At 47.1% G+C, this 55,276-nt stretch overlaps 1 protein-coding gene across 1 annotated transcript; it reads right to left on the reverse strand.

Annotated features, from left to right (window-relative positions):
* Nucleotides 1–4,223: 4,223 nt before the first annotated feature.
* Nucleotides 4,224–49,972, reverse strand: CCDC3 (coiled-coil domain containing 3). Its single transcript, XM_030016059.1, has 3 exons — nucleotides 49,560–49,972; nucleotides 48,364–48,538; nucleotides 4,224–6,610 (listed from the first exon to the last, which is right to left on the reverse strand). The coding sequence occupies exons 1-3, from the start codon at nucleotides 49,970–49,972 to the stop codon at nucleotides 6,335–6,337; spliced, it is 864 nt and encodes a 287-aa protein (XP_029871919.1). The 3' UTR covers nucleotides 4,224–6,334.
* Between the last annotated feature and the right edge of the window lie 5,304 nt (nucleotides 49,973–55,276).

The raw sequence follows: 55,276 nt of genomic DNA on the forward strand, positions 1-55,276 counted from the left end.
GGATGAAGACCCAAGACAGGCTGAGGAAGGTTCATTAAGGGCACTCACTGTGGTTTTAGCCATGAAGCACTGCAAAGGCTTTGCTGAGCGTGTGTGCATTGCAAAACCAAAACATTTCAAAGGCTTCCTGCTGATTTTTGTTGGAGCAGGGGGGTATAAGGATGTGAAGGAACTCCTGCCAAATTTTATCATGATTCCAAAGTGGGAGTCTGCCAAAGAAAATGTCACTTCACTGATTATATATTAATATTGCAAAACAATTATTCACCACCACCTTGTTCTGAGAAATGGCTCCTTATTTGTGGAAAACTTCAGTAAAAAGAAAAAAAACTATTCATAGGCAGATAACCAGAGGGGGAGATGCCACTGCGCACAATTAAAATTAAACAAAGCAGCAAGCAATTGCTAAGACACTCTTATCAGAAGAAACCACCAGGCACCTCAGGAGTGGTGTGATGTCATCAAGCCCATCTAATGGAAAACCAACCAAGTCATAGAATCATAGAATCATTTAGGTTGAAAAAGACCTTTAAGATCATCGATCCCAACTGCAAACCTAACACTGCCACGTCCACCACTAAACCATGTCCCTAAGTGCCACATCTATGCATCTTTTAAATACCTCCAGGGATGGTGACTCCACCACTTCCCTGGGCAGCCTGTTCCAATGCTTGATAATCTTTCAGTGAAGAAATTTTTCCTAATATCCAATCTAAACCTCCTCTGGCACAACCTGGGGCCATTTCCTCTCGTCCTATCACTAGTTACTTGGGAGAAGAGACCAGCACCCACCTGGCTACAACCTCCTTTCAGTTCTAGAGAGCGATAAGGTCTCCCTTGAGCCTCCTCTTCTCCAGGCTAAGATACCCCCGTTCCCTCAGCCGCTCCTCACAGCACTTGCTCTCTAGACCCTTCCCCAGCTTCGTTGCCCTTCTCTGGACACGCTCCAGCACCTCCATGTCTTTATTGTGGTGAGGGGCCCAAAACTGAACACAGCATTCGAGGTGCGGCCTCACCAGTGCCGAGTACAAGGGGACGATCACTGCCCTGGTCCCGCTGGCCACACTATTGCTGATACAGGCCAGGATGCCGTTGGCCTTCTTGGCCACCTGGGCACACTGCCAGCTCGTATTCAGCCGGCTGTTGACCAACACCCCCAGGTCCTTTTCCACTGGGCAGCTTTCCAGCCGCTCTTCCCCGAGCCTGTAGCACTGCATGGAGTTGTTGTGACCCGAGTGCAGGACCCGGCACTTGGCCTTGTTGAACCTCATACAACCTGGGACTCAGCGCATCAATCCAGCCTGTCCAGTTCCCTCCGTAGAGCCTTTCTACTGTCAAGCAGATCAAGACTACACCCAACTTGCTGTCATCTGCACCAAATTTTGACCCACCAAAACATGATTCCTCGGAGAGACAGCATCGCTCCTGCCCCACTACATCTGTGTTGTGCCTGCCTCCCCAGACATTAGCTCCAATGCCACCTGGGAAATCCCTGTTGGGATGACTTGGCCTGGTTTCCCACACAGCCGATGCAACCAGAGCTAACGAGCCCTCCTGGCAGTGCCACGTATGCTGGGACGTGCTGTCCTGCTCTCTGTGTTTGTTTTAGGGGATTAGGAACATGCCTAAACCCAAGCACATGTTGGAAACGATGTTTCACACGCAAAGCAGCCTGGTTTGGAGGGAAATAGCGATGTTTCTGTGATTAAATGAAAATAATTGGGGTTAAATGGGGACAAAAATGAAATTTCCTTGCAATTACTTGGATTTATTATAAGAAAGAATGACATACCTTGTCAGTTTTATCTGCTCTCCGCTGTTTGCCCTTTATGCTTTTTCTCCTACTTTTAGAAATGAATTTGGGCTCCTTTGCCTCATTAATGAGAGATTACCTAGCTTGGCGAGAAGTTTTGTGTATTAGAAATGGGCTTTACTGATACAGCTCTGAAACACTGATGTGCTCTTCAGTTCCAAAACCCCCTTCTGCTAAAACCCAAACAGAATAACAAGGCTATTTCCCTAAATTATAGTTCAAACATATGGAAGTCGTTCTCTTCTCTAATGGTTTTGGTGTTAAGGAGCAAAGAAAGCTGCTAACACTGTCTGCTCAGTGTAAACCCTCCTTTACTATATGGTTCTTCCCAAGCTACCCAGGTAGGGTTGTTAAATTAGGATGGTGCTTGGGATTTAAGAGAAAATAATACAGCTTATTTGATACACTTTGCCCTATAAGCACCCACTTTCAAAAAACACAGAAAATGCTACTGTAAAGTCTAAGGACAGAAGGTGGTTTTGGGTGCAGATCAGCATCTGAAGTATCCACTTCAGCTCTCGTGAGACACATAAACCTTGCAAAAGTTTAACCAGTGACTGAAATAGCACAACAGAGATGTGGTGGTGGTGGTGGTGAAAAGGGGACAATCCCAAGATTTCCCCTCTCCTGTTTCCCTCTGCCATTCTCCTCTTTCTTCTCTTCTCCAGCCCAAAGTCCTGGAAAATATGGTTGCTTGTCATATGAAGCCACTCTAGTTTTTAGATTTTCCTTGTTGCTTCTCACTATACTTTTCCTATTAGACACTTTTTTTGAGACGGGGAATAACTGCACACTGCATCCCAGAAGCGGGCATACCTCATACTTAACAGTGTAATGATGGCCCTTTCCTAACAATTTCTACCACTTCACCTACCTTTTTGATTGCAGCGAAGCGTTCAGCCAATGTTTTCATAGAATGATATGGTGTAACCTCTCTATCATTGTGATACTAGATTGATCCAATTGATTGACTAATTGACCACTAATTGTATACAATGATATTAGCTGACTGATGCCAGCTCAGAGCATCTCATTTCATGTGAAAAGATAGGACTGTTTTTCTTTTCCCCCATTAATATATTTTTACATTACCTATATTGTATTTCATTTATTTTTGTTGTCAGTCACTCACTCAGCATCACTCAGCCAAATCTACTCTTTACTGTTCATACCCAATTGCTCTCTGTCCTTGCAATTTGTTACTACTCATTTGCTCCTTCACTTCTTCTTGTCATTCTCTGGATCCATCAGGAAAAATTGATTCGGCCACGAGAGCATCCCTAAACTCCTCCACAGTGAACACAGATGCCGAAAAGCCCCTCTTTGCCTCCAGTTCTGGCTTCATCTGCTCTGGGAACCCCTAGCACTGGCCCTGCAGACGTTCTGGCAGCCTTCAAGCTCTGATGTGTTTGCAAAAGCAGATGTTATTAATTTGTAAAGCATCTTCGAACTACTCATGGGGGGCTGCTGCATTTGGTGTTTTTTCTAACCAATTGCTTTCTGCATTTGAACATTTCTGCTTTCTTTTTTTTTTTTCTTTTTTTTTTTTTTTTTTTTTTTTTTTCCCAGGATGTTTTTCGGGTTTCTATACCATCCCTTGCCAACCCATCTAGCTATGCTAAGCTCCTCTGCACTTCTGCACCCCAGTCTCCCCCGCGTAGCTCTTCAAAAGGAACCTACTTAATCATGCCTTTCACATTAATTTGGAAAATGGCATGAAATTTTGCTCTTTTTGTAGGTTTCCAGATTAGCTGGTCCCTGAAATAGCTACAGAGTGGGTCTAAAAATCAGTGTCTGTGTCAGTCCCTGTGTGATGTACACCAGCCTGCGTGGACGTAACCCAAATTCCTCTTCACACTCGTGTTTTCTGCCCATACAGTCTCCCTGGTCACTCTTTGGATACTGTCACCAGCAGGGACAGGCAATCAATGGCGACACTTTAATAGCATTTTTATTTGGGCTTGGCATCCCCCGTAATCTGTTGAGAAGGTTAACTTTTCATCTGATCTGACTGCTAGTCCTTATCTCTGGAAATGATCCAAAACCAAGAAGGAATGAAAGGAAAATCTCACAAGGAACCAACCTTTTTTGGTTTTATACCCAGAGGGGACATTTTGGGTTGCATTTGGATTTTGCATTTGGGGGTTTTATTTCTGTTTTCTTTGCAAAGTAAAACAAAATTCTCACAAAACTGACAAGGAGAACAAAATTATTTACTTTTTTTTTTTTAAGCTAGAGAAAGGGGGAAATAGGAAGACAATTCCAATTTTTCATCAGGAGAGAAAAATATCAGCCAAAAGAAAAAAGATTTTCAAGACTGTGTTTGGAAAATTTGTAAGAATAGCAAAGGTGTAGCTATATTAACTATACTTTCTCAGCTTTATACAAACACTTATAAAACATGAATGAATACCAGAGGGAATATTTTTATTAACGAAAAATTAGAACACAAGCTTTTAATACCTATACCAGGAAAAACAGTTCATTTATTTAAACAGCAGTTTAGAAACAAAGAAACAAACCAAAAGAATTAGTTACTTTCCTACGGATTTAAATTTTGGAGTTAAAATCTCTTGATGGCTTCTAGGGAAGCCTTACGTCTGTAGTAATTCTCAGGAAACAGCATTGCTGACTACAGCACAAAACAACTCAAATTGTGCTGATTCGGTAGGCAAAGCCTTTGAAACTGGTGGAGCTTGTGGAGGAGTCAGAACCTGAAGAAATGCCAATATTATTTCAAGGGCGGGGTGGGGGGGAGCTCTATTTCCAAAAGGAGCAAAACTGGAGGGTAATTAAACTCAGCAGCATCCTAGAAGCCAACACAAGGCTTAACTTCTGAGTTCAGCTTGGACTAAAGCTCAGGGTGAAAGCTGATACAGGCCTTTTCTAGCACAAGGATAGTTAAAGCATGGTCCAACAGGGCTGTAGCCTCGATATACTCGAATTTTGAGTGCTGAGACACAGTATGGAGACCATGCAGTGATCTGGTAAAGTGTGGAAAGTTAAAAGCAGAGCGGTGGTTTGCATACCGTTATTTCTGAGGGCCTCACCTCTATGTTAGAGATCATCTGGATCAGTCCACCTTGTACAAATTGGGTTTAGCCCTGGCAGATTGTCAGTGTTGCCCAGGGCTGGGCAAGGGCTGGCTGCCCCTGTCAAAAAGCATGAAGCATATCTGCACTTGTGTCTCATGCTTGGAGTAAGAAAAACTATTCTGAGAAGGGAAGAAAGCCACAAAAACTCTTCTACCTTTCTGTCCTTATGGTGCCCTGTTATGAAGGACGATTGGTTGAGTACCAAGACCCAAGACATGCTCTGATATATATAACACAGCTGAAAACATTATCAGCCACAGATACTGATGCCTTAACCTATGCTGTTTGAGCAGAAGTCAGTTTGTAAATGTTTAATAGATGATGGACTTTATTCTTAGCAAGATAACCAAGAAACAGGATTTACTTCATATTTTAAGAAATTAGACTATATCAAATGTGTAATAAAAATATTTTCTATAGGATTTTAAAATATATACATATATAAACTACCTTAATTTTTAATGCCCTGTTGATATTGATGTGGTCTCTACAGTATCTAAGTGTAACTAAGTGAGGCTGCCCAGCAACCTCCATTATACCTCAAACAGTGATTACAAGCTTGAAGCCTTGTCCACGCTGCAAATTAAACCTGCTTGGAAACAGGATCTGAAATTGTCTGCTGGGCCTGATCCAGCACCCACTAACAGTCAGGCAAAGTCCATTCCTGACTGCAGGAGCTGGATTAGGTCCTAGACACAGTCCTGAAATGACGTGGTTTCCAACCCTGTTGGCTGGGCAATGATAAAGGCACCTGAGGGAGTTACTGAGACCCTTAAGGCACTTCCTGGTAAAATAAAAAATATTAGATATTTTATGTAGAATATTTAGGGATATTTAGAAACAGTCTAAAGACAATTTGGGCACATCTATACTTCATTTTGAAGAGGGGCCCAAACTGACTGTGTCCTGGACGTAGCCTTTGCTCAGACACTGGATGTAGACTTTAGTGAAGCTTAAGGGAGGTTGAGAGCTTGGGGGTGATGATGGTGCAAAGAGCATTCATGCCTGCATCTTTCCCACAGCATCCATCTCCATATACCCCCGGCCTCGCTTGCCCAGTCCATGTGGAGGAGGTAAGTTGGCAAGCAGAGCTCCTGCAGTGGCCCATGGGGCTGAACTGGCACTTTCATCAAAGAGAACCTAAAACTGGTGATGGAGGTGGAGGGGGGTGAGGGCGGAGAAGGACAGATTACTGTCTGGCCCTGTGTCCACTGAGGACAGCGAGGACATGGCTTTGGGCTGTGCCTCCAACACACAGCCCAATCCGGTTTGCATTCTTGTTTAATCTAGCACTGTGTCTAAAGCAAGTTCAGATTCATTTTCCACGCAAGGTTTGAAGCACAGTGTAGACAAGGTGTGAGGGCCAGATCCTGATCTAATGCAGGCAAAATTCGCCATTACCATTGGCCTGAGCACTTACCCTTGATTATACTTTAAGGTAGGTAGCATGGGAGTTCTCCTGCTTCAAAGAGTTAATATAGGGGATTTGACCACCTGCAGAGGAAAGTTTCTCGCTGAGCTTTCGGTTCATCTGCTCCATGTGCCTGGTGTTTTTCCTGGCTTGCCGGAGAGACCTCTTGACTTTCTTCACCCGATCTCGCAGCTGCTTGTTGCGCTTCTCCAGCGTCGCCACTTTCTGCTGGAGCTTCTTCACTCTGTCCTCCTCCTCAAACAGGGCTTTCTGGACCGAGGAGCACATGAGCTGAGGGGACAGCAGAAATGAAATAGCAACAGGTGAGCTTTACACAAAAACCTATTAAAGCAAGGGTTAATTCGGGCGTTCCTTGAAACACCTCACAGCTCTTCAAAAGTAGAATGCTTTTTTGGGGAAGTTCTATTCTTTTTTTATACCTTTTTTAGTAAAATCCTCTCTTTCACTTCTGTATTCAGATAAGACCTGAAATTGTAGGTCTTAATGATACTAGTGATTCACAATTACTTTTATGAACTGTTTTGACAGACCTGTCCAGCCCACTGAGGCTACATTGAATTTATGGAGGAAGGCTGCCCTATTTCTGGTATGAAACTGGAGTTCAGGCCAAGGGGTGTCACTTTTGGAAAACTCTAGATTTGAGTCAGCTTAGCAGCCCTTCAGAAACCCCAGATTTTGACAGGAGCCTGCCTTTTGCTCTTTATGTCAACATGTGAAATAAGGGCTGCACCGGCAAAAGGCAGAACTGGTTGGTTTTGCCTTTTGAAGAACTGCGTTGTCTTAAATGTCTCATTTTATGGGCTTCTTTCAGATGAAATCCTAAAGGGTAAAATCTCAGCAGTCTCTAGGAGCATTCAAGACCCCATAACTTTAACAGAAGTGCTTGTTTTGGCAGGGTCTTTGGCTGAAAACTGCCCCTCCCATTCTATCCACTACCAACTTACTGCAATATTGCCCCCAGTAGGGATATCAAGCTCTTGATGTCCACTCACGCCTGTGGCCCTTAGGCAAAAAAAAGAAAAGGGACCCAGCTTCAAAGGTGCTGCACCCAAGGCAACACTAGAAAAGCAGCTCATAGAGCTTTTTCAAATCCGCTGGGTTGGATGATGGTCCAAATGCAAAACATCTGTTGGAGAATTGTTCTTCCTCTGCTACCTCATCCTAGGATGACCCAGAGGTCTATCTCATCTCAGCTATACATGATTGCCATGTTTACGGTCTCCTGTTTCTGACTTGCTTCCTGTTTGTCGGTGCAGCCGTAGGAATGGGATGAGAAACACCAGCTACAAAGGCTGCTGACTAGTTTCAATGCAAAGAAGTTGTGTTCCTGACGGACGGTGTCACGTGGGATGGGATTCAGCTGCCTTCTCTTAAGCACCTAAAAGTGAGACTCAGGTCTAGGCTCCTCTCTTCCAGTTTCCCCTGTAATATCTGCAGGGAGAGACACCCTTCAAGAGGGTGACCTCCACCTCCTAGGGCAGTGGGAAGAATCACCCTCTGAACACAAGTCCCCCATTTCACTGACTAAAAAGGCACCAAGTTCCATGTTTTCTACCTGGGCAACATTTTCCAAGCAGAAAAAGAGGAGGTGCCTGGGGCTCAAGGACAGCCTCACCATAAAGTTTCTAATCTAGAGGAGCCCCCATCAAAATCTATTTCTGCCCAGGGTGATGTGCCTCCTTCCTTCCTTTCCTACAAAAAGCATCCTGAGAGATTTTATTGTGCAAGTGGGACTTTCAGCTGATTGCTGCACTGGTGCACTGTGAGGAAAGGCAGCGTCTTCTGCTGGATTTATCTCCTATATACATCTAGATTTTTTTTTATGTGTGTCAAGCACTCCTGGAGCCTGGATGGGCTTTCTCTGGCAGAACATTTGGAACAGACAGGGAATCTAAATAAACAAGTAAATCCTCACTGTGATGATGAAGGATTACATGTTTCTTTCCATCTTACTTTGTAGTATTTTCAACAACTGGAAGTAGGGGAGGGAGCCCGCTTTGACGAATAACACTTCATTTGCTTTGGAAACCCCCAGCAGCCGAAAACCATGGCCAGTCAACACAAACACAGCAACTGCTTCCAGTCCCCATAAGCTCTTGTTTCTTGTGCGAAAGCACTGCAGGGCTTTGCTAAAAGGCAAATTCTTGCCCCAACCATCCTCTCACTAGGGCTCTTTTATAAACACATACTGGGGAGACTGGGAGCTCACAGACAGAGGGCCAGAAATTGCACTGAAGAGGAGGGAATTTGGTTTTGATCACAGCTCATTCCAAGGGTTATTTGAAAACAGCCAGCACATCTTGGCTTTTGTGTTTGCCAAACCCTTGCAAAACTTCAAGCAGAACACTTCTTGAATTTAAATCCCTGCAAAGGAGAGCACTGAGTTAGGAAAAGAGGTTTGTTGGGAAGACAGGAGGTGGAAACTCTACTTCATGAGGGATTTCTTGCATTTTCCATTGATGCAGTGAGAGGTATGGCACATGACAGAGTCCAATGCAGAGAAACAAACAATTTGTGCAGCTGAAGTGTGAGGTTGTGCGAACCCAACCGTGTCTCATCTGTCTGGGCTGGCTCGTGGGGGAATGTCTGATAGCAGACATCAGGGATGGCATTAGCCTCATCCCAGAGGCGCTCCCAAACCTTTTGAGGTTGGTCCTCTGTCAGCAGAGGTAGTCCAGCTCTACAGAGCCACTCAGAAACTTCTCAAACACCATCAAAAAGCTAGCTAGCTCATTTGCTCATGCTGTTCCTCTTCCAGATCCTCACTTTCCAGCCAAACCCATGGTTTAGTGCTAAAATTATCTGGAGTATCCAGAGAGATCACTGGAACAACACAGTTATAAAAAACTGAGGTACTGTTGGACACACACCGCTTTATTTACCAGCAGGGTAGGTGATAGGAAGAGCCCAGCTTGATAATTGGATGCCTGCCTGCAACTGCAAGACTACCAGCCGAAAAATAAACTATTTGCTCCTTCTACATGGGGAAAAATAACAAGGTGGAGTCCTCACATTCTCACCAGCTGGTTACAAACAGCATTTTTCACAGGGATCTGCAGTGGGGATGATATTTAAATCTGAGTGCTGTCCCACCCTTGCTGTTACTGCTAGGGCTGCAGTTCACATGAGTGCAACCAAGTTATTTTTAAAGTGGTGCTGAGAGCTGTGTAACTGCGACAGCCAGGGGCTCCGCACAGCCTGTATAACTAACCCAGCTGCTGAACAAATAAGTGAGAAGTTAACCAACCCTCGGTCTGTGTTGCTACTTGAATACTTCTTGTTTACAGCCAGATGAGATATCCCTGCATTGCACAGTCATTCCTATGGAGCATATCTACAGACAAGAATTTCACACCCCATTTTCTCTGGTCTCATGCACCCATAAATGTGCATGGTTTGCACTGATGACCATCAAGATCAGACCTTAGTCCAAAGGAACTGCTGAAAGCTACAGAGAACTGGATTTTGTTTCTGGCAGTGGCCTGTGTTCCCACTCCCCATCACAGCTTGCCATGTCAGGTGCGCTAGAGAAGGTGGGGGGGGTGTTTATGCAATGTTTAAGGGACAATGAAATCTCCATCCATACCTTACAAGGTAAGTAACTGAGGAGCGAGTTCCACTTGGTGCCGCTGAAAGAAAGGATAGGAAAGGATGGATAGCTGACAACTCCTATTCCCACAAGTTATCAGCTGCAGACAATTAAGCAAGAGCTCTGAAATGCCACACTTAGCATGGCATACATCCCCACAGACCTGGGAAATGGAGAGAAGGACCAGAAAATGGCTCCTCAGAAAAACTTATGAATTATTTTTCTAGGTTTCCTTCAAAAGTTACATTTTCTAGTGACCCACAGTTCAGAAGAATTGTTTGTTCTGGAGATCTCTGTCTGCATGTCTAGTTGTTCCACAGTTTTGTTAGCAAGGCATCCTCAGCAGCGGTTAAACTTGAGTCCAGAGCCGTACCAGGAGATGTAACAAGAAAGGTAGCACAACAAGAACCATACAGCTCCTTAGGATTTATCCCACACAGCCTACAGCTGTGAAACCACAAATTAAATATATTTGAGTATTTGTCTGAAACATCCTGTCACAAATATACTCAGTTTTAAGTTTCACCACATCTAGATGATTTACAAAAATCTGTCCATCTGCCAAACAAATCAGCACTGTAGCAAATCAAGCTGATTTTCAGAGTGTCACATTACAGGCATGTGAGCCCTTTACCAAACACCCTGAATTGACATATATATACATTTGTCTGATTGACAGACACACACATCTGCCTTCTGTAAGCTTCATTGGAATGGGACAGTGGCTAGGAAATGCCCCATGGATAAAGGCACGATGGTAGTGTTCATCCACCACAAATTGTCCATAAATGGCTGAAGTTAGCGTTACAGAGCTCAAGTCACTCAAAACCCAGCAGTGGCACCCAAGTCTTGCGCTTCACCTGCCAAAGGCAGAGAAGTTGAGTTCTAGCTAGCTCCTCATGCATGCTCCCTATGGGCGCCACTGCTAAAAAGCTCTGGAGGCCCACTACCTAAAAGTCTTTCATTTCAGGTCTCCAAAAATATCTTCCACATCAGAGAGTATTTTTGGACATTTAGATACAGGGTGTCATCAGGCAAGATGACGGTAGGAACATCTTTAAATGTGTGACAGTGAGACCTGGTCTCTGCGTAGATGTGACGTGGTTTTAAAAGAACTGGGCATGGGTCACTTTGGTTTCTTGCCCTCAAATCTTCCTCCTGACCCATACTGCTAACTGGAGCATCCCAGACCCAGCATCGCCCCAGCACAACCTATTGGGAGTGTCTGGTGGAAGAAATGAGACTGGAAACATAGCCCAGGCACTGCAGGCTGGGAAGCACAGCGCCTGCACTGCATCCCAGTGAGCTCACCCCATCCCCGCACTGCTCTTCCCTTCCCTGCTGTAAAGCTGCTTTGCAGAAAAGGTAAAAACTGTCCGCACTTGCTGCACATTGACTTGCTGCTCTGTGCTTTACCGCTGTTCAAGTTATATAAAACATCTTAAACCGAAACCTTATGCAGCACAAAGTGGGTACCTCCAGCTCTATTTGTCTCAGCAGAGCAATAATTCATGAATTGTCTCTCAAGGGGCTCAGGAGCCAAACATAGCTCTTTATTTTCTTTAACTCCACCAGGATTTATTTCCCCAACCCCTTCTGTGCTCTTAGCAAGAGGAAGGTCTCTGTGCCCTGGGGAAGCTGGTAAGGACACGATACAGCTCACGCAGATGATCTTCACCTTTCCTGGCCAGGGAGGTGCCCTTTGAGCCCTGCCTTGCCATGGCCACATTTCAGACTCTGAGCATCGCTTTCTCCTTTTCTTCAGCCCCTTTGGGCAGGCTACATGGGAGCGAGCATGCTGGATGGACAGACGGATGGTGCAGCAAAGGATAGCAGGAGGGGTCTGGCAGTGGAGGGTATTGGGTTTGGGATGGACTTAACCTCCAGTTACTGGGACTTTTCAGCCAACACTAACACTCCTGCTGAAGTGTGGAAAAGTCCCTGTCAGCACTGTTAAACCATCGTGTTGGGTGAAGTGGTGGGGGCATGGCAGTGCTGGGTTAAATCGCTTCTGTTCACTGCAAGACCGCACAGTTCAGAGATACCAAATTGGGGTCCCAAGGGCAGATCCAGCATCACTGGCATTAGTGGAGATGAGCTGGGACTTCACCCTAGGACTTCATATGAATCACCAAGATACATAAGACCTAGATGGAGAAAGAGATGATTGTGGCTGTTCTTATCTTACTGTATGCTGGGTCAGCGTTTGCCATGGGAGGTGTAAGGCTTGTGGCACAAGTCTCCAGCTCATTCAAAATATTAGAGATGGGGACTTCACTGGGGTATGAAGCACTGCCTGCAGGGAGCATCTGCCAGGCTACACCCACCCCGAGGTGTCTCAGTGCTGTGAACGGTGTTTTTCTTTGCCATTTCACTGCTCACTAAAAGCAGATTTTCACTTTAAACTCCTAAGATGCAGCCAGTCAAGGCAAGTCATCTCACCTTTCCCAACCGTCATCGGAGATGAATGGGCACGTCCAAGGGGTGACTTCTTGCCTACCCTAGACACCTGCCTCGGGTTGACCACTTTCGGGGACCCCTCTCCATTGCCTAGATAACTAGCTCAGACTGAGATGGATCCTGCCCCGAGTCCCACGAAATGGCAGCATCATTGACTACCTGGGGCAGGTTGCAAGGGCAGCATACAGATAGTTTACTTGGACTTTGGAGAACCTTGCCCTGGATACAGACCCAAATCCAGTCCATGGGCAATCGGGAGTCTTTAAAAACAGCCTTGTTTGTTCTGATCTGCATCAAAGCGCTGCTTGGTGGAAAACCATCCCAAGAACTGTTGGAGGGCCTGCCAGGGGCAGCTCTTGGACAGTGTCTTGGCAGGTCTCTTGGGTAATACTTGGCCCTGACGTCCCCCTGAGTGGCCGAGAAGGGCCCACGTACCTGGAAAATGTGAACGGCCTTTGCAAGCTGTGATGTAAGGCCGCAGTGCCAGCAGCTCCACCAATACACTGACTCAGCACAGAGGATGGTTTACTCACAGGGAAAAGTGCTTTTCACAAGGAAAAACCCTCACAACCTCTTCTTTTTCTTCTCTTTTTTTAAATAATAATCTTAAGCTGAACAACACATTTTTTGAAAAAGATACTTCCCTGTCATTAAGTACTTTGAAAAACCAGACCCTCCTCTCTGGCAAGGTGTCTGAATTGCTGGTGGCTCTCATCTGCAGTGGGTGTTGCAGGCATCCTTTTCAAAACCCTACCCTTTGCCTTCGAACTCACAGCACTTGCACCCCTGCTCCTAGGCTGGGGGTGGTTTTAGAGGGCACAGGGGGGTTAGGAAGCACTTGAGGGCTGGTGAAAAGACTCTCAACCCTGGAGGTACTTGGAGAGAGGTCCCTGGCCCCAAAACCACGCCTAGAGCATGTCCTGAGGCATTGCTTTCCCCAGGCGCTTTGAGCACTGAAGCCTGAGATGCTGCGGAGGGGAAGGATGCAAAGATAGCAGGTGACAGTCACCTGGATTGGTCACTACCAGTACCCAGGAAGGGAACAACACCTTATTCCCTGTACTTTCAAAGGGAAAAAGGCGATGGTTTAATGAGAATAGAAACTGCGCTAATCAAGAAGACAGGAAAGGGGAAAAAAAAAAAAATGTGTAGGGTACGAGCCAGGCTGCCTACCACAGGCACCTCACTTGGGCCAAGTAAGCAGATAAGTCAGTCCTGACAGTAAATCCCTAAATTCCCTGCCCAGGCAGCGGGAGACAGAAGGTCTCCAAGAAAAGAAAAATAAATCAAGAGGGTAGGACCTCACTCTGGGGCATCTCCAAGTCCCTTTCCTCCCCTTGCTGCCCAGGCAGGCAGCGAGGGAGGCACACCAAGAGCCAGCCGGCTGCTTTTCCCTGTCCTCTGAGGCGGAGGGGCTCCACTCTTGCCTTGTTTCCTTTGAAAATGTTCCTCCAAGCGATTCGCCCAAGATGCCACAGGAATGCAGTGGTGGCTCTGGGAGGGGAGCGGCAGTGAAGTCTCGTGTCTAAGCGGTTTAGCAGGAGCAGCCATCCTCCCCTTTGCCTGGCTGCAGCCGCCAAACGTTGGGCTTGGTCCTCAGCCCCACCAGCCCCATCCCTTGTGCTTTGTGCTTTTCCAAAAGCTTCCCAGCCTTCAGCACTGCTCCCGGCTCAAGGTTGGGCAACGTGTACCCTCCGAGATGGGTCAGGACTGGGGGGGGAGCGGAGGGTCTTACAGCCATCCCAGGGGTTTAGCCCCCAGGGACGGGCAGTGCCACCCTGCCAGCCTCTTTGCCGAGACCCGTATCATCCCCCTCTGCCCCCCTCCACCAAAAATACTCAGGGTGGCCAGTGAAATAACGAACCGTGGGGGTGGCACAGGCCTCCATAGCGTGCAAAAGCAGAGACACCAGCCAGGGAGCTACTCCTGGCTCTCCACCCCTATTACAGGGGATGTACAGAGCTCATTGCGAGGGCAGATAGCTCGTAGACTTTGCAACACAGGTATTTGCAAGATATAAATTGCGAATACAATCCAAGGCAATGCAGTGTCTGCTCTGGTTCCTTCTAGGTACCATGCATGGGTGGTAGATATTCCTGATACACATCTGTCCCGTTCCTGGAGAGTTCACGGTGCACGCATGGATCAAGCTGCTTACTTATAGGTAAATGACACTGAATGTTTAAGTAAGTGCACTACCCAGCTCAACTATGCTGAGCTTAAAGGAAAATGTTCTGAGCAAGGAAAACCAAAATCTTTTCTTTGTTGCTAGAAGCAATTTAGGTGCTGAGAACAAATGTGGTTTTAAGTCTAGCTTACAAGACAGGCTGCTTCACAGATTTCTGCATTTCACTCTGCCTGAATGCTGAAAATGACTGAGTCACTGAGTTACTGCTTTTTTTTTTTCATTTCTGTCTTAGAGCTACAGTTGCAGTTTCAGATGGGCTTCAAAAGTCTCTGTAAGAGGCTTTTTTTTCTACAACGTGTACAGAAACTTTTCATTTCCACAGCTACCAAACTTTCCAAAACTTGCTATTCACTTTACTTTCCAGCTCAGCTTTTTCCCACCTAGTATTATTATTATTATTACAATACAACTAATTAGGTCTGATATGCCTAAACCAACTTTGCCAATATACCTTACCTCAAGTGTATTGTTCTCCGACTGAAAGTTTCTGTGTGACCGCGTCTCCATCTAAACTTGTTTTACTTGGCTTGTATTTCAATAGGATTAGGTCACCATTTCCCCCACACATACACACAGCGAATTAATTAAATACCAAGGAAGGGATAAAACCAGCAAGACCCAGAAACGGAGTGTATTGTGTCCTTCCCTCTCACCGATGGGAAGGCAGGGAAATGAGAAACTGCTGATCAGAGCAGCACGGCATCTTACACTTTGCTCCTATTTATTGAAATGTTGGTTTTGACTTTTGAATGGGCTGACCTCTACCTCGTGTTACAACAGCTCCTAGAAACTTCATTTAATTTAATGGTCCTGTTAAATAGGCAGGATACACCCTATAGCAGGGTAGCAGTGAGGGAAGTACAATATATTCAAATACACCATCCCCAGATGCAGCTGAAGCTGAGAACCAATATCAGCTGGTGAGGAAACGCGTTTATCTTTACCAATATTAATTTGCATGAGAACAATATTAGTTTAAAGCAGCGTTATACCTGGTTTGGGGTGTTTGCTTTAAGCATGGTTTACTTCAGTCTAATGTATTACAACTCTTAGGAGTTGCCTGGGAGTCCTAACAGAAGAGATTAACGCTCCGATGTGGCAGGTGCTGTATGGATGTCTGTAAGCTGAGGTTTCAATTAAACATAGCTGTTAGGGGTACAAAGTAATAGGTGGGAGATGTGGGCTGTGGAGGATGTGGGGCACATGAAAACAGTGACGCAAGGGTGATTAAGGGCTTAATGAATTCAAAACCTCCTGTGGGTAAGGCAGTGCCAGACCTCCGCGTACCCCTCGGCAGGTTCAGAGCGCAAATGCTCAGTGCCCACATCCTCTGTTGCCAAGAAGAGAAGGGAAGGACTGGGATCAGTAAATACATACTAAAATACATTTTATATATAATATGAAAAAAATGTCACTTCTCTGTCACCTCTAAGTCAAAATAGGAAAAGAGAGAAGCAGAGCAAATCCCACCAGGCTGTGGATGGGTATTGCCAAATGGCCACAGTGTGACTGCATTGCATTAAATGTTGCCTCTCAAGAAAGCACAGAAACAGGGGCATTTACTGTGAGTGGAGTCCATGTCTCCTCCCCAGCAAATATATCATACTTAGGGGAAGTTTTATGCGCAAGAGGAGAACCCGTGCTGAGAAAGGCAAATGTTTAAAGTTAACGCAACTTCTATAAAAGTCATGTTGCCCTATAAATCCCTCCGCTCTGGACATCTTGGCTTCAAACATCACATAAGCTGCTGCAGCTCAGCTGCCTTTACAAACAGATAGGATTTCCTTGGCTGCAGGCTCGGCTGGAAGCCCTGAGAGCACACTGCTGCTGTGCACAGCTTCTGGATTTCAAAAAGCAAACGCAGGTGCCCCGCGGCAACCTGCCCTCCTCCGGTGCCGCCGGGGAGCGGAGGTGTCCGCATCGCTCCTGAGCATCCCTAGGAACTGCTGGAGCCATTTTCCTTCAGTTGTCAAGTCCGCTTGGGTGCAGGAAAGCAGGGGGACTGAAAAGGGCATACTCAGGCCTGTATTTATCTGTGCTTGGTGGGTCCTTTGGGGTGGTCTTTGCACCACCCTTCTTAGCGTATCTAACCTAGATCCTGGGTGGGAAACGTTGGTTTTCTGGGTTCTTTCTACAGTCAATGGAGAGACAGAAACTCCTCTGGAGGATGAGTCAGAGAAACTAATTTAGAGCAGGGAAGCAGGCACTAAAACAGAGCTGAGTAGTATGGAAACAACTCCGACACCGTGCTTACGCACGCAGCCGGAGACACCCCTGCCACGGCAGGAGCAGGACAAGAGGCTCTAATGAAGCTTTTCCCTGCAAGCAATAAGCGATCTGTGAAACCGTGAGGGAAATGACGGCAGCAGCATTGAAACCAGACTGGATGAAGCACAGGGGCTTGACAAAGGGCATCTGCGTCTGCTCCCGAGCTGCTCTGCAAGCCCGGGGCGAAGAGGAGACCTCGGCAAGAAGCTGTTTGCTGTGCCCCACGCAAGCGGCCTCGGGAGAGGTAACGAAGCCAGCGGTGACGAACAGGCACGTCCACAGCAGAGGACCAGGCTCAGCCCTCACCCAAGTGTGGAAGTGCCACGGGTTGCCACAGCGGTGAAGTGGAAAAGCTTCGGCGAGGTTGAAGAAGCAAAGACAAAGGGATGGAAAAACAAACATCTGCCATCTGCAGGCGCTCTCTGGCTAACGTCAGCGTGCCGAGAAAGGAACCGAGGAGGCAAAATGCCTGAGAGACTAATCAGCAGCTCTGAATAACAAGCTCCAAGCACTAACATCTGGCTGACGGGAGCGCGCTGCTACTCGCAGATATTCCCGTCCCGCTGGGCGGCTCAGAGCAGCCTGTCCACAGCTCCGGCCGCTGCGTGGGCTGTAAATCCTGAAAGGGCCCCAGACCACCCTGGATATGATAAATGGGCAACAGGCTACTCTGAGCATGGCAGGGTTTGGCAAATAACCAGTCTTCAAGGTGCAGAGTCATGGTATTTAGGAGACCACCCTCCTGCTTGCCCGTGCTCAAATGGCCCTAAGCATTCGGGGCATTAATGGCTGTTTCCATAGGAGTCTAAAGCTGCTGTTTCACTCTAGTACAATCCCTCAGATAGGCTCCTGTTCATGACCCATTATTTCAATTCTCAGTAGAAATTTTCTGTCAGGGAAATACAGGGTCATATTTGAAATCCAGCATCATATTTAATGGGCAAAGTCTCTCCCTGCTACTTTGCTGCACTTCATATAGACACAGAAACATCAGAAACTCCCATCACATGCTGTGCAACTTACTGCCTTATACAGGGAAAAGCTTTTCACACAGGACTGGTTACAATGCCCATGGAAAATAAGGTCTTAAGGTAAGCGTGAGTCAGGTCTCCCCATACACACAAGCCTGGAGCCCTCTTTCCAGCCTGATTTCAGGAGAAGGAGGATTGCAGCCACAGCTACGCCAGACAAAATGTCCACGGGGCTGACAGATGCCCTGCGGTGAACTCTTCCCTGCAAGCATCTAAATTATAGAGCACGCACTCCACTGCTGGTTAATGTTACGATGGTGGCTCTCAACTGTTTAATCCTAAGTTAATAATTGTGTTGGAGCGAGATAATTACATAGCAGGTGCCACACCACCCCACAGCGAGCACACGGCGATACCTCTGAGCTACAGTTCAATCACGCGGTACTTTGCTTTTGGCTCTTTTGTGAATAACTGCCCTGTGCTCTGCAAAATCTTGTAAAATCCTGCTGTCATGTGCACTTACCTGTAAAATCTGATGTTGTTCCTGGCCAAATACTTAGGAACAGGTAGCAAATGTATGCCCTGTATGCGTGTGTATATGAGGGCTTTAAATTTGATTATGAAATTAATTTTCTCTATCAGTCCAAAATTCTTCTGTGGATATTCATTTTGCTTTTCTCACATTTCTCTGACACAGAAGTTATCTATACTTTCACCAGCTTTGTATTGCATCACTTTATCAATAGCAAGAGCCAGGATCTGAACAGCCCCAAAGAGCAGATGATGTAAATCGCCCCCCACCCCTCCTGCAGTAGCAACCACAGTATCCACACCAGGCACCATCTGCACAACCCCACAAGAATTGCCTAATATCATAGCAATAAAAAAAAAACCAACCAAACAAACAAAAAAACCCCACCGTGAGGAAGCCAGGACCTGGGCTCCAGTCTAGTCCCTTAACTAGGACACTTTCCTTGCCTTTTGGCAATTGTAATTTTGGAAGAGCAAAATCACAATTATTTTGAGCTATGTTATCTGAGCAGCTTGTTCTCATTAAGCAACATGCGCACTTCACACCTAATCAAAGAGGGCAGATAAAATGAATGTCCTAATCAGAGGAAAGGAACTGGATGCCTCCACTACAGACAGGGTAATAATCAGTTAGGGGAAAAGTGGTCGCAGTGAGAAGTAGTTTCTCTGTGCTTCAATTCCCCATCTCCAAAAATGGGGATTACAAGACATCTGTGATTTACAGATTTTCTGAGCCATTCTAGTCCAAACCAGAAAGGTCTATATTCAGAGTCTGGATAGCGTGGGGACAGGAGCAATAGGGGAGCCAGGACCCGTGGTCAGATACTTCACTTGCATGCAGAATTGTCTCGGTGCTTCCCTGTGCAAATTCAGAGTATGAGTCGAGAAACCACATTTCTCTATGAATGGTATTGCTAGGCATTGCCTACCACTGCAGCCTTGTCTCCGGTGATCTGGAAACCCCCTTTCCAGTAAGGATCTTGGCTAAATTGCCTGGCACTGGAGCACGTGACTGGTTGAGCTTTCAATAATTAGGGATTTAGTCAATAAAAGTTTGTAATATAAAAGTTGCATCTCTCTCTGTCACAGATCAAGGCATTTAAATCCACATTATCCAAGAAGGGGAAAATCCTGGCTATGTGAATGCCTGACTTAGATACATGAGCAATGTCCATGGGATTTGGGGGTGTGCTGTGTCGCATTCATGACAGACAGGAGGAATTTTCAAAGCTGGGAGGATCACAGATCCCCTTCAAAATCATTGGACACTTTTGGAAATCTCCCCATGTGTCTAAATGATTTACCAAGAGTTTGTTTTCTTTGAAGAGAAGGGTAACATGCTTAAATGTGCTGCAATCCTGAACCCTTATTTCCTCAGATGCTGAACACAGGAGAATGAGCTGTAGGTAATGTACTCAAGGCTTCAATCTCAGAAGTTTCTAACATTGGGAAAAGAGGGATCTCTGTAGCATTAAATAATGATTATTTTCTCTATATTTTTAATGCTTATTTGTAAATCCTTTTTGCCTGCAGGACAAGGGCAGACCTGCACAACATAATGAAAGTGGTGCGGCATTTCACAAGTGCCTGGTAGGTTGAAAAGGACTAAGAAACAGTGGACTGCCATTTCACCCCCACCAAAAAACATTTGCTTTTGGGAGCTGAAGGGTGTCTCACCAGCTAAAACCTGGGCCATTCCTTAGTTGGTTAAACACAGTCATGTCATTATCTGTCATCAAGGTGAGACAACTGTGCCCTCTGCTAGGTGCATGATCGCTGACCTGGCAACGAGCATCAGGGAGGGCATGGACACATTCATACTTCTGCTCAGCTCCAGATGTACCCAGTGGAGGATGCAGATGGGTAGGTGTTATAGTCCCAAGACCAAAGGTTTTAAGCATGACCAAAGGGACAACTTCCAGCAACTGCCTTCATCAGGACACGGACTACAAAACCAACTGTTCCTTAGGCACCGTTCACCAACAGGGACAAAACAGGTGCAAGCAGTTGGGCAACAACAATCCAATGGTCACATCTCTCATTCTTCTGGACATAGGGGCCAATAAACTAGCAGAAAAGCCAGCAGAATACACAAGGGTTTTTTACAAGACAGGAAGGAAACATTTATGCTCACTCGTCATCTAGGACAGAAATTAACAGGAGTTTGAGCTAGTGTGGAAGAGCACAGCAAGAACATGACACTAAGCCTCTGGAGGGACTGGTAAAGACCCTTTCCTGTGGGTATTTGAGGCCTCTCTCCATCAACCAGATGTGATTTAGGGTTAAGAGATGTAAACTGCAACACAAACTCAGCCGTAAAGACTGGATGACCAATTTGTTTAATCTGATTCCCATCCAGACTGATCTCTCAGTTCTGCCTTGGTCTGTTTACTCCTGTTAATAAGTACATCACTGTACTGGCATACAGCACCTACACTTCTTGTGGCAGTCGGTATTACTGAAAGGCAACCAAACTGGTGATCTACACTGCTCCCTCAGGATATTTGTGAGGCATTTCAAGTGAAGAAGCACAAAAAAAATCATAAAAAATTGCATCATTTCAAGTGTTTTTCCTTCCATATTCTCCCCACCCTAGTGTTTCTTGATTTAATCCCTTCCTAAAATAACCTTTTACCATTGAGAAATTTGCAAGTGTTTGTGGGGGGAGGAGTCGTTTGCTGTTTTGATAGAAGAAGAGAAACTAAATTATTTCCTGGCTGAGATTTATGTGTCAAGTTTTAGCTTGCAGTCAGATTTTTTTAGCCAAGTTATAAAATCTGAAGATAATTCCAACTCTCCTCCTCAGTGACTTTTATGAAGTAATTCCTGATATGTGCCAAAATAAAAGGAGACTACGCACTATGGAGGTTTTCAATGGAAATGAGGACACCCATCCCTGCACAGAAGGAAAGGGCAGGAACATACATCAGTCTAATCAGAGCTGTCAGAAAGCAGAAATTCAGCCCCAGGTTACTAAAAGCTGGTGAACATGTTGATGAACAAGTGTATCTTAAATGCTTTGGATGAAAACTGAGAGCAAGGCAGAGGTTGCACTTGACCGTGGACAAAACGAAGCTGAGTTTTGCTTGAGGCATCAGGCTTTTTGGAAACTTAAGCGCAAATCCCTTGACAAACCTAAGACGGCTGCTATTCCCACAGGTGTTTTCCCTGATCTCTGTGGCTTGGGAAAGCTTCCAGCAGTAGACCTCGCAACCGTTGCCCAGCCTGCAGTGCAACTGGTTTCACACTTGCCTCCCATCCTTCCTGATGGGCTGGCTCCAGCCTCTGGAGGTCTCAGCACTGGGCTGGTGGGGGCCCCTCACAGCTCAGCTGCGGACAGGAGGTGGTGATGAATGTGCGATGCGGCTACGGGATTGTGTAATCCAATTGTAACTCAGAAATAGCAGCTGGTGGCTCCCCAAAGAGCCATCTACCACTGGAGCGCTCTCCCTGATGTTTCACTTGAAAGCTGGAGCAAAGAGGAGGGCTGGCTCGGCTCTAAAATAATCTGCCTATTTCCTTCTACTTGACACACTGCAAATCCTTACTGGTGCTGACATCCACGCTCTCCCAAACTCCCACATTTTTTAAGAACAGTTGAACCAACAAGTGCTGGGAGAATGCAGAGCCCGTGAAGCCACCTTGGCTGTGTTTTAATGCCTTCTGGAAAGATCCTAATGAAAGACAGACGTTCATTATATGTTTGCACTTGTAACTAAGTGCTGGCTACACTTGAGCTTGGCTGTAATGAGCTCTCCCCAAAATACCACACATGAAATGTAGGCAGAGACAGGGAAAGTGGTTTCAGAGTTATGTACGAAGGAAGGCAGATGTCTAGAAGCGAGAAGAAGTGAGTAGATATGAGGATCCCCATATTGCATCCCAGCTCTGCTAATGACCGTCCACACCTTAAAGCCAGCTAAAAATTGTTTTGATACTCCAGTAGTGAAGTGAGTCCCTCAGACAGGACGAGAACATGATTTTCAGGTACAACATGAGGCTAAAGCTGGACTGAATTCAGTAAAAGCCACAGATGTTCAGATCTACTAAAAAATGTCAAAAAATGGGGTTTGGCCTGACCTTTTGCTTTGTGCGAGGGGACAGGGAGTAACATGTCACAGGAGATGCTCTGCTATAGACTCAAGGCAATGAGTCTAACACTTGCTGACATGACCGGGTAGCAATTTGGATGAGGTGACAGAAAAGAGATCAAAAGTAATGCGATAGCAGCTAAAGAAACTGCCATTTGTCCAAAAGCCACGTCAGCTTACGTCTGCCTTTTGAAGTCAGTGGTATCATTGCTGGGTAGGTGTAAACTCATGTCTTAGGTCACTCATTTGAATACTCAAATTTAGTGAAGACTATGGAAAATGTATGCCACATCTTTGTGTATGCCTTTGATTGCTGAAGGAATATTTCCCAGGCATCTCAAAGCTTAGTTATTCAAAGGCCTTTTCAGACAATTAGAATAAAACCGATGCATACGTAACAATAATCAAGAAACAAGAAAATTATAGGGATAATCCAACATAAACAGCACCAGTTGATTCAATTACTGGGCTGAACCCCAAAGTTCAGGCTCCTCCTTGGGCTTGCAGACAGCCTTTTGCCTCTTTGTTTGGCCAACCCCAAACCCAAGTCTACTCCAGACGGTGGTGAAAGAAGAGCTCACACAGCAATGCTCCACCTCTACTGTTTATCAAAGTAGACCAATACCCTAAACTAACAATGCCACTTTCATCCAAAAAATTCTGAAAGTGGCTTCAGATTTCAAACTCATTTATTACTTTATTTTTGTACGTATGACTCATAGTTCGTGAGGTCTACACAAAACCGCATACAAGGGAAGAGGAAAAGGGAGGGATCCTGTAATAAACTCTACATTACCTGAAAAGATAGGTAAGTATCTTCTAGTATCAGCTCCTCTCAACGTTAAATCACAAGAAGGGGTTATATGCAGTTAAACCTAATCAGTTCTGAGCTGAGTTTTGAATCTTGGATGGTGACACAGTGGATGTAGATGTGGGTTGCCTGGGCTTTAAAAATCCTAGTTGAGAAACAGTAATGGCCATGACAAAGCATGTCTGTAGCAACCACAGATGGGCACTCCTTAATCTTCATCTTGCGTGTGTGTTACGCATTAAACCACTACAGGCATTACAGCACACAAATAATTCACACACAGCATCTGCGAGGCTTGCAGAATTTCAGAGGAAGGGGACACAGCTCTGCTCAGCTCTAACAAATTACAATCAATTCACTGTTACAGATTTTCCATGTCTTCAAGGGCAACGTGGTGTTATGGGGTGCTCTTGCTCCTCAGCAGAGTCAAAAGCTTCCTGAAGGCTACCTCAAAAATCCCTCTCCCTATTTCCATCAGGACCCCCAAAATCCCCCGTAGCAGCTGTGAGCAGACGTTATTCCAACTTCCCTTTCAACAGCTGCCGGACACGTCCGAGCACGGGGCTGCGTGATGCATCACCGTGTCCTCAGCCGGTGGTAGGTCAGCAGCGTGCTGCAGACCTCAGCCTCTTTCCTGCTCCTTTTTTAAACTTCACGGTGTCAGCTGAGTTGAACCAGTTTTCTGGAGGCTTTCCCATTTCCTTAATACTTCAGCAAACAGCACTAAGAGTGCGAAAGGGTCAGTGCACATTTTTAAAGGAACACGGACCTGAGAAGCACTACTTGGCTGTCACTGCTGTGATGGAGATGTATCAGCCCTTGCCTTCCCCCTGTTTTTAAAGCTGCTCTACAGCGTGTTTTATTGCATTTGATGGGGAACTTTAAAAGGCTCCTGTTCTGAAGTGATTTTAGAAGACAGCCTCCATACGGCAATGCTTTTTCTCACCCTTTTCTCAACGCTTTTTCTTCAGCTATAGTCGAGCTTGGTAAAATGGTGTCTTGGACAGCTTCTGACCTTGCTTCAGGGATGCTTCTTGTTCACTCCTGTGGTTGAGATTTCCTTGTAATCATGGCTGTACAATGTTTCCTATGGCCCACAGGGACAAAAATCCCTTTGGGGCAAGGACACTGAATTCTCCATTACATGGCATCTAGCCCCAAACCCCACGTTTTCTGTTAGCCAAACTAGAAAATTATATGCTGAAACCTCAGGTCCGGCATGGGGCAACAAGGGCAACAAGAATCAGTTCTGTTTAAACCAGATTAGATCTGACTTCCTGTATAAAATTGTTGAAAGTCATCCCTTACGCTCACCAAATGACCTCAGCAGGTGCATATCTTTCCTAGAAAAAAGATCCAACCCCTTTTTCAGTGACAGGGAGTCTGTCATGACCCCTGGAGAACTAAAGATTAATGATCTACTTCACATTAAAAACCCACCATATTTAAGTTGGGTTATATGGACGTATATTGCTACCAATTTGCAGTTGCAGGTCAAAAAAAAAAAGATTTAAGGCAGAACAGTTCTGGTTTGGTTTCCGAGTCAGGAAATCCTCTCTGTAATTGCAGTCTCCCAGGTAAGTCATGCTTCCCTCCATGCTCCCACCCACGCCACATCCAGGTGTTTAAGTAGGTAATACTTTCCTCTCCAGAGAAACACGGTGGCCTCTAGCAATCCCTAATTAGCACTTTGCTGATCGACGAAGCGCCGAAGAGCATTTGCTTCTGTATCGCCGCTAACTCTATAACCGATAATTACATTTTTGTCAGGCTGCCAAGGTCCTCACACACACCTGCACGCTGCCCACACAGTTGTTATGAAGAGATTTATAATAATTAATTGTAACATTCCTATCACACATCTCCCCACCCGCTTCCAGCAGCGGCATGTAAGTCCAACGACGGGCATGTCTAACTTCCCCTCCTTGTTAACCAGGTTCACAGCATTAGAATAAAGTCAGTTAAGAGCGTCTTCTGTTTGCATCCTTTGAAGCTTTGATTCATTTTTTTCCTGACATCTTAATTTAATTCTAGGTGAGGAATCATGCTTTCTTTTCTTCTTCTTCTATTTTCCCCTGGTTATTTGTTCACGCCTTCCTGACTAGTCTAGACAGCCCTACCACTTATGATTTTCCTGAGATGGACGCTTTCCAAACTGCATGGCTCTCCTCCCACAGAACATGGGCCAAGCTTCACAAAACCAAACCTCTTCCCACGGATCACCATTTCCCTGGCTAGCAATTGAGTTCCAGAGCTGAAGAGGTGGGAACTAAAGGCCGTGCAAGATATTCATCACCTCCAGGACCCTTCCCAGTTTCCACGGGCATCTACTGTCCATGTAGCATCCCACCAAGCTGCATCCCTCATGCTGATATTCCTACCCCCTCCCGACTTCATGCTCACCCTTGGAGCCTCCCAAGCTGCTAACACTGATGAGCCCCTGCTGCAGTGCTCCCCTTGCTGGTCTTCATGCTGCCCTTCTCTGGGAAAGCAAAAAGCCCTGATGAAAGTTTCCTTTTCCCTGATTTGCTTCTAATCTGTTTTGCATTTTATTCTTTCTTTTTTTTTTTTTTCCACACCATGTTCTCTTTTCACGTCCTTCTCAGTTTTCACTTTCTCTTGCAGGTTGCTGGCACTATTGACATCCATCTGCACTTAATCTTTTCGGGGTTAAGTCTTACACACAAATATTTGCTTTCCCTGTTGGCACTTCCAGCAGTCTAGGCAAAACTTTGAAATTTCCCTGTGGCAATAGCAGTGGGAGGTCCCAGACAGTCAGGGAAGGGGCTTTACTCCCTGTTTTCTCATGGACTTGCATCGCAGAGCATTTGTGGTAGCTGATTCCCATCCAGGATAGGACAGAAACAACCTTCTTTAAGGTTCAGACATCGAGCGGTTTGTAACCTTGAGTCCTGTGCTATGAGAGGATATAGGATAGAGGTCTACACAATCACGAGTGCCGTAGAGGGAGTACATAGAGACTGACAGCGTCTCCCAGCAGAAGAACTGGGGGTATCAAATGATATAGTAGGAACCAGGCTCAAGGCAATCAAAAAGCAGTGATTCTCAAGAGGAGGCTGGACAGCTTCATGGAATATAAATCTACTGAAAGTCACTGACCATATAGAAACAACTAAATATATGGAAATTACTTCACCACAGAGAGTCCTTCACTTGAAAACACTGGAGGCTGGGAGAGCATCAGCAGGAACCACCATATATCATTACCCTCTTCTTACACTCTTCCCTGGACACCTGATTTAGACATCTATTGGTATGCTGTGGGTCTTGGAGGGGCAGGGGGGAATGCTGGCAGTCTTTTACTGTATGTGAAAAAAACTAGTGCAACTGGTTCATTTCAGCTGTTTCACAGCCAAGCAGGTGGAAAGGACAATTTCAGCTCTGAATCTCACCTATGCCTGGTATTCCCCTGGGTCACCACTGACCAAGTACAGGCGCCAAACATAGGCAACCTGATTTTCACATCATACTTGCTCTTCTTGATCCACAGACTTCGTGTCCTTCCTCCTTGCTTCCTTCTTCTTTGCCATCAATGGGAAATAGTTTATTGCCAATTTTAGAAGACAAGGCTGGGACAGGTGCTGGAAGGGAGCTCCCACCTCCTCAGAGATGTGGTGGGGGCAACCACTTCCACGACCCAACAGGGCCTGTGAAAATCCCTTACAGGTCACTAAAGTCACCCCCATTAGCACGGAGCAAAAATCATCCCTCTGCCTTCCTAACAAACTCATCTCGTGGACTGCTTGGAAGCTGACTTTGCTCGGCTCAAGGATATTAACTGAAGAAACTTGCACACATTTCGCCCTGATGGAAGCTTTTGAGAATGATTTTAAGAAAATTGGTTTCCTAGTCTTATCTTCTGTTGTATTTCCACCTCTAAACATTTGCGTGTGAGACACCAGGAAACATGAGTCATCTTGATTTCTTAATGGCACACCAGTTTTCTGCTTGCAACTATGTCTGAACGTGTCATCCCAGAAAACCGACGCAGCCATGAATGAGGTCCCAAATGGAGACTTTCGTCTCCAGAAGGTCCTACTTGGTTCCCCCTGGAAATTAGGCAGATGAAGGAGGAGTGGCCATGAAGAAACAGTTATCAAAAGCCCCCCTGGCTCACCTACAGCAGTTTTGTTTTTTTTAAACAGTAAACTATATCACTGTTCCCATGTCAAACGAGAGCAAGCAGATGATTTGATTTCCAACACAAGAGAGAAGAAACTACAGGACCAGAGGTGGGGTGAGACCTCTGTGGTTGATGAACCTCCACTGATTTCCCAGCCCTGAACTCTCAACCATTAAACTGTTCATCGGGTTTTTCTGGCATCTCTTGGGGAAAGACACTTCACCTCTCCATGTCACTCTGCCCAGGTTAACAGTGGTTAAATATTTAACTGAACTCCTGGGCATTTCTGAAGGCCAGTACTGTGCCGGGGAGGGGTACTGGTAAAAGCTGACCTTTGCTAGATGAGACTGGTCTCCTCAGGATCCTGTTTTTGTTGGCAGGCAGAGAAGCCCCTCCAGAAAAGCACTGAGAAGAGACGCCTGGTTGAGGGAACGGGGAACCCGCTCCACTGCTGCACACAGAGCTCCATGAGCGAGCCCCTACGCAGGATGCCAGCCCCTGGATTTGGTATCACAGCTTTCCTTTGTGGCCCTCAGCAGAGGAAAAGTGATGATGAAGCACCCTGTAATTCTGCGCACTGTCTTGGTGGTTTCTCAGAAAGTTTCCTTATGCGGTGCCCCCAGTTCACTTTGGATTTCACTGTGTGGAGTTTCTGGAGGTTGAGGTCATCACTTAACAAGCATGATGACATACCATGTAAAAATGTGCTTTCTCCACCTCACTGGCACTCCAGGCCCAAGTTCCTCTTCACTAGAACAGCACTCAAACCCATACAAAACCAAAACTCTTCAAGAGTGCTGTGATTTTTTTTGCATGATTACTTTGATTCTTCAAGCCAAGTCCATTCAAAACCTTTTTAAGATGAGCAGAAAAAAAATACTTTTTATAGTCCTTTGTTGAACTTCATGTCCTCCAGGTCTGGATCCAGCTCTAGGTCAGACACCTGACTCTAAGGAGACGAGCCAGTTGCCCAACTGGAGGTGTCTACCCTCATTTCAGGTGGTGTGTATTTCGGACGGTGTGCATTTGCAGGCGGGTTCCTACCTGCCAATTTCCACTGCAGATGGTTTAGAGTTTTCCACAAGTCTTGTGACATATCTGCCAGCCTGCACAAAGGTCTTGGCCAGTCTAGGGCATTTCAAATGGCATAAGGATCCTATGGTTAGGTAACCAGATCCTGCTTTAGGTGTCTACATTGTAAGTATTAATGTAAGAGCGAGGCGGTCCAAGAAATCCTTTATCCAACAAGCCCTGACTCCTGCAGCATCCCACCATCCCACCTGAGAAGCCTGTAGCTGAAAGCCTAAGCATCAGCCCAGCTAAGCAAACCCATGTCTAGAACAAATCACATCAATTTTTCTTAACTGCATGTCCTTGAAAAGTTTAAGTTTACTGTATTGCTAGGCCTTCACATTAAATATGGCATGACACACTGTTCCATTCAAGAGGTCGACTAGGCCTTGAGACTACTGCAACTATTGATCCTTTAATTTAGAAAGATGATGCTCAGGCTTCTTAGATGTGGTTGGATCTTCTGTTTCCAAGTTCAGCTCTCTGCAGAAATGGGGCCATGTAAGGAATGACAAATTTTAATAATGTTTTGAGGCAATATAAACCAATATGGTGTTTTAGTTCCTGACAAGAGCAAATCTTCCCAGGACCCTTGGTATCCTTCAGGCACCATGCTTGCTTCATGGTGGCAAGAGACAACCCTATCTCCTGCCTTTTTCCTTTTCCAGAAATGGAGAGTTTTCCACAAAAGCACGTCTCCTCTGTCTGGAATGGGGCAATCCTCTATTCAAACCACCGAACAGAAGCAACACTGTGGTTGGTTTGGCTGGTTCTTCTGCATGGCATCTTTAGTTTCCTCCAGCCCAAAAGAGACCAAAGTGCCTCACACCAACTTTTTCCATCACAACCACAGATTACACACTTCTCAAATCACAGGCACAAACTCGGGAGGGGAGAAAGTGGACTATACTCCTTAACACATGGTTCCTTTTCCTTTAAAGTCAGAGGGATTTTCAGTGTAAATGGGACGAGGTAGAAGTACTTAGTGTACTTCCTCTAAGTAGGTAATACAAAGCACAGTATATTTAGCTATTCAACGGATTGCTTCACTTGAATATAGTTTGATTTCCATTTCAAACTTTTAAAATCAAACCAGCACATATCTCACACTTCTTTTATAGCCCCAACTTGTATTCTCCACTTTTTCCTCCGAAGACCGCTATTTTGCACCAAGTCAGGGCTTCTGATATTGAAGCATCTATCAAAAGGACTCCTGTACCCCACTCTGCTCTTGGCTGCAGCACTTTAAAGCCTTGTATGCAATGAAACTCAGTCTTTCCTCACATTTTGGTAGCAATGCTGAAGTAGACAAGCTCCCTAATTCCTTTCAACTACTACTTAAAAAAATCCAACCAAGAAACCAATCCCAAACCAGAATATTCATACATAAAATGCATGGAAAAAATACGTTCAGAGTCCCATCTAGAGTGTATACTTGGCGACCAAATAGAAAAAGCCCTAAAATCAATGTTGAAGTAATTCAAAGAGCCCCATGTAAAAGGTCGTCTTACATGATGGTTCCAACAGTGTTGCCTGGATTAGAAAGCTTATTCCAGTTGTTACTGCAAGCTTTGGAGTCTAAGGCTTTCTATGGTCAGAGACATTGTTCCCTTTTGATAGAGTATTGATAACATATGTGTCCTCTTTTTTTTTTTTTTCTTTTCCTAACACCATTTTGAGAAATGCTTTTAGTTTCATTTACACATTTTGCACCATTTCCTAAATCAGCCTGTAACTGACCACAAGCATTTAAAAAAAGGGGGCCAGGGGTTTTGGAATTTCAAAACACAAGGAATTACTTTAAAGCAATTTAGAAGATTGGATTTAAATCCACAAAATAAAACTCAATGTCTTACATGCATTCAGCAAATCTTATCCAAAAGGCTTTATAAGCTAGAAGATAAAGACTCCAAAATGCATCATAAGCTCCAGCCAAATTCAAGCCACCTGCTCCACACAGCAATAGATATGGAAGGAGGACCTCAGGCAGGCTGCAGTGGTTGTTTCAAGCGCTGGACTTTTCCAGAATCCACTGAATCTAAGCCCAGAACTGCTATATCCAGGTAAAGTAGACAGTGAGACACAGCTATAGTCATGGTCAAGGTGTTGTAGCGTAAATGGTCCAGGATCACATCAGTCCCTTTTAGATGCTAATAAGTTCATACGGGGCTAAGGCCAGATCACAATGTGAGCTCTAATGAGATCTGTTTCTGCAACATTAATATATTGTCTTCACCCAAGAGGCAAGCAGAATCTGAAACCAGTTTTTTGCAGGGCTACCCTCACCACTGGGTGCAACACAGGAGCTCTTTCAACTCATATATTGCACTGGGCATGGATTTCCAAATCACTGTGCTGCTCTAGAGAAGTCAGGAATACCAAATGCAGCTGACACTGCAATCACAACTCGGGTCACGGGACAAACCAGTCCCAATATTTGGACTGACCCCCCCACTACGTTTTATGTGCCACAAGATGCACATTCATTAACCTGTCACTTCAGTATCAGTTTATGCCTGGAGAAAGCATCAGCGCTGCAAAGCAGAGGACACGACGCTGGTATCACATAGCTCTGTTTTCTCAAATGTTTCTGTAAGCAGTATTTCTGTTGGCAATTCTCATATTTAAAAGGCAATTCTCATAATTAAATAAAATTAAGTGTGATTCAGCTGCCCACCCTGTGACACCTGAAATGCCCCTGTGGGCTCCAGCTGCCATTGGAGAACGTGATGTTTCAGTGACGACCAGCAGGTTTCTTGCTGTTTCTGGTCTTGTGCCCTATCTCTCAGATCCCCTCTGGCATCTCAAATGGCAACAGGCAGTTGAACTGCTCCTATAAAGGTCAGTATCTCAGTCTGACTGCTGGAGTCCAGGAGACTCCTGGAATGCATTGAGGATAACTTCTTCGGCCAGGTAATAGACAGCCTTACCAGAGGGGATGCAATATTGGATCCGTTGGTCACCAATGCAAGTGAGCTAATTGGTGACGTCAAGATTGGAGGCAGCCTGGGCTGCAGTGATCACGCACTGGTGGATTTCGCAGTCCTGAGGGATATGGGTCAGGTGAAGAGTAAAGTCAGGACCCTGATTTTAGGAAAGCAAAATTCCAGCTCTTCAAGGACTTTAGTCATAGAATCATAGAATCATACAGCCATTTAGGTTGGAAAAGACTTTTAAGGTCATTGAGTCCAACTGTTAACCTAACACTGCTAAGTCCATCCCCAAACCATGTCCCTAAGCACCTCCAGTCAACTGGGACCTCCCCAGTTAGCCGGGACTGCTGGTAAATGATGGAAAGTGGCTTGGTGAGCACTTCTGCCAGCTTCCTCAGTACCCTTGGGTGGATCCCATCCGGCCCCATAGACTTATGTGTGTCTAAGTGGTGTAGCAGGTCACTAACCATTTCTCCTTGGATTATGGGGGCTTCATTCTGCTCCCCATCCCTGTCTTCCAGCTCAGGGGACTGGGTACCCACACAACAACTGGTCTTACTATTAAAGACTGAAGCAAAGAAGGCATTAAGTACCTCAGCCTTTTCCTCATCCTTTGTCACTATGTTTCCCCCATGCATGCAATAAAACATTGAGATTCTCCTTAGCCCTCCTTTTGTTGCTGATGTATTTATAGAAACATTTTTTACTGTCTTTTATGTCAGTAGCAAGATTAAGTTCTAGTTTGCCTTTGGCCCTTCTAATTTTCTCCCTGCATTACCTCACGACATTCTTGTAGCCCTCCGGAGTTGCCTGTCCGTTCTTCCAAAGGTCATAAACTCTCCTTTTTTTCCTGAGTTCCAGCCAAAGCTCTCTGTTCAGCCAGGCCGGTCTTCTTCCCCACCAGCTCATCTTTTGGCACATGGAGACAGTCTGCTCCTGCACCTTTAAGATTTCCTTCTTGAAGAATGTCCAGCCTTCCTGGACCCCTTTGCCCTTCAAGACTGACTCCCAAGGAACTCTGTCAACCAATCTCCTAAACAGGCCAAAGTTTGCCCTCTGGCAGTCTAAGGTAGCAGTTCTACTGATCCCCCCTCCTTACTTCTCCACGAATCAAAACCACTCTCATTTTGTGATCTCTATGCCCAAGACAGCCTCCAACCATCACATCACCCACAAGTCCTTCTCTGTTCCTGAACAACAGGTCCAGTGGGGTGCCTTCCCCTGTTGGCTCACTCACCAGCTGGGTTAGGAAGTTATCTTCCACACAGTCCAGGAACATCTTGGACTGTTTCCTCTCCACTGTATTGTATTTCCAGCAGGCATCTGGTAAGTTGAAGTCCCCAATGAGAACGAGGGCTAGTCAATAGGACCCCCTGGGAAACTGTCCTGAGGGACAAGGGAGCAGAACAGACCTGGCAGATCTTTAAGGACTCTTTCCATAGAGCACAAGAGCTCTCAATCCCCAGGTGTAAGAAATCAGGAAAGGAAGGCAAGAGACTGGCATGGCTGAGTTGAGACCTGCTGGTCAAACTAAAGGGCAAGAAGGAAATGCACAGGTGGTGGAAGGACGGACAGGTATCCTGGGAATAGTATAGCGATGATGCCCGGTTGTGTAGGGATGGGGTCAGGAAGGCCAAGGCACTGCTGGAGATGAACTTGGCAAGGGATACAAAGAATAAGAAGAAGGGTTTCTACAGATATCTCAGCGAGAAAAGGAAGGTCAAAGAAAGCATACCCCCCGCCCCGATGAACAAGACTGGCAAACTGGTAACAACAGATAAGGAGAACATTAAGGTAGTCAACAACTTTTTTGCCTCAGTCTTCACTGGCAATCTCTCTTCCCACACCTCTCAAGTGGACAGACCACAAGACAGGGACTGGAGGAGCAAAGTCCCTCCCACTGTAAGAGAAGATCAGGTTCACGTCCACCTGAGGAACCTGAACATACATAAGTCTATGGGATCTGACGAGATGCACACCAGAGTCCTGAGGGATTGGCTGATGTAGTTGCCAAGCCACTCCCCATGATATTTGAATCATCCTGGCAGTCAGGTGAAGTCCCTGGTGGCTGGAAAAAGGGAAACATTGCACCCATTTTTAAGAAGGGTAGAAAGGAGGACGCTGGGAACTACTGACTTGTCAGCCTCATCTCTGTGCCTGGGAAGATCATGGAACAGATCCTCCTAGAAGCTATGCTAAGACACATAGAGGACAGGGAGGTGATTTGAGACAGCCAGCATGGCTTCACCAGGGGCAAGTCCTGCCTGACCAACCTAGTGGCCTTCTGTGATGGAGCGACTACATCAGTGGACAAGGGAAGAGCTATGGATGTTGTCTGTCTGGACTTCTGTAAGGCCCTTGACACAGTTTCCCACAACATCCTTCTCTCTAAATTGGAGAGATAGGGATTTGATGAGTGGACTGTTTGGTGGATGAGGAAATGGTTGGATGGTCACAGCCAGAGGGTAGTGGTCAATGGCTCAATGTCCAGATGGAGATGTGGTGTTCCTCAGGGGTCCGTATTGGCATCAGTACTGTTTAATATCTTCATCAATGACATAGTGGGATTGAGTGCACCCTCAGCAAGTTTGCAGACCACACTAAGCTGAGTGGTGCAGTTGACACGGCTGAGGGATGGGATGCCATTCAGAAGGACCTGGACAAGCTCGAGAAGCGGGCCCATATGAACTTCATGAGGTTCAACAAGGCCAAGTGCAGGGTCCTGCACCTGGGTTGGGGCAACCCTAAGTATCCATACGGGCTGGGGGATGAAGGGATTGAGAGCAGCCCTGAGGAGAAGGACTTCGGCATACAGGTGGATGAAAAGCTGGACATGAGCCAGTAACGTGTGCTAGCAGCCCAGAAGGCCAACAATATCCTTGGCTGCATCAAAAGAAGCGTGACCAGCAGGTCAAGGGAGGGGATTCTGCTCCTCTACTCCACTCTCATGAGACCCCACCTGCAGTACTGCGTCCAGCTCTGGGGTCCTCAGTATGAGGAAGACATGGACCTGCTGGAGTGGGTCCAGAGGAGGCCACAAAAATGATTAGAGGACTGGAGCACCTCTGCTATGAGGACAGGCTGAGAGTGTTGGGGTTGTTCAGCCTGGAGAAGAGAAAGCTCTGAGGACACCTTATAGCAGCCTTCCAGTACCTAAAGGGGGACTACAAGAAAGCTGGAGAGGGACTTTTTACAAGGGCATGTAGTGATAGGACAAGGGGTAACAGCTTTAAACTGAAAAGGGGTAGATTTAGACTAGATAGAAGGAAGACATTTCTTACAATGAGGGTGGTGAGGCACTGGAACAGGTTGCCCAGAGAGGTGGTAGATGCCCCATCCCTGGAAACATTCAAGGTCAGGTTGGATGGGGCTCTGAGCAACCTGATCTAGTTGAAGATGTCCCTGCTCATTGCAGGGGGGTTGGACTAGATGGCCTTTAAAGGTCCCTTCCAACCCAAACCATTCTATGACTCCCTCCCAGGGGGTGGAACTGCCAGTGACACCCAGTCGGCCTCACCTCTGAACTGTCTGGGCTTGAGGGTGGAAAAAATAAAGAACTTAATTTTTGTACTTTTAGTGGTTTCCCTTATTAGAAAAAGGCATGTTACACTAACCGAACGCACATTTCTAAGTTGTTGAATAGGACAATACCACATTTGAACATCTGCTTGGTGCTGGTGACCTCCTAGGGTAGGCAGAGATGAACCTCACCCTGAAAACACAAGACAAGTCTGCAACAACCTCTATTCTGCTCTTGGAGTCCCAAATTGCTCTGAATCCTCATTTAGCTAGATTGAGAACCTGCCTCCCCTCTCTCCGTCCATTGTCTGCCTGTACTGCTGCCCATAAGGACTGCCTGCATCTTTCCAAGATATAAAAAAAAAAAAGGAAAGAAAAGAAAATTTCCTAGGATCTGTAAAGGAAGGGACAAGATACTGCCCCTGATAAATACTGAGAGCAAACATCAACACTGGAATAGCCACATTCCCAGCTCGGTAGTTGTGGGGTTGAGACTGACCCTGGACACTGCCAATGTGTATGTTAATGTTTAAAGACATATGTGGGCTTAGGAGCAGGTTAGAGTACACAATTAGCCCTGGGCTAGCCTGAGATCTCTCCATTTCGAAACATAGGAAATGCTGTAAATACCACAGCAAATGCAATTACCGGAGCGTGATAAACACCACTTCGTTAGCAGGGACCACAGGAGGCTTCTCCCATTTCAGACATTTCTGACAATGAGCAGGAACCAGAGGTCGATCCTGAAGTCCAGACACAGGACAGGCAAGCAAATGCCTCAGGGTTGCCTCCAGTCTGGGATTTTGGGTTTAGCCCTTCTCTGTCCTGATGCTGTGATGGAAGGAGCTCACTCCTTCACATCCTCAGCATCTGTAATGTGTTTCTGGAGCAATGACTGTCCATAAGGAGTGGGATGCGTCCCAGCAGCTCCAGATTGCCACTGACTTGGAAGCACCAGGACATTTCCCACCGGTATTTCAGCTGCTTCTAGATATGGGTTAAGTATAGGAGGGTTCTGTCACTGGATGTGGTTTTGAACCATTTTTATTGCAGCAGGAAAGATTTGAGCATAAAATATTATTTCCAGGATACATTTAATCTACAGTTCCGCACCTTTGGGAAAAGAACCAAGAATCACATTTGTTCCGCTGCCTTTTGAAATCAAGACTTACGAAAATACAGGCTCAATTAGGATTTCAAGGGACAGATCGTGAAGTGTTCACTGAACTCAGACAAAACGTGCCTGAGCCTAAAACATGTAAAAGGGCAGAAACCCAGTCACCGATGGTAGTAACAACCCTTCCCTGGGGTCTTCTTAAAACTGTTCGTTTCCAATCCACAGGCTTTTCCCAACATCAGCATTCATGTCCAGCATGGCTGTAGCTGTCTGAAGGGCCCAAGGACCTTGCAAGTGCTTTTTAGAAAAATTCACCTCCAGGTTGTCTTTTTGAATCCATATGTTGGAGGTGGGCTTTGGATGCTATCTGGTACCTGCTGGAGCTGCTCAGCCCCAGCGTGGGAGATCTAAACCCTCTCCAGAGGGAGCAAGTCACTACTGTCACGACAGCCATCCAGTTTGAGGAATAAGAAGTGGACAAGGACAGAGCACTCCGAAACCCTGTACAGTCACTCCCAGAGCTATGTCATGACCCGTGCGATGGATCTTCCTCCAGAGGCAGGCAGCAAAAGGAGAATGTCTTCTGACTGCAAGAACCACCACAATTTCCCAGCTTGACCCGAGCCTTGTAAATGATGGAGATTTCACTACATCAGTTGGATACATAATTTGGTGGATTATTTCCTCATTTCCTATTTCTATGGGTTTTGAAAATTTTCTCTCATTTACATCTGTTATTTTTTCTTTGTCTCTACCTACAGATAACTCCCCAACAGAGGTACTTAAAGACCAAGAATAAGGTGCCTGTTTTCTTCCCACAGATAAGCCACACACACAGAGATTCTCACTTTAAGGCATCTTGTATAGACCATGAATAAAATCTCTCCCACCCATCTGAGACCTCAGAGCTCTTTTAAAGCATGGGCTGGCATCTGGCAGAGGTCCCCCATGGCCGCTGTGGCTATGCCCCTTCCTCATTATCACTCCTCGTCCACATCCCAAGATGATGCTTTTAAGGTGGAAAAGAGCTTTCCTGTTCTGCAACAAAATGGAGGATTTTGAGTGGATGTGGCTGCTATGTTCACGCTTCAAAGGCTCCGAAACAGGACTTCTTTCCCCATGTAATGGAAATGGGGACTTACAGAATCTGAATTTGTATTGCTGTCCTCAGCCAATGTCAGTACAAGCTGTTCCTCCACTTTGACTTTCCTTCCTTTCTCTCCCTGACTACCATCCAGTTTTAGGCAACTAACTGAATTTTTTCCACAATAAAAAATATAATCAAAAACATCCAGAAGTACATAATTGTGTTCAGACCCTGTCTAAAGGCTCTGGAAAGACAAAAAGCAAGCCAAACAAATGAATGTTCTCTGAAATGGGTGTACAGTGAAGACAAATGGAGGTGATAAACTCACTGCATTTTGAGGCAATGGAAAGGACACGTGTCACCATCAACCTGAAGAAGGGAGCCAGACTTCATACCACCAACATGCTTCGGTTTGAACAAACAACAAAACTCCAGTTGCTCATGTGTCACCCGTCTGAACATATCTCCTTACTCAAAGTACGGCACTGCCAGTGCAATAAGGCTGGAAGTCACGGAGGGGGAAGGGGAAGGGCACATGATTTACACAAATAAGTTTACAGGCAGAAAAAGTGTTCAGACAGTTGTTTCTAATCCCAGTGGGGATAAATCCTGGGTCAAAGAGAATTGTCTCCACTGGACTGGGCTACAGAGCCTAACACATCTGCCTCGCTTTTACCATCTGCAGAATGGGAATAGTTCTGCTACTCTGCATGGTGGTAAAGATGAGTCATTTTGAGGATGACAGCATGTAGGTACTAGCTTGCATTTTTGTCCCACGTCTCGTCTCAATACAAAAACTGCATTGACATTCCCCCTTGCAGTAGCTAGTACTCCTGCTGGTTGCCCACTGATCTAGGAAATGCAAAAATACTGCAGAATAAGTCCATTAAGTGCTTTCAGATCTCAGGAAATATTTTTTTGCTTGCTTTCTCTTAACTTTTTTGGGCAGAAATTCAGACCTGGCTTTCTAGCCATATTATTTCCTTTTCGCATTATACAGTGTCATGGAAACTTGCTTCTCCCTCAGTATATTTTTCCCTACCGTCACTCATTTTACAGATAACTGGACTAACAGTTGTAGCAGCGTTCTTCCAAAAAAAACCCACAAACTGTGGCAGCAAAAGGAGGTAGTCACTCACTCAGCTGCCAGAAGCACCTGCAACAATTTGAGCAGCAACCAGCTGCAACTGGTCACACCAAAACCTCATACTCCCAGTCCCCCAAAACTGGCCGCTCTGGTTTGTCACCTCCCATTAGCTGCTGCAAGGGGCTGTGTGCTTCCAGGGCTGGGGACGAAGCCAAGCCTGGCACTGCGTGGCCGCTCCTGGCCGAGCGCAACGGGGCAAAGACACTTCTCCGGGGGAATTTGGAAAGGCACTTGGCTGGTGGAGGCAGGACGGGCTTTAAAAGGCTCCATCTGCAGCTTCCATTACGGTTTCGAACTACCGCTGCCTTGGAGCCAACGTGGCTTGCCGTTTGTGAAAATAAACATCAAAATGCACAGGCTGGGAGAAAATATGTCCCAAATTGAAAGACCTCATCTTCCTTCAAGCCACAATGGCTGATCCAGTTACAGGCAGCATTACAGGTGTCCTGTCTGCCAGCTGCCAGCTGGATTTTGGTGACTGTTGATTTTAATAAATGTTTTGCTCCATCTTTTTCTGTATCTATCTCACAGGTGGGTCAGGAGAGAGAAGGAAGTGGGAAGAAAAGACTTTTCCCTGGATTCAAGGTCGACTAGGGCCAGCAACTAAACCAAAGACCGGATCCACAGTACCTGTAGGAGCAGCATGTGCATCAAGGACAGATCCTGGCCCAGGACTGCTGGTCCACGTGAATCATCCTTCCCAACTGCTGACTGACACAAAGCATGGATTTGCACACACACAAACACCTAACACTTCTACAGACTTGCAGATTTACAGAGGAGCTTGGTGGCTGCCATAATTGGACTGAACAACACAAAATTTGGGGACCTCCCTCATGCATTTTGGCTGCTCTTGGTCCAGAAAACTTGTCTGAGACACACTCTGAATGTATTTCCAAAAAAGCTGGCCCAAACCAAGGTCTAAGAGAATCCAAGCAGGTGAAGAGCCAGGTGCACCCACCTCAGATGTTTGCTTCCCCCTCCTGTTCCCAACCCAATCAAAAGCACTGAAAGAGTCCCAGTGGGTTACTGCAAGTGGGGTGCCAGGAGTCATATCTGAGCATCTTCCAGTAGCTCTCAGGCTAAGTCTGTCCCTCCCCTCTCTAAGGTTGAAAAATCATGGCACAAGTATGAATAAGAAGCATGACTGGATCAAAAAACACCCATGATCTGCTTCTTTGGATTGCCCACTTTATTTTGCCTCAGATTAGTAAGATAATACATCCACTTTACAAGAACACCAGCCTCAACCCTTCTCCTTGGAGGCCAGGTCCCAGATACCCGGGCGAGCACATTGAGTACAGGCATCTGTGTCGAGGAAGGTGATTTGGCCGTGGACACAAGCACTTTCAAGCACATGTTGCCTTGCACCACTTCATTTCCCAGCTCCAGTAATTGTCCAGGTCCCCCCCAGCTGCCTCCCCTTGCCAGCCAGTGCTTTCACCCTTCTCGGCCTATGTGCGGTGGGATGTCCTCTCTCACCTGGGGAGGCCGCGAACAGGAGGGCAGGGCAAAAAAGCAGAGGAATCACCAAATCGCTCACACACAGAGAAGGAGACAAGGGACCAAAGTCAGCCTCCTCATGTCTTCTTGTTGCTACTTTTCCCATGACAGTGTCATCTCCAGAGCGTATGGACCAGAGGTCCACCTCTCATTACAGTTCTGCAATTCCCAGCCCACCTTCACATGCGGATGCTCAAGGGGTAGCTTCAAACTTTCCACTGCCCTCCCCAGAGGGAGGTAGCTCCCACCTCGGCCACTTCTGTGCCAACACAGAGAGAATGTGACCAGCCCATTGAAAGTCCCGTCTCTCCTACCTACCCTGAGACAACAGCAGCAGCATCCTACCTGTGCTGCACACTATGGAGTTAGCCCCAAAGCTGCATCCTTCCAACACGACTGGGAAACACATTGCCTTGGCCCTTGGCTAAGAGTCAGTGGTTAAGCGCTTTCAAAAAAATCTTTGTCCAGGTAAGCAAGCACTGTGGCAGGATTTGTGCCCGGCAGCACCACCACAGGTCTTTCAACCGCCTCTGGGCTGGAAACCCCAAGGGCACAGCACCCCTCCAGGCAGCCGTGGATCTGAAACACAGGAGGGACAACGGGCTCCCTTCAGCCCCATCTTTGTGCCTGTCAATGTGCAGAGCTCAGGCCACAACCGCCAGCCACCTCTGTGGCCACCAGCAGTTCCCCAGCCCTGTGGCGGTGGAAGAAGCCAGATGGAGAGCCAAAAAGGTGTCCTGGGGCCAGTTTCAGATGCCTGCTCGCTACCAAGTTCGTGTACAGCAGCAGATAGCCTCATGCCATGAAATCCAGAATGATTTAGTGCATTTGGCAGAACTTCTTTAAAGTATGGCTCTGGATAATGAAAAGCAGCCTGGAGCCATGTGGGTCTTCATTCATTGCCAGTTCCTGGAAGGATTGCTGTTTTGCCCTTCAAGGAGGCAGCCGTGTACATAAACACACATACCCATGGCTGTCTAGGCATTTCCTTGCTCAGCAGGCTGGAAACCAGATATTTTTAAGGATATCATGTACTTGGATGTGCCTGAGACATAGTCAGAGAGAGCTGTGCTCTGGAGTAATCTGCATTGCTTGACAGAGAGCACGTTGGTCCAGACTCATTCACCAGGAGCTGGGACACTGATTTGGGACTCCCCTCACCTTGTCCTGCACCCGTGTTAGTACCAGGAGGGTGCTAAGTGGGGGCCTCACTTGGCAGCTCCCCACCGGTCACGGCTGCTAGTGGGGACAAGAGTTCAGATGGGTGGGGAAAAGCTCCTTATTCAACCCCAAATTCAGACTGTTCACAATCGATATCAACTTCAAGGCTCCCATGCTACCTCAGGTCATCCCTCCAGCATTGTATAAGGCAGTCAGCCAACCTGCCTCCTGACACAGAAATGAGGTACCTCCAAGAGACACCCTAAAAACAGAGAAATTTCCCCATTTTTCTCCTGGGGAGCGCTCAGAGCACGTTCTGGGTGCTATAAACATGATAAAGACCATATGCAATGGAAACATCCTGTGGATAAGACTATTGTGTACTCCTTTGTGATCTTTTATTCTGTATTTTAGCAGCCTGTGCACATGGGGAGACAGAAAACTGATAGGGAGGTGACAATCAGACCTCTAAGCATCCCCTACCACACTTGGGTGGGAAGGTTTGGAAATGAGTCAATGCCATTTCTATGCCAAAAGACTCTCGGGGATGTTACCCAAATGTATCAACTGTCTCGTGGTGTCCCCTCATCTCAGACACTTGTCAGCAATTCTCCATTTCATCTAATATTGCTTACATGTATTCAAATTAAATACAGATCGTAGGGAGGGGTTTGCTCTGGGTGGGTTTCTGCGAAGAAAACAAAAGCACTGTAAATCACTATTAAAACAACCCAGAAGCGATGTACACTTTCTATCATGCTATTAGGCTAAGGGAGCAAAAACTCTTCTAACAAATGGCGGGGCAAGAAACCGAATGTAAAACAAGATTTTCAGACCTCTAGATATTGGACCTTACTTTCATCTATTTTGAGGTCTTTTTGCCCTGCCCATGCCACATAGCAGTGTTTTGAACTGAGAATATTTTCTATTTCCCTAGTGACTTAGGACAGAGAAGGGAGGATCCTTTATGTGGCTCATGCCACGAGCAAACACAAAAGGCCATTACATGGGAATTAAAGAAAACTGTCTTAACCAAGCCAGGCTGCTGCCTGCTCTTCTCCAGAGCAGTCCTTCCCCTAAAACTGCTGGCATTGGACTCCACAATCAGCATTTTCCAGTCCTGCAATTCATCTCCCAGCACTCGGAGCAGAGAGGGAACTCCTCAAGAGCAGAAGTTGTTAACTTTTAAAAGAGATAAAACAAATTGCTTTTTCATTTTATCTCGGTAGATACCATGGATGAAATTTCAGCTAAAATCCATTACAGTTACCAGGTTTTTTTTCTAATGGCCAGGCTTTGCATAATTCACACAGCAGAGTCACCTTCAGCATCACCGATGTCCATCTCAGCCACAGCAGGAAGAGCTCTGGTCCCTGCATCCAAGGCAGCTCGAGCTCTTTCCAGAGATGCCACAGGCTTCTCTCCAGCAGGTATCTAGCCATGTTACTATTTAATCACTGCCCAGACTCAAAATCAAGGCGGTCAGAAAAATTATGGGGACTTCCCCAACTTTCGTTCTTCTTTTCCCCTCTCCGGGGGCATGCTGCCTGGGCAGATGGATCAAAACAGGTCCCCACAGCAAATGTCACGTGAGAAAACCCTCCTCTGGGAGGCCAAAGAGCTTTCGTGTAAGCAGCTATTTCTCTGTGATTTAAGCCCTCGTGGTCCTGTGAAGCATCACTGAGTGAGACCCACTATCATCCGCCCGGCGGAGAGCATCAGGGAAGAGGCAGGCTGGGACCATTTCTGAGCAAATGTGCTGCTCAGCACAAATGTGCCCACAGATGGGTTCAGGGAATGATCCGACCCAGTGGCTCCCAGTTCATGCCCACAGCCGTTGCTAAAACAAATAGTTCTGAAACTATTTCCCCTACTTCCGCAGAGGAAGAATGCCATTTAATTTAATTTTTGCTTTGCATAATAATGGCAAGGCCATTTATGCAATTACATTGCTTTTCTTATCCGGTTCCCTTTTCAGCTGCTCCAAAGCCTTGCAGGTGTCCTAATCAGGTCATCAGGTTGTTACAGCTGCCAAAGTGCCACCGGAGAAGAGGACACAGGCCCAAAGATGCTAAGCAGATATTTGTAGATTGCCCTGCTAACCCACTAATTACCTTGCTTTTTATCTGGGACGCTGACTACTCTCATAAAAGCTTTATTATTACCCAGATAAATCTCTGGAGGTCTCTCAGAAGGCAAGTTGGTTCATCTAAATCAATTGAAGTAACAGCGTGGTTGTGGCTTTGATGCTTGAGACGAGGAAAGGCAATGTAGGGAGAGAGTCTTAATAAAAGATGTAATCTCCCCCTGCAGTCTCGCCAGGCTTAATTGAAGTTATTGGACTCCTTAATTTCCATGGGTTTTATCACAGTGCTAGTGCTCTCACAGTTGCTCACAATCGGTTTGACGCGCCACTGTTAATTCCCTCGTTCTGATGCACATGGGGTCATTTTGCAACTCTCCTGCATGAAAAGAGGGGAGGAAGGTGCCCTGTAAAAGAAGCACCGCACAGCCCCAGGTTGTTATCACCTCTGCAGCTCACAGAAAGCTGGAACGGAAGCCAAAAGACCACGTTTCCCTATCAACCTGTTGACAAAACCAGGAGTTAAAACCCCTCTGAATAATAAATAATGACAAGCGCTGTTGGATGCTTCTATAGACCTTATTATCACCAGACCTTGAATCACTTTGGTGTAATCTCACGTGTTCTGACAAGGCAACAAGGTCTTATTTACGAGATCACAGCATCCTGCAGAAGGCCAAGTCAGAAGAAATTACAGCCTCTAGATTTGCACTAAAATGGTAAAACTCTGCAGGGGAGCAAGATTTCAGTCCCAGCCCACTACATCACCCCCAGGCTTAGCAGCAGGCACTGCGAGAAGGGGGAAACCACAGGGACGATTCCCACCTCCCAGCTTGAGCAAACAGAAATCAACCCCCTGCATGTAGGAAAGTGTCATTTATCACTTAGCCATGAGAAAAAATTGTCGTGAGAAAGAGGCATTGGCATATATGGATGCTCTCTGGGCCTTCGGGATTTTCCCGTTCCCCCCTCTCCATCCTTGAAGGAGGATCCTGGCTGCATGGATGCATCCCTATCTCCCAAAAAAAAAGTCTGACCCCTTGGACTCCTTTGGAGCAAGAAAAGGTCGCAAGGCTGCTCCCTAAAAATATCAGTAATAAAACACCAGCACCGACGGCTGCACCGAAGAATAACTGGGCGGCACGCAGGGGTCTATGAGCAATTTTAAGGGTGCTGGGGGAAGCAGGGGGTAAAGGAAAAGGGATGTCTGGGGTGGATTCCCAAGGCAGGGGTGACCCGGAGGCCGCACACCAGCCGGCACGGGACAGCCTGGCATGCCTGCCTTAGGAGGCTGTCAGACTTTACAAACTCTTTGATACGTCTGTGGGTCTTCCCTCAGGGGGTCAACATGAGACTTGGGTAAAAACATGGAGCTTTTAAGAATTTTAATTAGGTTTTTATAACTTCTTAATTGTTCCTTTCTTTAATAGAAGCACCTTATTAAAAGAAACTGCTGTGACTGCAAGATTCCTTGGATAGGCGAAAATTGCATTTCTCCCAGGGGCAGAGGGTGGGAAGAATCGACTAAAACTGTAACTACGAAAGGGAAAAAGGAGCATTCCTGTGTTATTATCTCCACCAACATCAGCTCTGGGACTGGGCCAAACCTGGGACCCAGGTACCTGCAACATGCTGAAAGAAGTGGCCCCTCGCTCTGCAAGAAGTTGCAGCCACTCGTTACAAACCCAGCTCCAAACCCAAGCCTGGTGGGAACTCGGGGCTTTAGCAACAACCTTGCAGAAACCGCTGCGACAGCGAGCCAGAGTAAAGCAGGAGGTCTGCAAACATCACTAAGGGGCTGTGAGAAAAGTCAGGATGGAGCCCAATTAATTACTGCCTCTGCAAATGTGGAAGCCAAAATGCAAGTGCCTAAAGAAACGCCAGCTGGAGCTACTGTTGCTCTCCAGAGTGGCCAGAACAAGCACCTGAGTGAATTTATGAGACTGTGGGGTTATTGGAAAACTACGGAAAGCAGCGTCTGACCCTCAGCCCAGATGGCAAGGGGCTTAAAAACGCAGCTGGAATTAGCTTCCAGCGACGGCAGCAGGCCCAGCATGAGGAATGTACATCCCCAACGAGATGTGCCTTGGGTCTGGCCGCCTTTCACCGTGAGCCATGGGGCTTTGCGAAAATTAAAAGGGTTTTCCCGCAATGAAAGAGGCAAGTGGCGCATCCCAGTGCATTGAGAAGTTCCTGCACATCTCTTTGCTCTCTTTTGCATCATCACACTTTGGTGGGAGGAGGAGGAGAAGGAGCTCTCGGGGTTTTCCTCGTTTCACCCATTGGGACAAGGCTGCCTGCAGGGAAGGAGCACTGCAGAGAGAAGAGGGTAAGCGGGAGGACAGCGTGTCAGCGGTCACCTTTGGGTCCCCTGCTCCCCAGCTGGCTCAGGCACACCCTGCAGAAGGGACCTCTCCCTGGGAGCGGCATTACATGAGGCAAAAGACGTTCACTCATCACAGTGCTCTCTCACCATCTGGCTGAGCACCCCGGAGCTGCGAACACGAATTATTCATTGCAACCGCACGTGCTTCCAGCACTGAATTCTCCCCTTAAAATGTCCACCCCAGAAATATATCAGGAGTAGGGCACAGAGCCATAAGCAAATACAGGGATTCAAAAAGTCTTTCTGAGTATGGGATCCAGCTGTAAACAGGAAATTTCATCACTCCTTTATTCCAAACCTAGCTGGGAACGCTGCTTTTTGACAGATCTGCTTTTTAAGATGTCCCTGCACACAGCTGTGCCAAGGCCCAGAGGCAGGACCTTACCTACTAACTCCTGGAACTAGACCTTCGCCCCAGCTGCCTTCTGCTCTGAGGATCCCAGTGTCTCCATCTCTTCCCTCTGACTGCACAAAACATCTGTGACGGATTTTAACTAGCAATTTATGTCAATACGCAGCAGGTAGTGAGACCCCTGACTCCTCGCTGCAGCGTGAGCCTCATCAGAAGACACTTCCCTCTCTTTCCAAGCTCTCCACAACTTGACACCACCACAGAAGCCCGCCTTGGGTGTCCCCAGGCTCCCAAAGAGCCTCTTTTCCAAAAACCTTCAAGAGTAATGCTCCGAGTAACGCTCACTTTCTGTGCCACAAAGCCGGCACACGCCGCAGGTTTTGGCTCAGGAGCCGGCACGGGCCAGCTCGACCGAGCGTATTTGGAAATGGAAATTGTTTGCACTGCGATGGGATGCGAGCAGACATGGTGGCAGTTGGGAAAGTCGCCATCGGATGTGACAAGGCAAAGAGAGGAGCAAAACACTAAAGACAGCTGCACCCTGGAGACGGGCACCTGCATTGGGAAGAGCTGGGGAACAAATTCCTAATACCATGGCAGCCAAAAACGCCATCCCCTTCCGAGGCTGGGGCACGCAGGCACCGGGAGCCGGCGCTCGCCTGGGCAAACACAGATGCAGGAGGTGAATGGGAGCACAGTCAGCCCGAACTATTTTTAACTGGTGCAGAGGAAGCTTTTACTTTTCATTATGAAGGGGACACAAAGCGTCCGTCAGTTGTGCTGAATTTATTCACTGGACGGGTGGGTGTTGAAGTATGTAAAGCCCCCAGCCCCGGTCTGTGCGACCAGCAGCTCTAATCCCCGCCTGGTCTGCTCACAGCTGCACGGGGTCAAAGAGCACAACAGCTGAAATGCACTTTTGATACATACGCTTTCGGTTGCCGCAACTTACCCTGGGGGTTTCTGCCTCGTGATTTCCATTAAAGCTAACCCGCGAGATTCACTGCTGGCATAAGCGAGCACCAGCCCATCAGGATCCCCTGCATTTAGCTCAGCACTGCTAAATAAACAGTGCAGAGGCATCACAAGCGGCAGACACCGGGAGTTGGATCGGGTGGTCTCCCAATGCCTCTTTGCTCCCCCGGAGCAAAATCTGTGGATTTGGCAGCAGCAGCATCTTTACTTGCCAAATGCATTGCCTGGGGCACTGGGAGCCTTCAGACTGGCAGGGAGGAGGCAAGGCTGGGACTGGGGCTCTCCGCCTCCCCCCTCTTGCCCAGCCAGGGTTACGGCTCTGCCATCTAATTGTAAGATGATTCATTTTCTCTTATTTTCTCCATTCCTGCTGCTGTCCCAAAATACGTTATTTGAATATCACTGTTCCCCACTCCCTCCCCAAAATACCAGCAGTAAGAAAACACTCACTCACGGGGCATCCCAAGGAGCGAGGTTGTGGCACTGGCCAGACGGCCACACGGCAACTCAAACTTTGTATGCCAGTGGTCGGCCAGCTGGTAAAGGGAAAGGCTCAACCAGCTACCGAGTTCCCTCCATCCATCCCCTAAACAAGCCGCTAGTGCCTCTGCTGCCATACGTAAATATTGTGCCTTGGGTGAATCCACAGCAGACGCAAGCGATGACACATGTCCTGTCCATCCTGACCTAAAGAGATGCTTAAAATGTTCTTGGCTACTAGTAGAAACCACCAGCCTCATAAAACCAGGTTTGGCACTAAAACAGCTCTCCAAGTTCCACTTTTGCAAATGTATATGCACATCCAGAACATGCACACACATAACTGCGGGTTGCTCCTCTTTGCCAAGGAAGTATTTATTAAAATCTTGCATTTATTACACACACTGCGGCTCCATAAAGGGGCTCAGAAGCCACTAACAACGGGCATCGTTGGACTTTCCATACTAAAAATGTGCTTTCTTAAGGGAGGATCGCCTAGAGGGTGAACTACTTGCTGTGGCCTCCCTTGAGAGGAGAAAGAGGCATTTCATTCAGCTTGTTCAGAAGTAGGTGCCGGCATCATTCAGATGAACCATGCCCTCGTCACTCAGACGAAACATGCCCTCAACAGTCTATTTTTCCCCAGCTGCTACAAAGACAGCTTAGGGCAATTAGTTCAGTAGATGTTTATGCTGTTATGTGGAGTTAGGCAAGAATAATCCCTCACAGTCTGTGACGGTCCAGGCACTGCTCTCTCTACATGAGATGAACACAGAAGTAAAGCAGCAAAGCTCTGCTCCTGAACATTTCAGCCAAAATTAAAGAATGGGGTCTAGAGACAGCAAAGCCAGGAATGACCTGTGTGGAGTAGGACAGGATCACAAGCGATACTGGTTTCCAACCTATTGCTCGTGAACATGTTGGTACCAAGCTTTGCTCAGGTCCACGGGAAGCTAAAGAGCTAGCACAGAGGTCAGTTTTGAAAACAGAGTTTAACATCTCCCCACCAGTGTGTTACTTTGCCAGTGATACCACCAAAGGACCGGGAAAATCAGGGACCTGCTGCTCTGCATTCATATATGTATGTTTGCAAATGACATGGGAATACCTGTGCCCACTTAGAAGACAAGCAATGGAGAGCAAATAAATCCCTTACCCGGTTGTCTTCCTGAATCTCCCAGTCACTGGAGAAGCTCAAGACATGCTGCGCCTGCGAGCAGTTAGAAAACTGGAAAAGGCTGGCAAACATCCTTCTGTTCTCCTGGGTGTCCGGGAAAATCGCCTCCTGGAAGTTGACTCCGTGCGGCAGGAGGATGTAGTTCTCATCCATTCTGAAACACAGATTGCACGGGCAGCCCACTGTGAGGCTGAACAGCACTTTCCCTCCTGCAGAAGTCACCCCTCGTACTTCAGCCTGGCTCAACAAATGCCACCAAAGTCACACAGACAGACTTTTAGCTGGCACGCCGCTTTCAGTTCTCCTGGCACTTAGTTGCCAAGACGGCAGTTTCCACCACAGAGGACTGGACCAGGCAGCAGCAGTAAGGATTTAAGAGGCTCCCGCCACCCTGCAGACATCAATGAACCCCCACGAATGAGGCAAATCTGTATTTTGGCCCATGGTTCCTACGGAATTTGCATCGCTTTGCCCTTGATCCCGGAGTTTAAGTACTCCCTCAAGCAGTCAATAAATAACTTGTGTAAAACATGTTTAAAGATACTGCCACAGACTGAGCACTAGGCAGCATCAAACTGTGTTTCGTTAGGCACCCAGCACAAGAATATAGCAAGTATTTCGAAACAAGCGACGAGTACTATTTCGCAAGCGCTCTTGGACTGAAAGGTCACGGCAATGGCTCTGTTCCCACATTGTGGTTTATTTTCTTATTCTTTCGATGAGCCCAAAGTCAGGATTTGGCTGGGACCCTGAGAGAAAGCTATCGGGAGAGTACTTGGGGATGGGTTTTAAACTCCGGTGCCAAACTTCGGTGAACAGCCGCTGGCCCTTCTCCAGCGCCGTGACCGTCCCACCGTAAAACCAAAGGCAGCAGCAGCACCCAGGAGCTGCTCCGCAGCAAGCTCCCCGTACATCTGCCGCCCGGCAATGCTGGACTAGTAGGAATTTGGGCTTGGGTTCTTGGGTTTTGTTTTGTTTGCTTTTTTTTTTCCCCGATGGAACTGTGGGCGGACGCGCAAAGGAGAAGGCGCTGCGGGGAAGGCGGCAGCGGGACGGAGCGCATCCCCCCCCCCCCCCGGCCACGGAGATGTCCCGGAGCTGGGATACCGACCCCCCCACCGCCACCACCACCCGGACACCCCCCCCCCTCTGCCCGGTCCCGTCCCGGGACTTACCGAAGGAAGAAGAAATAAGCGTAGCCTTGCATGACGGTGTGCGAGTGGCAGGAGAAATAACCGAGGCCGGTGAGGTTGAGGCGGGAGCCGGCGGGCACCTCCAACATGCTGCCCCAAGCCTGATCGCACAGCAGCTCGATCTCGGCCGAATAAAAAAGCCCCCCCGCTCCCTGTTGGGGGCCGCCGGGGGGGCCCCTCTGCCAAGGCAGGTAGTTATAAGCACCGTAGGGGTCGGGGTGCAGGGCCAGCACCCGCGCGTAGACGATGATCGCCGCCAGCTCGGCTCGGCAGCCTTCGCTAAGAGGTCGCCACTCGGCCGGCAACTGGCAGCCCCCCCCGCCGCCCACCCGCCCCCCCAGCCCCAGCCCCAAGCCCAGCACCAGCAGCGGCAGCAGCCGCGGTGGAGGAGGCATCGCGGGAGGCTCCGCGGGTGGGAGGGAGGGGAAGGGAGGGGAAGGGAGGGCAGGGGAGGGGGTTAAGGGGGTTGAGTTGAGGGGGGGGGGGGGGAGACGGTCCGGAGCCGCTGCGGTCTGCCCCGGGGGCTGCGGGGGATTGGGGAGCTGGGGGAGAGGTGGGGAAAGGGTGGAAAAGGCAGGGAGGCAGCGAGGAGGTGATGCGAAGGGGCAGGGAAGAGAAAGGGGGGGGGGTGTAAAGGGGAGGGGGGGGGGGTAGGGAGGCAGATAGCCAAAGGGCTGAGGTTTAAGCAGGCCGGGGTGCAAAGGGGCAAAGATGCGAAGGGTGGAGGGGCGGAGGGGCAGGGGGGCAGAGATGCGAGGAGCAGAGAGGCAAAGGGGAGGGATGGGAAAAGGCAGAGATGCGAAGGGGGCAGAGAGGCGAAGGGGAGGGATGTAAATGCGAGAGGTGCAAAGGGGGAGGTGAAAAGGGAGGGATACAAAGGGGAGGGATGCAAAGGCAGAGTTGCAAAGAGGAGGAATGCAAAGGGAAGAAGAGGTGGACAGGACAGAGAGTGCAAAGGGGCAAGATGTAAAAGGGGAGAGATGCGAAGGGCAAGCACACCCCGGGGGGAGGGCAGCTGCTGCCAGGCTTCCTCCGGCCCCGGGGTGGGCACTGGCGGCACCCAGGGCTTTGGGAGGTGAAGGGGTGGCTCGTAGGGTGCTGGAAGTGCGAGGGTCCCAGTGGAGCAGGATGGGCTGTGCACAGCTCCTGCTGGGAAAGAAGAGCCTGGGAAACTGAAGATTGGGCGGGGGGGGGCGGGGGGGGGGGGGGTGAAGCTTGTAACCCTGGTCACCCACTTCTCCCACTTCAAAGGAGGACGGAGAAAAACTCGCAAGTGGGGGAGAGCAGCTCTTCCTAGCAGCCTGCAACCGTGTTTCAAAATACACCTGGTGAGCAAGGCAAAAATAAAAAGCTTCCCACCGTTTACCCTCTAGAACTGGCTGAGGCAGCTTTGGGCTTCTCCAGCTGTTTGGCAGATGGCTCAGGGACTGACCCTCTCCTCACATACAAACTGCTGTGGAGCTTCTCCTGAGGATCCCCAGGGGCCCCGCACCACTCGCAGTCCAAAATAGCCTCTTCCTATTTCAGTATTCTCCTTTTCCCACATCTGATCTCACTGGGGATAATAGAGTCAGGAATGGGCATGGGATGCTTCAAAACCTTTGTTAGAATATGAATATCATGGAGACATGGTCCCAGTTAAATCTCTCCCTAGCTGTGATGGTTACTAAAAGTTTGACAGCATGTCCTGGCTGGTTCCTTTAACCTCATCCTCCGTCTGTCTGTCTGTCTCCACCTGCCTCTCCAGTCCGCTACAAGGACTAGGGGCCCTTGGGAGCAGAAGGTGCCTTTTTGTTCCGTGTTTGTTCTGTGCCTGGTACAGGGGGGTCCTCGTGCATGACTGGTGTTTGAAATAATGTGCAAAATAATGAATCATCAGTTAAATAATGCTGAGCCAACTTCATGACAGCGAGACAAGGCTTCTTCTGTGACAAGTGTCTCCCTCTGGAATAGTTTCATCAGATTCAGCTGTGTGCTGAAGAGTTTAACAAAGGTAATACTCATATTTCATGATGGCATGGTCCTACAATGTATTCCATCATAGCTTTACGCAAGAACAAGCAAAGTTGGTTCTTGCTAAAACAGAAACAGATTTTGATTTTTTTTTTCCTAGCACAAACTCCAGAATGACAGATAGAGCTTTTCTAACATTTTTTTTATAATCTGTTTCTTGAAGATCAACAAATTGCTTCCAACTTTCAGGAAAAAAGCTTAAAAGACAATCCTGAAAAGAATTTATTGAAGAAAATATCCTCAAGAAATCCCAACAGACCAACAAGCTCAATATTTTTTTAATGTTAACCATCAGGAAAAAATGCTTTTTCTTTGGAAACTGGAGGGACAAAACTGTGGTAGTGAAGGTTTCAGAGCCTCATTCTGTAGCTTTTAGATACATAAATAAGAAGTAAGGAGAAAACCAAAGAATTGAGGCTGCTGTTGACTTCACACAAAGCTGGGGCAGTGCTGGAGGCATTTTGTGCAATCCAGTGTACATGACATACGAACCTCAGGTTTCTGTTTAGAAACGGTGCTTCAAGATGTTGGCAAAGACATGGGGTTCATGTGAAGAAAGAGAGAAGTGCTGCAGGTGATGGGAGAAACGTTCAGCCCATCCAAAGTGGTCTCTCCACGGTCTCTCCAAGTGGTACGACTGGTGTCAGAGCCTGGCGGCTTCAGCGACATGAATCTCGTTTTGGGTGTGGGCAGCAACACACAGGTATGTTATTACTCCAGCACTGCTGCTGGGGAGGTAGAGCCCCAAGAAGCTGATGAGACGTTTGTAACCGTAGGTTGGTTGGGTTTGTCCTGGGAACTAAATTCTTAGCTTGTGTGAAACACAATTGCTATTTCTTCTGTATACACACACGAGATTGATATCTTCTAGGTAGAAGAGGCTCATACTTAAGCTTCATCTCTGTTTACTGTGCGTTGCAAGTGAGTAATGGTCAACTGTCCTCGAATAACTTTGGAAATATCTAATCTAAGCTGTGATCTGTTCTGCTATTCCTCACATTTCAGTTAGCCACCACGTAGAAGCTGGGAAGGAGGACAGGGTGAGAAAGGGAGGGACACGGGCAGCTCACACCCAAAACATGGATGTGTCTTTCCTTAATGCTACTACTAATAGTCTAAATTAAAGTGATTATATTTGGCGAGAGTGAATCAGTGAGCCATCTCAGAAAACACAACAGCATTTGCTGGCGTACACTGGCTCTGGGTGATGCTCTCCGACTCTCTTTTTGGTGGTGATTACCAGAGTGTGGAAGCAAGTAATTAATGTTCTTTGGAATTTCTCTATCATCCTGTACAGCGGTCGTGTCGGTGTTTTGAGGATACAGCGGGAGTCTATGGAGCTGACTTCAGAGCTGAATGAGATGAAAGGACGGCTTGGCCAAAACTCTGGAGCAGACACAGTAGGTATGCAAGTCTTCACATAAAAATAAAAATATGTCTCACCTGAAAGTGCCTGATTTCCTTGTTCTCTTCCATTTATGTTTGCTGGTGCTGTGCCCAGTGCTGTTGTAAGGTCTCAGGGTGGCCTATCTTCTCCCGTGCCCTCTGTGAGACATCCCCAGCTGAGACCTCTCCCTGTCAGGAGGCTCTCCGGAGATTCATCAGTGTGCAACCGTTCCTTCCCATCCCGACAAGCTGGTCGCTCGGGCTATTTGCTGTTTGAGTTCATTAGCAACTTTCAGATCAGTATTTTAGTAAAGAATTAGAACCGCCTGCATTCAGATCATAGTGATTAACGTGATTTTGCTCTTAAATTTCTCTCCACAGAAGCACGGTCAATTTTCTTCTCTCTTCCTTCGTTTCTGAGGTAGTGCAAAGTAGCAGGAGCGTCTGAATCCGTTCCAGGAGTCCTTTCTCTTCCAGCTCTGGCTAACAAGGAATTAGTGACATGAAGTAAGGATTTAGAAACCCTCCCTGGAGACTGCATCCTTCAGATCTCTGTTTGCTGTTTCTCTGCAGGGATCCACTGGCTGATCTGAGACGTTCTTCAGTGCAGCGTGAATACTTTTGTGCTGTGAACTCAGCGTGGGTCTGACGAGTGCTGTAGCCAAAACCAGCTAATCAGAGGAGCACCAATAGAGCCAATTACTGCTCAGGCTGCGCTTTCAGCCACTCATGCATGTGCCACAGTTATTCATTCACTTCCTCCGCTTAGATAGTCTTGTAGACTTTGAGACAGGGTTGTGGTTTTCCCAGGCAGGAGCTCTTCCTTTTCTTCCACACATCTTTACAGATATTTAAACCAAAGGTTTCTCCCTCAGGGCTGTGTCATTTTCTTTGCTGTTTCTCTGGTGATGCGGGTGATTTAAGCCTTTTAATAAAACATAGCTCTGCTCTGTCTCTCTCTTTGCCTTTAAAGTATTGACAGAGTTGAGCGTTAGTCCAGGTATCAAAGAAGAGAGCACGGTACTCCGAGTCTGGCTGCCTTTCTGATGGGTGTAGGTGATCTGAAACCTCAGCCCAGCTGTCTTTTATTTATATATCCGCAGTGATTCCTTTGTAGTCCAGGGTACAAAATATCAAACCCAGATTTCTTTCCCCCTGCCCACCCCTCTTTAAACTGGGTGACCTACAAAGATGAATATTTGGCTGTGTTAGTGTCCCCGCAGGAAGAGATGTTTTCGTTAGCTTCTTCTGTCTATGCTTCTCTAACTTGAGTCATTCTTCTCATAGTTTGACATTTGGTCCATCATATTTAACTGTTTTTGTACCAATGTCTGGGCTGGGTGATTCCTATTAAAAAAAAAAAAAAATCATATTCCCTGGCCAAAGTTCTCTGTAGTTCTTTATGTTTCTTCCTTTCAAAGAGTAATCACGACCATGAAGAAACAGGATCTGTCTTTGGGGATCAGCCGGGAATACACCGCTGTCTCAAAGAGTTTGAAAAGATTTACTTTATGCACAGCAGTAAAAAGGCTTTCTGTAATACCGTTTAGAATTTGAATGGAAAAATGAGTCGAAGGATCAAAGAGTTGGTATGGATGGAGATCTTCACCTACACCTTCATTGTAACTTTCTGCCCTTTCTTGGCCCCTTCAGTCTTCACCCTTCCCCACTGTCCATCTTCCCCACCCTGCCCTTACTGTAGCCACACGGTCCTGCTCTCCTCTCTCTCTGCCCCAATCTCTGACAAGTGTCACCAATTTAAATGCAGTTTCCTTTGGATAGAGACCTCTGTCTGTGTCCTCCTACCCAAACTCCCATCTCAGCCTGGCTCCCTGACATCTGGGGACATCTGGCCCTCATCTCAGACCCGTCGTGGCTGAAGGGGAACTGTCACTCTCATTCCAAGTGACCCCTTCTCCCTTTCTCAATCAGTGACACTATCACCTCCTCTTATCTATCACTTGGGCTCACAACCTGGATGTCATCTTCACCTCAGACTTTCCTCTCTCTTCTCAAGGTTGTTTAGACACTTTTCCTGTAGCTTCTCCCAGACATGCCTTTCCTACCATTCACACAACAAAGATGCCGTGCAGGCTCTTTCTTCTCTTGTCTTGAGTCCTGCAGCATCTTTTCCTGGGCAGACCCAACCTTGGCCCACCACTATCTACCCAACCTGTTGCTATACGCACTCTTTTTCTAGCTCATCGCTACTGATCACGTTCACCACCCATCTTTTCCCAGGACTCCCTTGGCTACCCACATCCGCCCCTTGCTTCATGCCAGGCTCTTACAGAAGAGCT

This window comes from Aquila chrysaetos, chromosome 5, assembly GCF_900496995.4.
Source record: "Aquila chrysaetos chrysaetos chromosome 5, bAquChr1.4, whole genome shotgun sequence".
NCBI classification, from domain to species: Eukaryota; Metazoa; Chordata; class Aves; order Accipitriformes; family Accipitridae; genus Aquila; species Aquila chrysaetos.

What these genes read in the sequence shown, in the direction of transcription:
- CCDC3 (XM_030016059.1), bottom strand. Translation starts at nt 49,972, where the DNA reads ATGCCTCCTCCACCGCGGCTGCTGCCGCTGCTGGTGCTGGGCTTGGGG. An exon ending in GCTTATTTCTTCTTCCTTCG is followed by an intron (nt 48,539 to 49,559) that starts GTAAGTCCCGGG and finishes TCTGTGTTTCAG; the next exon opens with AATGGATGAGAACTACATCC. An exon ending in AGATTCAGGAAGACAACCGG is followed by an intron (nt 6,611 to 48,363) that starts GTAAGGGATTTA and finishes CTGTCCCCTCAG; the next exon opens with CTCATGTGCTCCTCGGTCCA.